Source organism: Acipenser ruthenus, chromosome 15, assembly GCF_902713425.1.
Source record: "Acipenser ruthenus chromosome 15, fAciRut3.2 maternal haplotype, whole genome shotgun sequence".
NCBI classification, from domain to species: domain Eukaryota; kingdom Metazoa; phylum Chordata; class Actinopteri; order Acipenseriformes; family Acipenseridae; genus Acipenser; species Acipenser ruthenus.
Genome location: NC_081203.1, coordinates 18420059 through 18485604, shown reverse-complemented (window position 1 = coordinate 18485604; position 65546 = coordinate 18420059). Strand labels below are relative to the sequence as shown.

The window sequence follows — 65546 nt, the reverse complement described above, 5'->3', positions numbered from 1 at the left end:
GACTTCAAGCAAAGACAAATATTAGTGGCATGCCTTTTATCATGCCTTGTTGATCAGTGTCTTTGTACCAGACAGTCATCCCTTATCTGGTGATAATGAAAAAGATTCAACAAACTGCTGTTAATATAATTAATAGCTTGGTGTGAATGATGTATGTGCGACAGCGTGGTGAGATATAGATGCAACATAGGGGCTTGTGTAATAGCATGTTTTTGACAAGCTACGTGTTGCATCTGTGAGACGGGACGAGACACTTTCCTTGGTGCTTGCTGAAGTACGTCACTCACAATTTGCTTTGCTGTTCAGAGGGGTTTGTGAACTGGAACATGTTTGTTATTGCAAGAAGTTGAAAAAGAGCAAACTGAGATTGCCATTTTAAGTGATCTTGGTTTGATGTGCATCCTGGTGAGATTACGTGGTTTCACATCTCGCTCCAAGCAAACCAGCCCGCACTTCAATCTGCATCAAACGGTCAAATGAACTAGGTGTGAAAGTCCCCTTACAAGTGGTGTGTTTCTTGCATTCTCCTGCTGGCTGTTGGCATGAGCCCATACACATTAAAAATGCATAGTTTCTTATGGCTGTGCATTACAACTTGTATCTCTTCACTTTGAAATCCTCAAAATGTAATCATTTTTTTTTTTACACAGTTTTTTCCCCTGTATATAGTTCTCCAGCCAGTTGTCATCTCCTTCCCATAGCCTTCCTTGTTTGTGGTTTGTTTGCCCTTTACTGCCATTGTTGCCATGTAAACTGGACTATTGCACCAACGTCGATAGAAACCTTCTGAAATTTAATTACATTTTGCATGTGTGGGCACTTGGCAAAAACACCATACTCCAGGTGATACTTGAATGGAATACAGTGTGTTTAGTTTTGGTCTGTTATAGGTAATTTGCATTTTAAGTTCAGTTGGTTGACTTGGCTTTGTTTTTTCAGACATAATATATCCAGTGAGACCTTGTTTTAAGGCCAATATTTCTTCTATGGCCTTCATTTCTATGTACCTTCAGTATTAGGTCAGTTTCTTGGTCCCCTGACTGCCCTTCAAAGTTTTGGTGCGTGTATGTGATTGCACATTGTGTTCTTCCAGTGCTTGAGAGTATAACTTGCACTGGGTTTCATCCATAGTGGCAGGTAAATGAAGAACATCTCTTTTGGGTGTTGAGTGTTTATTTGAATAAAGGTTGTCATTACAAGGTTACTTTTTTGTTCTTTATTCTTAAATTAGACATTCAACCAAAGAAGAAAGTAGCTTGTGTGTGCCAATATTTAGTAATGTAGCACTGGAAGGCGAGTGTCTGAAAAATGTCAGAAAACACTACAGGCTATTGCATGTGAGTTGGCAGGTATTACTCCTTTTTTGATAATTCAGAAGGGAAATGGTAATGAAAATACTAACCTGGAATGTAGTGTCACTGAGACTGAGTAACCAGCACTACACAGAAAAACTAAAAAGCTTAATTTAAAAAAAAAAGGTTATTTCGTTCTTTGAGCAAATTATGTTGTTCATGGAAAATACCAAACAACCAAAGAGTTGAGACCGTTGCCTCATTTGCAAGGGGGGTGTGGTCAGCAATTTAGGAGGATGGTGACCTCAAACATTAAACTTCAAGCGAGTTTGAAATAATGTTCGTAATGTTCTCGTCTTATTTAGAAAATAGTTTTAGAGGGAAAAAAAAGAACAATTCAAAATTGATTGTTTTATTCATATTATAAGACTACTGTATACAGTGTTAAAACTGCACAATCAAATGTCAATCCACGTTTGTCTAATCACTTTTAAGTGAAAGAAAGTATGCATGCTTCTGTGCAATAAAGACAGACTGCTTTTTGACAGCAAGAACCCCTTTTTAAAGGATTTTATTTGAGATGATGACAGCTAAAGGTGCCTCAACTAGCTAATAATTTAATTTTCCTTAGCATTTTTTGAGTTTTGCAAAAAAATTGCTGAAAAAAAAATTGTAGACATCTATTTCTTGTAACTTGTTTTCCTCATCCACAAAAGTAAAACTTTTGCTACAAAAGATTTTTCCTATAGTTACTTGTTTTCGAGAATTTCTAGAAATTATAAATTTCCATTGGGGTATGTAGACTACAACTGTGTGTAATATATATATATATATATATATATATATATATATATAAAAACTACTTGAATATAAGAAAAAAGGGAAGAGAGGGTTACGAGAATACCATTAATTATTACATATTCTAAATTATTACCCAACATTTCAAAAATAGTTTGGAAGAATTTATCCAACTTCATAATTCAGAAAAAATAAAAAAAAATATTTCCAAAAGCACCAATTGTAGCTTTTAGAGGGATGCAAATTTAGCTGACATTTTAGTCCACAGTAAACAAAGGAGTCATAGATACATGAAGGGACATTGCAACGTGTAAAAGCACATGTAAAGTGTGCAAATATATTGGTAAAGATAAAAGTGAAATCGCAAATAAAGATTCAGTATTAAAAAATGTGTCATGTAAGGATAGCAACCTAAATGGTATATTTTGCATAAAATGTAATAAAATATGTAGGAGAGACAGGTACATCATTATATAAAAGAATACAGAACCACCTATCAAATATAAGAAATAAAGAAAATGAACCAATAGTTCAGCACTTTACAAGGAAGAGACACATCATGGATGAGCTGAAGTGTTTGGTTAATATACAGTATGGAAGAATAAAAGAAAATAAATGGATAAATAGACTAGATACCATGATGCCTAAAGGTTTACATAGAAAGGAACAATAGATTGTTACATTTTATTATTTATTATTATTATTTATTTCTTAGCCGACGGCCTTAGCCAGGGCGACTTACAATTGTTACAAGATATCACATTATTTTTACATACAATTACCCATTTATACAGTTGGGTTTTTACTGGAGCAATCTAGGTAAAGTACCTTGCTCAAGGGTACAGCAGTAGTGTCCCCCACCGGGGATTGAACCCACGACCCTCCGGTCAAGAGTCCAGAACCCTAACCACTACTCCACACTGCTGCCCATCATTAGCTACATAGTGACATAAGGACATTAGATTTAAAGAGAAATAAATGTGTGGTTACCATGGCATCAAAAAGCCTATAAATACCTGCAATGTTTGTTTTCAAACACTTTCCTTTGACAAGGGTATGTTAAACATACAGAAACGTTGGGAAGTTGGCTCTTTGAGCAAAAACTTATATATGTATATTAAAAGCTTAAGTTAAAAAAAGCTAATTACATAAATGAGTTTTTAATCTAGGTTTAAAAACATTAAAGTCCAGCTTTCCTGACAAAAATGGGCAAATCATTCCATAGTTTCGGAGCTTTATAAAAAGCCCTTGCTCCTGTTTTTATTTTATTAACCTTGGGAATAACCAACAATCCTGCATTCTGTGATCTAAGATTGAGATTAGGAATGCATGGGGTCAGCAGATCCTGTAAATAAAGAGGTGCTAGTCCATTCAAGGCCATGTAAGTTCAAAGCAGAATTTTGAAATCAACTCTAAATTGCACAGGGAGCCAGTGCAAGGAGGCCAGCACGGGTGATATGTTCATTTTTCTTAGTTCAAGTCTAGATGATGCAAAGGCATGCACTAATCTTTCAGCACCAGGTACAGAGATACTAGGTCTGAGTTTTGCAATATTTCTCAGATGATTTAGTAATGTTCCTAATATGAGTCACAGTTCTCATGTCTAGTTTTAATTCTGAAGGGAGACTGCTAATGTCCAGCCCAAGTGAATCAACATTATTTATGTAGTTCTGTGAGCCCAGTAGCATAACCTCAGTTTTATCAGAATTCAACATAAAAACAATTCAGAGATCCAACACTTGATGTCGACAATACAAGAAACTATAATAGGCACAGCACAAGTATCATCTGGTTTTAAAGACAGATATAGCGGAGTATCATCTGCATACAAGTGGAAATGTACTTCATGTCTGCATATAATATCTCCCAAAGGAAGCATATAGAAGGAAAAAAATACAGGGCCTAAAACTGAGCCCTGTGAGACACCACAGACTGCTTCAGACAATGCTGATTTCTCCTCTCCAATTGAGACAAACAGAACCCTATTAGAAAAATAAGACTTGAACAAAGAAAAACAACTCCAGACAATCCTACCAAACTGTGGAGGCGATTCAATAAAACAGAGTGGTCCACAGTATCAAAGACAGCACTTAAATCCAACAGAATGAAAACTGATGGACAACAGAGTCCGAGCTAATCAGCAAATCATTTAATACTCTGACAAGGGCTGTCTCAGTGCTATGAGCAGATCAAAATCCACACTGGCATTTTTCATAAATACTGTTCAGAGACAGAAATGTGTGCAAATGATTAGGCACAATTGTGGACTGGATTGGAATAGTTATTAAGGACAGTTGGGTCCAAGTTAGTTGTCTTAAGCAGCGGCTTTACCACAGCTACCTTAAAAGCTGTCATAGTCATCAACTTTATCATACTGAAGACTCTAGTGTTGAAATTACAGCAGAGGCAGGGGATGCATGTTACTGACAGACTTGTGATTAAATTGTTCAATAACAGATGGATTCATTTTTTGTAAACCAAGCAACAGGCACATAGATCTGGCTATTAGTTTGATTGATTGATTGCGACAACAAAGCCATTGCATTAGAATGGAAGCATAGTATAAAGGAGTTTTAATGCAATGGATTTTTATGCATTTTTGTAACAATTGTGAAATATTTTAAAATATTTTATATTTTACGGAAAGTAGGAAATTATGCATTTTGAGGCGACAATTAATTTTACACACCAAGTCTATGAAATTAACTAGACTAGTTTCTTTGAGGGTTTCAGATTTAGCTTACAAAATAAATATTTATTTTGACAAAACCCAGATTTATTTTCCCAGATTTATTTTTTCAGATTGAATTGCTAACCTCAAAGATGTATTTCGGATTTATGTTAGCTAAATGTTGACTCGCTGAGTGTAAAAGAAAAAACACAAAAGAAAATGAGTTCTACAATTGTTCTATTGAAATATATAAATTAAAGCAAAGATTCAGCTTTTTAATAAAACTAAAATAACATGGTGTGGCAGGGATGAAGCCATGCCGCTATATATAATATAAAATGTAATGTAATGTTTTTGTAAATAATATTTGTATATTAATTTAATAATGTATGTGAAAGGTGTTTGTTTTGACTGCGTTTGGCAGACATGGGGTTAGAACCCATCCCTGCCAAACACGTGTGTAATGTGAGTTTATTGTTTGATTGTTGATTAGCTCTGGCCACATATTAGAAAAGCATTCAGAGGCTGTACCTCTGTGCAATTGATATTTTGTAGCATTCACTGATCCTTCTACAATACAGCGGTCGCCAGAGCCTGAGGATGAAAAGCAAGCCCATGCATCCCCCTACCTCAACCATGTTTAACACTGGGCATGAGGAACATCTGATGAACTCTTCCTCCAAACACATTGTTGCTTGCTTGGTGAAAAAAGTATATTTTGGATTCGTCTGATCACTTTATATTTTGCAATTTTCTTATAAAATCAGTTTTGAAACACTGTACATATTTTCAATTTTCCATTTACTGTACTTAATATTTTTGTCTAAAGAAATTCATTGTAACTTCATAATGTGACTGAATTTGTTGTTACATAGTGGAATGTTTTGTGTATACAGCATATTGTATTTCAACGTTTGAAAAACACTGTAAGTCGCCTTTGATAAAGGTGTCTGCCAAATATCTAAATAATAATAATATGTTCCATTTCCTACGTATCTTACTATTACATTTCTATTAAAATCTACTATAATTTAAAAGGATAGATGAGTACATTTCTTTCTCTATTCCCTTACACAACTCTATTTGTAACAGATGGGAACATTTTAAAGTGATCTTACTCATTATCAAGCTGTGCAGACAAGGTCCCCCAGGTGAAGTGTAGGTCAAACACAGCCTAAGATGAGGATGATGATGAGGAGGAGGATTTTAAAGGTGAAAACCAATGGGACGACGAGTGTATTTCCTCCCTATAGGGTTAAGACACTAAATTGTTCTCTTCTTTCCAAATTATAATGTAAATGTTCTATCAACTTGCTATTTATTTTTGTTGCCTTTCGTTTTATTAATCTGTGTAGTACCTTATTTAATCTGTAAAGGTTTGTCATCTCTTATGTAAAGTTACTCCTTATTAACCTGTGCAATTTTACATCAGGACAAACACACTCGACTTGTAGATTGGAATGTTATGTTCTTTCATCAGAAAACAGTAAGGGGGGTTAAAGGGGTCAAGGAAGGGTTACAGAAAAAAAATCTTTAATGTGGTAATTGTTAGTTTATGTAAGATAAAACTGTTTTCATATCATACTTTTCTGTACCTTAAATGTTCTCATTAAAATCCTAGTATAGCACGTTTTTATAAGTTACAGAATATTTAGCCCCATCATTTCCAATGTAAACTTACACACATGTTGAGGCTGTTATATCCCTAATCAATATTTTCACGTAATATATGTGATTGTAACGTATTAAATCAAAGTTTAAACTACAACCGAACACCTCTTCTTTCTCTCCACCCCTATCTGTTGTCTTACAGGGAATGCAGTACCTTGCAAAGGCAATATGGACGCCAGGTTTGCATACTGCTGCTTGGAGTTTCCGTGCGCGTGGCCGATCGAATCCTTCTAGATGCGTGCGTGTCTGTTCGCGTGCTGCATACTTCCTCCCTTCTGGGTCCTTTTCCGGTTGCCTGCTGACTGGGTCACCATTTTCCAACGTACGTCGGAGAGAAAGGAGGTGAGTGTTTGAGCGAGCCTTTAAACGCCGAGGCCTTTCACGCGAAATATTCGGATAGTTTGATTGTGTGTAACATATATGTAAACATTTCAATAAGACAGAAGTGTTAAGACAATTATAGTCCGGAAAGGGAAATAATTTTACTTTGAAACCGAAAAATGTTCGTGGCTCCCTGGCTATCACGAGACTTGGAATTCAGTTATGCAAAATGCGCTTGAGATTTTAATACACAAAATGTACACGTAAAGGAATGTTTGTATTATATATAAACATTTCTGTGAGTTGGCTAAAAAAAAAAAAAAAAAAAAAAAAAAAAAAACGATGTCCGTAATTTGGTCAAAAGCATATATCTCGACTATGATGGTGTTTGTTTTTTCGACGTATTTTTTTAATTACTTTTTTTCCCAGCGACTTAAACGCATCAGAAATACAACATAATGTGCTGTAAATCAAATGCAAGCATTGTTTTGCTGATGTTTCCACCAGTAGGGTTTTTACTGGCATTAAGGAAGCTGATTATGTTGCTGCCAGTAGCTGCTGCAACAACACAAATTCTAAAACTCCCCTTTTCACTTTCTCTTAGTCAATAACATTTGTCTCTCTTCCGCGCTGATTTTGAACTACTTATACGGTGTCCATTTTAGGACGTTTTCATACATCACCCCTTCCTGTTATTAGGCACATTTGTGACATTCACAAATGTCAATCAATCGTTAGACAGGCAGATAGCTTAGGACGCGTTGTTTTATTCTCCTTCTGCTCACCAGGTGTCGTCATTTTTTTCTACCTGATGAAGACACGCCCCAGTGAAGCTGGGTGCGTCATGACGGCGTTTCAACAGAGAGACTGCTGTGATTGGATACAAAATGGAGTGGAGTTTTGAAACAGGGATGGAGAGGGGGCAAGAGAGTATATAGAGCATAAACATGATGGGGACAATATATATTGTTGTTTTCTTATTAAACGACCTTATCCAGGGCGACAAAATATCACATTACAGATAAGAGCAGTTATGTAAAGTCAGTAGAAAGATCGGATTGTTATGGTGACATTGTATATTTTATTTTATGATAGTCCACTAGATGGATCTGATGTATGTATTGAGGTATTGGATATAATACAATATTCTCACTAAAATATTTTAGGACGCACATTATGTAAATGCCAGTCGGCTTTTGTATACTCAAGACATTTATATGCAGCACCTTATTTTACATTTTCTATATAATAATAATAATAATAATAATAATAATAACCACGTTTCGCAGATACGTTTACTGTTGACAACGCCAGTTTACACAAGGCCAGTTCAGCAGAAACAATGATCACAAGTGGAAGGATTTGCCCTGACAGTTCAGTTTCGATACTACACTGTAGAGAGAGAGAGAGACTAGAGCTTTTCAAACGGAGCGTACTAGGAGACCGTTAAGATGAAACTGTGTTAGAAGAAAATAGCATTCCCTAATATGTGGAAATAGGAGTTTTTATTTAAATGTTAAACGTCTTTAAGTAACAAAACCCGATTTGGTATTTACGCAAAGTGCATCTTAAAATATTGTCTTGAGAAATAATATTGTAATGCTATATAGCTATCTAACTATATAGCTATCTAACAGACTATTATATAAGAAAATAAATACAATGTCACCAGAACAATCCAACATTAGATTTTGAGGTAAAAATGAACTGTGTTTATATGTTGTCCCTGTCTACTCTCTCGTCTCCTCTCCCTCCGTGCTTCAAAACTCCGTGCCCAATCACAGCAGCTGTAGCCTCTCGGTTTGTATCCAATCACAGCAGTCTCTCTTTTGAAACCACACCTTGTCACTCCCCCAGTTTCATTGGGGCGTGTCTTCAGGAATAGGGCTAAGGGAAAAAATGACGTCACCTGGTGACACTCTTGTGGTCCTGAACTGTTAGTCAGCAGGTGATGCTCAACGAACTGTTAAACTCGGCGATGAGCCACCAGACACCGGACTAGAAAGCTGGAGAGATTCAATAAAGTAGCATGGAGACTGTCAATGTGAAGTGTGGGGAGACCAAATCAAACATTTTAGTCGACTCTGACGGCAAATCGTTTAAGAAATGGTCAATAGAAATCCTACCGAATCCCATTCATCTATGAACTTTTCCCTTTCATTTAAGTAGTCAAATCCAAAAGCAAAAACATTTGAATTTAAGTTTGAGTTTATATTGATGACACCATTCTTTGCCTAACCTTGGCTCCTAATGTCATAACAATGAAGTCTTACAAAAGAGTACTGCTTAGCATGTTAACTTGATAAAAAGTCAAAACGTTTGTATGAATTTACTGTTAAATTTCATTTAGCATGTTACTATCTGCACAAAAAACTAAGTAGTTTTTAGTAAAAGTTCGTAAACATCCACTTTTATATAACCCCTCACTTAGTTAAAGAATGTAGAGATGCCCAAATAGAAACAGCATTGGTGTGTATTACTGTAAATCCCAATGGAGAAAACTGTGTGATAGGTTCTTTCTTCCACAGCAATATGTAAGAATCTAAAACATACTAAATTAAAAACCAGAGCAATACATCAATAGCTACTATCTTTTAACATGCCTTGCAGGATATTGTAAGCATCCGGTTCACGCACCATATAAAGGAAACAAGTGCACTTGCAAACTGCATTGTGAACACAAATGAACTAGCTCCTGAAAAAAATGGAAAAGGACCAAAAAACTAACCTTAGCTCGCATCCAAACGAACTCGGTCCCTTTACTCGCAAATAACGTCACTTTCACACCTAGTTCGTTTGACCCTTTGATGCAGATTGGAGTGATATGTGAAACCACGTTATCTCTTCAGGATGCGCGTCAAACCAAGTGAACCGAGATCACTGGAAATGGTCATCTCGGTTTGCTGGCCTTTTTAAAGTTTTTGCAGTGTTTAGCAAACTAAATATACAGGAAAGTTACGAAGATATATTAGTACCGTCATTGAAAAAGCAGCAATCGATGTTTACCAATGCTTGTAGCATAAGTGATGCTGCTGTTAAGGCGAGCTATGTGATTGCTCACAAGTCACCATTTTCTGATGGACGGTTTTTGAAGAAATGCTGCTAAAAGCTGTTGAAATAGTGTGTCCTGAGAAGCGCCAAGCTTTCTCTGTCATGAATAAACAAATCCAAATTTTATTCTCAGCAAACTGATGCACACACACACCTTAACTTGATACACAAGATATCCTCAGCCCAGTAATTTGCACCAGATGATGATGCGCTGGTTCAAGCAAAGGTCCCAGGTATCAGGAAACAGCAGTAGCATTCACTAATGTAATTTGTCTATCTTTTGGTGAGTGTTAAATAAATGGATCTGTATCTCTTTATATTTTGTGTTTAAATTTTTTAATTTTTATTCCATTTGTTTTACGTGTATCCTACTGAATAAACAAATTATATCGCTCCAGGGGCCGGATCTGACCAGAGTGCTCTATGTTTGACACCCCTGCACTATAAGGAGGCTCACAGAATTAACCCTTTGCAGTCAATTTATTAAATGCGCGTCGGGTCCAATTTATTTTCACACGCGCAGTTAATTTTAGACGCACTGTTTAAGTGTTTTTTTTCCACAGTCAAACGGGTTTAAAAGGCCCTGCATATCAACAAAGCACTCACTAGGCAACTCCAGCCCCGCCCCACCCTTTCGTTCGCTATAGCTTTCACATATGCTAAGAAATAAATAATAATAATAACAGTCGTACATACCGATCAATCATCTCCTGATCACTCGTTTTATCACCAAACGCCTCAATAATGCGATCCAAGTCATTATTTTATTACTATAATATCTCAAAAAAGCTCTGCAAATGTCCGTGATATTCTCTGAGCACTGATGAAGTACCAGCCACCTTGTTTCCTTATGACCGCCCCTATCTGATGCCAGGGGCAAGTATGACTGTTCATGAGATACACCCCTTTTTTTTTTTCCGTCTTGTCTCGGCTCCGGTCGCTCCCACTCGGCCATTGAATGATTTTCTCGGCTTTTGCTGTAGAAAAAATGACTAAAAACCAGTTTTTTGCGTCTTTTTGATGATGTCGGACAGGGTCCAACATTGGACCTGATAGGAATAATTGCAATGTCGGACCAGGTCCTATGGTCCGACATAGGACCGCAAAGGATTAAGAAGTTGATTTATACTTTCCTTTTTGTGTTTTCCACAGTGAAGCATTTGAAAATGAGCGGATGTCGAGTGTTCATCGGTCGGCTGAGCCCCAACGCCAGAGAGAGGGACGTGGAGAAGTTTTTCAAAGGATTTGGGCACATTAAGGAGATAAATCTAAAAAACGGCTTTGGCTTTGTGGTAAGTGTCTTTACGTTATTCGGTGCGTTGCTATCCAGCTTTAGAACTACATACCGTATTAGTTTGAAAGGGCCGCAGTAATTAGAAGCACTGCGTTTTTTGAAAGGCGCCGTTTTTATTGTGGTTTGTACAGTATTTGAGGGAGACGTATATTGAAGTTAATTTCTGCGGATACAATTTGATCAGTCAACAATGAAGTCTTACCTATTAAACTGAAAGCTGTTGAGCTCGCATATCAGAGGGAAATAAACAGGTTTCATTGTTGAGAGCGGCGTCTATTACAAATCTGATATCAGAGTGCTGCGCTTATTCAAGGGCGGCAGTAATTCATAGTAATAGGGTATACACATTTTACAATGGGGGAAAAAAAAACGTGTTAAATAGGCTGCGTTTGCTGTATGCTTAAAGGTATATTTAGTTATATACGTGGAAAAAAAAGGGTGTAATGGGACACTTTACCCACTTGACTCTAGCATACCAGTTTAACATGATTTGATTTTAAGTCTTTTAGCAGGTTTCAAACATTGTTTCCTGAAGATTTGTTCTTGATGTGTTTGCTGCTAAGCTTTCCCATGCTCTGAGACACCTGGAGCAAACTTTGGTCATTCAAAGCTATATATAGAGATGTTGCAAACCTGTGTACACCACATGCCCAGCAACTGTTTTCCACTAAATTTCCATTGTTAAAATGATGCCTGACTGCTTGTTATACAGGAGTTTGATGACCTCAGAGATGCTGAGGATGCAGTCTATGAACTGAATGGGAAAGAACTGTGCAGTGAAAGGTAATACATAGATTTGTAAGCCTAAGGTATGATTTTAGTATTTAAATAACCATAAATTGGACAGTTTTGGTTGGCTGTTTGGCCCCACAAAATAACCAAATGGATTCCTGAGTGGATCAGTTAAATTGGCCATAGGCACCAAGGATTGGCTTTCATTCCAGTACTAAGGGGATCTTTTTAAAACCGTTGGTGAATTGAGTACATTTACTCCCAATTCTCATTTTTTAAAGTGTATTCTTTGCTTTATATTTCATGTTTGTTTTAATAGCAAAGATTTACTCAACATATTACTGAACTTTGAAAATACCCCCTAAGTTAACACAAGGATACCACCCACAGTATAAAGATATGCTAATCTCTTCAATGTATTGGCTGTGATATATTGAGTATGATGAGATTAACTCTTGTTTTGGTTTCTACGCAGGGTCACAATAGAGCATGCCCGGTCTCGCAGAGGGAGAGGAGGTGGAGGAGCAGGAGGAGGAAGAGGAGGAGGTGGAAGTGGTGGTGGAGGAGGAGGAGGTGGTGGTGGAAGGTTCTCTCCGCGGTTCAGCAGCTATCGTCAGTCTCAGGGCTCCATGTAAGATACTACACTTCAGACCTGGAGCCAATTATAATTACAATTCTAGCATAATGGTTTGCTGAAATTATAATGTTGGTTTATTCAGTTAGTTGCAATTATGCTGCGGTGATTACAATTACAACACCACACATTAACATGTTTATTGTAGTAATCCAAAATAACCAAGCAATAATCTCCGGTACAAATACAGAAACATACTACATAGCTTATTTTTTCAAACAAATGGTGTCACCAAAAGTAGTTGAAAATACAAGAATGATTGGAATTGACCCCAGGTCTGCTACACCTCACTCTTAAATGCACCTGACCATTCTGTAGGATTGTAACTTTAAAGCACAGCTGGTAAAAAGACAAGCCTTTTTCTTAACCATTGAAATGCACTTTGACAAACATGTTTCTGATAAGCCATTGCATGCTTTTGTAGCAGCCTTAAGTGTATACTTTGTCTTGCAGGTATGGTCCTCCTGTGCGCACAGAGCACAGAATCATTGTTGAGAACCTCTCGTCCCGGATAAGTTGGCAGGTTAGAGCACTGATCTAAATTTAATTGAATCTTCCAGCTGAACTTGTCCTGTTTTTTGATTTTTGGCATAAAACTGCCATCCCATTGATAAAACACAGGTTTAAAAACAGAACACTTCCTTCAGAAATAAAATTAACTAAATTCTGTAAACCCTGTTGGAACCAGCAATATGCAGGCACGCACTCACCCATCCAAGCCATGAAAGGGTATGTAGTGCTCCTTGTTGGTGCTCTCTCCTGGATTCATTACCCAGACTTCATCAGATTGATTAGATCTCTTTGTCTAACAATTAAATCCACTTGTCAGTTTGTACTCTCTACCCCCTCCCTTACGTCAAAGTTTTATACGTGGGATGCTGGTTAAAACTCAGATTTGAATAATGAGTGAAGCTTCAGTATACTGTACAATACTTTTATTTATTTTTTTACTACAGCTTTTTTTGTTAAGCAGTTTTGTAGATATAAACAATCCATTTTATTTCTAAGCTTCTAACCAAGTACGTCTTAAACCTTCTTTTTTTAACAGCTGCTCTTATCTGGTCTCTCCTGAGCGGCGTTGCATCCCCCCCCTCCGTTATGAGACAAGGGGGGAGTGTCTGTTGTGATTAGCGCCCTCTGCTGTTGTCCTGAATAGTGTCCATTTGGTGCCTCTCCCTACACACGGTTGCCGGTGGTCTATATCTTGGCTGGGGCCCCCTAGCAGGTCAGCCTTAGGAGGTCCATAGCTGCAATCTGGAGGGTCTGTGGTCTGGCTTCCCTGCCTGCAGTTCCCCCCCCCCCCCCCCCCTCCGTTTGGTTCTTTTTTCTGTTGCTGGCGGAAGGGGGTGTTAACGGTTGAAGCCCCCTTACTCTGGTGGTTCCTTTCTTGTGGAAGTTGGATTCCGAAACCCAAAGCCGCATCCCTTTCTCAAAGGCTATACAAGGCTTGGTCCGATTGCTATTTGGACAAGTGGCTCTTTGCTTAAGGTCCGCCCTGGGTTCTGAATGGTAAGTAGCGCAATAGCTAATGTGATTGGGGTGGGAGGAGGGCTTTCTCTCAGTAGATACGAGTTGAATACACTTGATTTTGAGAGGATGGAGGACAGTGGTATTTGGCTGCAGTGCTTTATCAGGATTACAGGCATCCACTGCTTGCTGTGCCAGTTAAGCTATTTCCTTTCCCCTCTTTTTGTTTGTTAAAGCCGTAACCAAAAACCTGCACCTACCAATTTAGAACTAGCAGGTACACTGTGCAGCCAGATTATACTGTTGGTGATCTGCTCAAGCAGCTGGTTCCCATAATGATTGACTGTTCAGCTGTATGGACAATACAATTAAGATATGCATTTGACGTAAAGCCAGCCCTATTCATGCTACATGTCACAGATTATCTTCAGTTGATGGCTGAGTTGCGAGACCACAAAACACAGTTGTTACACAGTATTTTGACAGGCTCTTGTCTTTTGACTTTGAGCAAATTTAGAAACGGGGACTATAGTAGAATATAGTATGTCATACTGTGTCTTTTGCTGGCTCGTTTCCTATTCACTGTAATACGGTCACCTTTAATCTCGGATGCCACGTTTATTTTGATAATGCTGTCATATGCTATTCAACGGTGTCCTAAGCTGATGGTATCGATCTGTAGTGTGGTATATTATACCTTTGATTAGATCCCTTGCCTGCAGGAAACCCTTTTGCATGCTTAAGACTGAATGCTCCCTGCTGGTAGGGGCAATCGTAATGAGACCACATCTCGTTAACAGTTTTCCTTTCACACTTAAGCTACTTGTCTAATCCATTTATTTTAGTGTCGTGGACTGCTAATAATCCTACATGGATAATCGACTATCTATAAAAGATGATTCTCTAAAATACAATTTTTTTATATTTTTGTTCCAGCTGTTTTTGCTCTTTGTTCTTGTTAGTAAATGCCTGGAATGCTGCCAAAGTAATGTGCTGTAGCGTTCTGAAAGTAGTGGTTGGGTACACAGATGCGGCTCAGAACTCGAAAGGATTTAACACTCTCAAAATATTCATCAGACGGCCATGGGTTTGGATGTAGCCTCTACCTGTTAGGGTGGGGTCCCGACTCCCCGAGGAGATGCGGTTTCCAGGTAATGCACAACAACTGGGCATTCAGTCTGAGTGGCTGATCCTTGATTCTGCTATTGATGTCCATTAATGCAGCACGGGCTGTGGAGGGGATTGAAGTTCCTCCAGCTGCCCTTTCCCACAAGGAAGGGGGAGGGAGGGGTGTGCATTGTCTTGTTATAATGTGTTTAAGAGCTCTAATGTACATTCTAAAGTTGTAACCGTCAAATAAGAGGTTTGTCTTGCTGATGTGTGTTTTTGTAACATCGTGTTTTCTTATTTACAAACCAGGATCTGAAGGATATGATGAGGAAGGTTGGTGAAGTCACATTTGTGGATGCACACAGATCCAACAAGAATGAAGGGTAAGTTCCTGTGCAAACCAGGCCACAATGTGTTACATACCAGAACTGGTTTCAGCTAGTGCTGCTACGATTACTGGTGAAGTAGACTAGTTTACAGTCAACAAAGATTAATTGATTATTCGCTTCTCCATCTTAACCATTCAGTAGTACTAAGTTTAATGCCTGTATTTTACCTTCATTTGGTATTTAATCATTATTTGTGCTTGACACATTTCAGAGGGTTACTGAACACATTTAATACACATTACATTCCCATGGGTTCTGTGCCATCAGCTTTATGTTCTCTGTATATGCAGGAGGTAATGGAAATAGAGAATGAAGGGGTTCTGCTGTACTAACGCCAGTAAAGCCTGTAGCTCTCCCTGTAATCCCTCTCTAATATATGTGTGTTTCTGTTTGTTTCCAGAGTGGTGGAATTTGCTTCACACAGCGATATGAAGAACGCCCTTGATAAACTAGATGGAACTGAGCTTAACGGACGCAAACTCAAACTGACTGAAGAACACAAGAGGAGGTAAGAATATACGTGTTTTGTAAAAGGGTAGAGTGCCAAGTGTACTATACTTGGTTTACTGTTAATCAATCCCCCCCTCGTAATTCAAGACTTACTTAATGCAGTTCAAGAATTCCAAGGCTACCAGTTCTGAGCATGTATTGTGTACAGTATCTAAAACGTAAATGTTAAAGTAGACAAACTGTATGCCTGTAGTTTCACACTTCCAGCTTTTACCTTTATGGATACAGCAGACATCACTTTGGTCCTCTAGATAATACAAGTGAGTTTTTAAACAAGTTGAATCTTGTATACCGTATTACTTTGAATTACCGCCGCCCTTGAATAAGCTCTGCACTCGGATATCAGATTTGTAATAGACGCCACCCTCGAGTAAACGCCACTGTCAATAATGAAACATGTAAGCTACCTACCTACCCCAGCTCAAATAAATGCAGCACTTAATAAAGAAACACATATAAAACAGTGTGGCAAAACATTACAAACAGAAACAAAATTAATTGAATAAACGTGAAAAATGTATTTAAAAGAATAGTTCCACACTGGAGCATACCGGTATTTTACTGTCAAGCTTATGGAACCCAAACAACAAAAGAATGCACTGATACTGGTGCAGGAGTCAATACAGCAGCACTGTGCACTGATACTGGTGCAGGAATCAATACAGCAGCACTGTGCACTGATACTGGTGCAGGAGTCAATACAGCAGCACTAAAATAAATAGCTATGGTAACAGTGTGACCGAGGTATACCATATAAGCAGGCTGCAGACGGGATGTAGTTGCACTTGAGGTGTTTGTTTTATTAATTTTCCCACACAGGGATGCAAACACAAACAAATAAACAAAACAAACCTAGCTCGTACACGAGCGCTAACTTCACAATCATTTCTGGACCCTTACGATGGTGTCAGGATGGCTAGGCCGTTTCCCTGAACACACTTATAGTTTAATTCCACACAGGAAGTAAGCGTGCAGGTAATACAGTATCCACAACAGATGGAACTATGCACAGTAAACACTGACCTTCAGAACAGATGATACACGTTCACTATTTTATTGTATTTTAGAACTCCCACACAGCTGGCTTCGGCAATGTATAAACACTTCCATGTCTCCTTACAACCCTCAATGAAGCACACAGACACGCTTCCTCTTATACAGGTGTCCTTCATCTTAACAGCCCTTTAAAGACAACACGGTTCCTTTCAAACACATGATCAGAACTCCTTAGCACCTGAACCATCCGCAGATCGACGGAAAACTGTGGCGTCTAGTGGGGAAAACCAGAGATGAAATAAAGCCCTCTAGTCTCCAGCTTATATAATGATTTTTAATCACTTTTCCACAGTATATTTAGGAATTAGGAGCTGTATGATTTATTATTTAAGTTTCTGTTTTTGTTGTATGCACGGTATTTTGGCTAATAAGAGACTGCAGAATCCTGATTCAAACAGGAAGTTTGGAGGGTGGGATGTTTTGGTGTGTCATTGTCAAGAAGAAGCTAGTGTAGCTCTCGCTGTAGCGTTGCTGTTAGGAGGCATTTTCTTGTTTATTATTTCCCTCTCCACAGTAAACTGGTATGTGTCCTCACCTAGTCAAACACTGATCTGATCTGCAAGCTCAACAGCTTTCAGTTTAAAGTTGTAGGACTTCTTTGCCATCCTGATCAAGTTGTATCCGCAGAAATAAACTTCAATATACACCTCCCTCAAATAAAAACAAGGAAAAAAAATTACGCTTTTCGAAAACCATAGTACTTCTTATTACTGTCGCCCTTGAATTAGCACCGCAGATGGTTTTTTAGCAATTTAAAATAAACGCTGCTGCGTTAATTCAAAGTAATATGGTATTTATAACTAACCTTAAATACTCTTTTAAAATGTGTGGATCTAATGTAAATGTTTGTTTTAGGAGCAGAAGCCGCTCCCGCTCCAGGAGCTACACCAGGTCTCGCAGTCGTTCCCGATCCAGGAGCCGTTCCAAATCCCCGAGCAGGAGCCGAAGCAAGAAACGCAGCCGTACCAGGTCCCGCTCGCTGAGCCGCAGCCCAGAGAGGAAGCCCCTTCCCCAGGCAGCCCCGCACTCCCCCTCCCGCTCTCGCTCCAAGTCTCGATCCCACTCCCGATCCCCTCCAGTGCAGAAGAGGCAGTCCAGATCCAGGTCCCCCTCGGCTGAAAGCCAGCACTTGGAGCTGTCTCCCTGCCTGCACTAGCTGTATCTGTTACAGCTCTCGTAGCTGGTTAGAATTGCAGTCCGGTCTGTTAAAGCAGCTGCTGGTGGTGTGATTTATTGTAGGTTGCTTAATAGAAAACCATATGAGATGCTCTCCTTATACAAACTGTGGGCATAACTTTATTTTATTTTTTTTATTTGAAAACTGCAACCTGTATGGGATTGCAACAGCTAATGTTACCTAAAGAGTTTTTTTTGGAATAAAATTTCTACCCCTTAGTTTTTCATTGGCTTGAAAATTCATTTAATACATGGATGATTGCTATGGCAAGTGATGTCACTTGGAGGACTTGTTTGTTTTCAAAGCGCACGTTTTTTGTTTTTTTTTCTATTTTTCTGTGACATTATTATACACCCCCTTAAAGTGGGTTGGTTGTTGGTGTTTTAACATAGCTGTCTAAAATTATTTTTTTTCAGGTATTGGTTTCCTAGCCATACCAAAAATGCCTTATTAGCATTTTTTTGCAATGCAGTCCTGGAAGAGCCTCTTCATTTCAAATTATACAGACAGCAAGCCTAAACCTAGGCAGTGACACAACGCTGTGAATTTTATTCAGGGTTATACTGTTACCTTGAACTACTTTATTCTGCTTAAATGAGTGGACAGTAACCCATAAGCAGTAAATAGGTGTCTCTTGTTTGTTTTTTCCCCCTGAAGGCTCTGCACAGCAAAGTGACAATTCTTTTAGTAAAGTGGGGAAGGGTGGTAATATCAGTGAACCTGGGGAACCGATCTGTAAATGTGATGCTGTATTTAACAGGATATACACTATAGGGGCCTAGTGGGGAGGGAGAGGGTGGGTTCAATTGGACTAGTAAAGCTGAGGAAATGGCTGTAAATGGTTTTGCTATTGGTTAAGGCCCCTGTTTATACTCACGTTTGCTTGCTCTAAAATCCTGGCATCTAGTAGAACATTTTGCTGTGGCTTTTGTTGTAATTTTGTGCTGAAGAGAATTTATTAAATTTATATTAACCAGTTGTTAACTTGTTGTGTTTTTCATTATAAAGAGATCTTACTTTTACACCTAGTTCACTTGCAAGTGATTTGAATTGTGGTTCACTTGCAAGTTAACTTTTTTTTTTTTTTAGGTTTGTTTTGCACCAGAAAAATTCAGGCGAACTTGAGTTTCTTTTAAAGTGACTTCAAATTAGTTTAGTCTGGATAAGATGCAAGTGAACCAAACAGAGTTCTATTGATTTCATATTGCACTTTTCCAAACTTCATGATTTTTACTAGAGCAGATGCTCACTCTCTCTCTCTCTATCTCTCTCTCTGTTTGGTGTTCTTTTGGTTTATCTGGTACTTACAACATCAAATCATTGCAGGTGAAATGAACATGCTGAAAGAGCGTCACGGATGTCTGGAAAACACTGTTTTTGTGGAGGAAATGCACGAGTGACCTCTGATGTTTAGAAGACAAATATTAGTGGTGTGACTTTTATCATGCCTTGTTGATCAGTGTCTTTTTACCAGAGACAGTCATCCCTTATCGGGTAATAATGAAAAAGATTTACTTCACCTTCAACAAACTGCTGTTGATAATATAATTAATAGCTTGTTGTGAATGATGTACATGACAGCGTGGTGAGATATAGATGCAACATAGGGGCTTGTGTAATAGAATGTTTTTGACAAGCTGCGTGTTGCATCTGTGAGACGGGACGAGACACTTTCCTTGGTACTTGCTGAAGTACGTCGCTCACAGTTTGCTTTACTGTTCAGAGGGGTTTGTTTACAAGTGAACTGGAACATGTTTGTTATTGCAAGAAGCTGAAAAGGAGCAGTGACAAATGTACCCCGTCCACTTTCCCCTCTGAATAGTTGTCATCTCCTGCCCATAGTGTTCTTTGTACATGGTTTGTTTGCCCTTTACTACCACTATGTCTTCATGCAAACTGTAGACTGGACTTAATAGGCAAAAAAGCCATACTCCAGGTGATACTTGAATGGAGTACAGTGTGTTTAGATTTGGTCTGTTATTGGTAATTTGTATTGTATGTTCAGTTGGTTGACTTGGCTTTGTTTTTTCAGACACAATATATCCAGTGAGACCTTGTTTTAAGGCCAATATTTCTTCTATGGCCTTCATTTCTATGTACCTTCTGTATTAGGCCAGTTTCTTGGTCCCCGGACTGCCCTTCAAGGTTTTGGTGTGTGTGAATGTGATTGCACGGTGTGTTCTTCCATTGTAACCAGTGCTTGAGAGTATAACTTGCACTGGGTTTCATCCATAGTGGCAGGTACATGAAGTTATGTTCTTATGTTCTAAGTGTTTATTTCAGTGGATCGAACGCTCCAAAGAGAAAGAAGCTTGTGTGTGCCTATATTTGGTAACGTAGCGCTGGAAAGCAGAGTGCCTGCTTACTGTAAACATTCACCCAAGAATCACAGTTTAGAGTATGAAGCTGCAGCTTTACTTTTCTTCAGTATGCTTTTAGTGCTGCTTGTATTATGCAGTTCAGTTTTCAAATTTTATTCTAAAAAAAAAAAAAAAAAAATTCTACTCTGTATTCCTCTGTCCAATAACAGGTGGATTTATTTTTTTAAACCGCACAGTAAACCAAGCAACAGGCACATAGATCTGGCTAGTTAGTTTGATTGTGACGACAAAGCCATTGCATTACAATGGAAGTGTAGTATAAGGAGTTTTAATGCAATGGATTTTTATGCCATCTATGTATTGTGGATCCAGAGCCCCAGGTCACATCTGGATCTCTACTGTTTCTACCTAGGCTGTAAATAAAAGATGAGATCAATCCGTGACATGAAAAAGTACAGACCTAGTGACCCACATCTACCATATGTACTCCATGCAAGAGGACGGGCTCCTCCAATATATACTGATAGCTGCACACGTTTCTGCACAATGAGATACATGTTTCTCTTGATTCTATGTATGTAAGAGTGACATCATGTACTTAAAGACAGACAGACAGACAAACATCTCTTTATATTCCCACATTCTGATACTCAATAAATTGTTCTAAAGAATGTCCTAAACAAGTTTCCTTACAATTTGTTATGCAGTTAAAATAAAAGTATGACAGAAAATCACAAATACAAATAAAAAATCAAATCCTCCACCACTATTATGCAACCTGGTCTGGGTAGTATGATGCATCTTCCACTACTTAATGATGGACTTCACTGCTGAGAGGGATAATCAGTGCCTTTGAAATGTTATTGTACCCTTCTCCTGCTCTTGCCTCTCTACCACTTTATCCCTGACTTGTTTAGAAAGCTCCTTGGTCTTCATGGTTGCTTTGTTGGATCACAATGTGAGTTGCAGCTTGAAAGTATTTATGTGCCTGAGGGAAATTATCTACAAGTTAAACCACTTTGAGTACACACAGGCTGAAACCATTTCACTAATTTTGTGATCTTTCAAACAAATCATTTGCAGCTGAGCTGATTTAGGGCTGCAGTAGCAAAGGGGTTGAATACTTATGCAACTGAGATTAATCTGTTTTTCTCTGTAAATCTTACTTATTTATGTTCTATATGCATTTTTCAACTTTATCAATGTGGAGTAGTTTCTGTAGATTCTACATGTAAAGTCTAATTTGAAAGCGTAGTGGAGTACGCTCAGGTGCCAACAAAATGTGAAAACTTGGATGAATACTTCTGCAAACCACTGTATATGTGTGTGTATATATATGTGTGTGTGTGTATATATATATATATATATATATATATATATATATATATATATATATATATATATAGTAATAAAGGGTTTGATTGATTAATTATGCTTTGAATCTACAGTACAGAGCTGTTAAGAGCTTATGCCCCTGCCAGTCATGCAGTAAGCGCTCAATAGGTTATGCTTGCGGTGAGGCGTATTCAATTTCTACCAGATGCAATGTTGCAGTCACTGCTTTTATTTCAAGTGTAGCTCAGGCTTGACATTTTGAAGGTTGTAAGTTAAAGTTCTATAATTAGACTGTTTTCAAATATTTTTTTACAGTTGGTTATAAAATCACTTGGGGAGTTAATGGCTGGCAGTATTTGGTCAGACCTGTTAAATCATTAAAATAGACCACAGGACTGAGGTTAAACTACTAGATACTGTGTGTTGTACTGTACCAGGGTGAAGTCTGTGCTGGCTATCTGACGCATGCATGATCCTGCAGGAGGAGCTCGGGAGCAAAGGCATAGGCTGAAGACCCGAGCCGACCGGTGTAGCGGCAGTGGGGAACGCTGCAGGACGCAGCCACTTTATTTTGTAGTTTTGTTAAGTTTTTTTATTTTCTCTCTTTCTTTTTGCCTTTTGTTTGTATTATTTATTTATTTATTTATTTATTTATTTAGCAGACGTCTTTACCCAAGGCGACTTACAGAGACTAGGGTGTGTGAACCATGCATCAGCTCCAGAATTATTATTTGAAACACCTCTGTGTGTGCATGAAGTATTCTGCTCTGCTTTTACCATCGGTGGTATTGGAGTAAACCAGCAGCACAGTGCCATCTTGTGGCAATATTAATAAAGTGCTTCTCAGCGGTGTGTTTTCAATTGCAACTTCTGTTTTGTGTGTCAGTGAATTCCCCACACCCTCCCACATGTATTATATATTCCAACAGGTGGCAGTCTGTAAACACTTGGCCCCCACTGTGTTTCACTCTGGCCAGGCAGAGATATCTGCAATGTACAGAGCAGTTTCAGTGCTGCTGTCCTTAATGTCTCCAGCAGGGGGCATCAGTATTCATTAAGTAGTTTTGTTGTCTGGATGTAACAAATGCCAGGAATCCTTACCAAAGGACAAGGCGTGGTGATGGCCATAAGTAAGTGTTATTTATTATTTGTGTCAAAACGTCAAATTATTTAAGTAAACCTTTCTTTGATTGGAATGCTGTTGTCTGAGAATTTCTCCACTCACTATTATGTTTCCCTAACCAGTCATTTTACAAACCAGTCATGAGCTTATTGGTGCGATTATATATATATAAAGTACAATAAAGTCGTAGCAGATTTGATTTTTGAATACTGTTTTTACAACACTGCACTTCCACTGCAAGGAACACAGAAACATGTGATTCATTGGAAAAGCAACCATTGATTACGGAGTAGGAGAGCCAAGGCGTGAAGCTTCTGGCAGTTTGAGTTCTTGTAAAATACAGTGGTTTAATTCTGTGCATCCAAAGTTAAGAATTAAGCCTGTTTAGGGTTATGTACTAAGTAGTTTGTCAGTCCCAAACTGTTGTGACAAACTATAACTTAAAATGTGTAGCATCCCGCTTGTAGCTTGTTCAGAATACCACCCCACTAGAATTCTGACTAAAACCAGGAAAAGTGAACATATTACCTCTGTTTTGGCCTCTTTACACTGGCTCCCTGTGCTGTATAGAATTGATTAAGATTTTGCTGTTAACTTACAAGGCCCTGAATGGATTAACACCTAGTTATTTGCAGGAGTTACTGACCCCGTATCTTCCAAACTCTTGAGATAACAGGATGCGGGGCTGCTGGTTATTCCTAGGGCCAACGAAAGCAACACAGGAGGTAGCGTTTTTTCTTGTAGAGCTCCTAAATTATGGCATGCTCTGCCTTCATTTGTCAGGGAAGCTGGGACCATTAGTTTTTAAGTCAAGACTAAAAACACACTTTTATAATGGCTTTCTTATCTTAATGGGTTTTAATGTAACTTTAAACTTGCTGCTTTTGTATTGTGTATACTGTTATTTAAATGGTCTGATTGTGGCAGTTGTATGTGTGACATGCTACACAAATGTATTGTTCTTTTTTTCTGCTATGTACTGTACAGTGCTTTGTGATACTTTTGTATAAAAAACACTCTATACATGCAATAAATAAAATATATATTTAGAGCTTATGTTTAATTTCATTTTTCTGTGCTTGTTTTTAGCAATTTGAGTTTCATATAACTCTTTTTTCCCCCCAGTGTTTTTGCTTTTTATATACTGTATGAAATAATTATTTTTGGTTACTTTCCAAAATGCTGTTTTTTTTTTTTTTTTTCTATCAAAGTATGTATAGTAGTAACTCAACAGTACTTGCACACTAAGTTGTACCTTCTTTCCTTTGCTGTCTTCCACAGCGAAATCCTTAGTCAGGCACATTCTTCTAGAGTTTTTGTGTGTAGGCATTATTTTTACCACCACTAGTCCTCAACAGAAATGTAGGAATGTGCTGCCACTCAGTAGTTGAGTGGGTTTAAAGTATTCAGAAAGAATCGATTATACAACTCAGAAGGGACATTGCCCAGCTGGAAAATCAGTCCACCTGCCATAGCAAACATCCATGTATGAAATTAAATTACAAGACAATGAAACTGTGAAGGTGCGGAAATTTTATTTAAAAAAACAAAACAAAAACACACACCTCTTTAGGTAACATTGGCTGTTGCAATGTCATACAGGCTGCAGAGTGCGGGTGTTGAGGAGATCCAGACATTATGGATGGATAACTACAGTTTCCAAATGAAAATAGAATAAAAAGTTATGCACAGTTTGTGTAAAAAGAGCATCTACTGTGGCTTTCTATTATGCAACCGACAATAAATCACATCAGCAGCTGCTTTAACAGACCGGTCTGCAATTATACCCAGATACGAGACCTGTAACCACATCTACAGATACAGCTGGTGCAGGCAGGGAGACGGCTCTCAGTGCTGACTTTCAGCCGAGGGGGACCTGGATCTGGACTGCCTCTTCTGCACTGGAGGGGATCGGGAGTGGGATCGAGACTTGGAGCGAGAGCGGGAGGGGGAGCGAGAGTGGGATCGAGACTTGGAGCGGGAGGGGGAGCGTGGGGCCGCCCGGGGAAGGGGCTTCCTCTCTGGGCTGTGGCTGACCGAGCGGGACCTGGTACGGCTGCGTTTCCTGCTTCGGCTCCTGCTCGGGGATTTGGAACGGCTCCTGGATCGGGAACGACTGCGAGACCTGGTGTAGCTCCTGGAGCGGGAGCGGCTTCTGCTCCTAAAACAAACACATTTACATTAGATCCACCCGTTGAGTTAATTTTAGTTATAAATATACAAGACTCAACTTGCTTTAAACAGAGGACCAAAGTGATGTCTGCTGTATCCATAAAGGTAAAAGCTGGAAGTGTGCAACTAAAGGTATAAAGTTAATCTACTTTGTTGAGCATTTAAATTAGATACTGTATACAAAATACATGCACAAGAACTAGTAGGGGGCGTGACACTGAGCAACAGTAAACCAAGTTTAGTACACTTGGCACTCTACCCTTTTTACAAAACATGTATATACTTACTTCCTCTTGCGATCTTCAGTCAGTTTGAGTTTGCGTCCGTTAAGCTCAGTCCCATCTAGTTTATCAATGGCGTTCTTCATATCGCGGTGCGATGCAAATTCCACCACTCTGGAAACAAACAGAAACACACATATATTAGAGAGGGATTACAGGGAGAGCTACAGGCTTTACTGGCGTTAGTACAGCAGAACCCCTTCATTCACTATTTCCATTACCTCCTGCATATACAGAGAACATAAAGCTGATGGCACAGAACCCATGTGAATATAATGTGAATTAAATGTGTTCAGTAACCCTCTGAAATAAGTGTTAAGCCCCAATGATGACTAAACAAATGAAGGTAAAATACAGGCATTAAACTTAGTAATACTGAATGGTTAAGATGGAGAAGTGAATAATCAATTAAAATCTTTGCTGATGACAGCAAAACTAGTCTACTTCACCAGTAATCGTTGCAGCACTAGCTGAAATACATTGTGGCCTGGTTTGTACAGGAACTTACCCTTCATTCTTGTTGGATCTGTGTGCATCCACAAATGTGACTTCACCAACCTTCCTCATCATATCCTTCAGATCCTGCGTTGTAAATAAGAAAACACGATGTTACAAAAAAACACATCAGCAAGACAAACCTCTTATTTGAAGGTTACAATTTTAGAATGTACATTAGAGTTCTTAAACACATTAATACAACACGCACCCAAGATTTGTGTCTGCATTACAAAAGAAAAAAAAAAAAAAAGAAAGAAAGAAAGAAAGCAGTCCGGCATAACACCAGCTTCACCTGCTTGAGAGCAATTTGCCCCCCCCCCCCCCAAAAAAAGGGTTGTTGGTAAGGGACAATGGAGATTTAGGGACAATGCAGATTTAGGGATAAAACTTCAACCCCCTCCACAGCCTGTGCTGCATTAATGGACACCAACAGCAGAGTCAAGGATCAGCCACTCAGACTGAATGCCCAGTTGTTGTGCATTACCTGGAAATCGCATCTCTCGGGTGAGTCAGGACCCCACCCTAACAGGTAGAGGCTACATCCAAACCCATGGCCATCTGATGAATATTTTCAGTGTGGTAAATCCTTTCGTGTTCTGAGCTGCATCTGTGTATCCAACCACTACTTTCAGAAGGCTACAGCACATTGCTTTAGCAGTATTCCAGGCATCTTTTTTTTTATTTTATTTTTTTATAAGAGATCCCTCTTTCAGAGATAGGGGTGGATTATCCATGTAAGATTATTAGCAATCCATGACAGTAAAATAGCCGGATTACACAAGTAGCCGACTTAACCCTTCCGTTACGGCGGCACTAGAAATCGTTCATATATGAACAATGATGTAATGGTGACGTTAGACACACATTTTTAGTCTTTTTAAACAACCATCGATTGCTTACCAAATGACTAACATCTCCAAAGGCTCTAACAACCAATCAGGGATGGTTTTATATACTTTCAAAACTAAAGTAAAGTTAGACAGAAAGCTAGCTTTTTTTTTTGGATTCAGAGACCACAAGTACAAGTTTACCAGAAATTATACTAAATCATCAAAAATGTTTATAAAACCAAAAATAAAATTAACTAAATAAACTGTAGTGAAATATTCTCAGGATAAACTTCAGGGATGACTAACTAATCAAAATGCATTTCACTAAAGCCCCAGGCCAAGTGAGATACATTTTATTACGAGGTGCAGCACTTCAGTATCTTAGGTTTTCGGTTTTGATTACTGTGTATACCATGATTTTAAAGCGCAGCATTACCGGACAGCATACTAAATTGCTTTACATAACCAAGAATGCTTACCGACTTGAAATAAATATTATTTACAGAACACGTTGACGAGTTGACAGATCAATCTGATAGCGAACTTCTTCACATTAGGCACCTTTTAACAGTTTTTAGGTAGGAGATCACTAAATTATATGTATACAGACATTTCTAAAGAAATAAATCTGAGTACATTTTAAAACTTATTTTTTACATTCAAACTAGGTAATCATAGGGTATATGTCATCAGAGTGAAAACGTTATTTATTAATAATGTTCAGATTCTCAGCGGTTTAGAAAGGTTATACTACTGTATACTTTCGGTGGATATTCGTCCTGATACACAAGCTGAAAGTCCCGTTAGGTCAGTCAGACCTCAAACAGGTCGAATGTTCACCGGTGCGGAAGGGTTAAGTGTGGAAGGAAACAGTTAAACCCCTAAAGAGGTCTCCAAAGGGATGCAAAGCAGGGATGTGGTCTCGTTGGGATGCCCCTGCTCAAGGGTAGAATATACCACACTACAGGTGGCAATACCATTAGGTTAGGACACTGTGGAATAGCATCATTTGGCTTCCGAGATTAAAGGTGTCAGTACTACAGCGAATGAGAAAAAAACGATCCAGCAAAAGGTGCATGTACGACGTACTCCATCTTCTGTAGTCCCCCATTCTCAAATTTGGCAACTGCACTCTCCATGTAGCTGAAAAGCAAATCATCATGGGAACCAGCTGCTTGAGCGGATTACTAACAGTACAATCTGGCTCCACAGTGCAACTGCTACTTCCAAACTGGTAGGTGCTGGCTTTTGGATACGGCTTAAAACACAAGCAAAAGGTGATGGGTAAAGGAAATAGCTTAAAAGGGCACAGTTCAAGCAGTGGATGCCTGAAATCCTGATAAAACACTGCAGCCAAATACCCCTGTCCTCCATCCTCCCAAATTCAAGTATATTCAACTTGTATCTACTGAGAGAAAGCCCTCCTCCCACCCCAATCACATTAGCTATTGCACTACTTACCATTCAGAACCCAGGGCGGACCTTAAGCAAAGAGCCACTTGTCCAAATAGCAACCAGACCAAGCCTTGTATAGCCTTTGAGAAAGGGATGTGGCTTTGGGTTTCGGAATCCAACTTCCATAAGAAAGGAACCACCAGAGTAAGGAGGCTCCAACCGTTAACACCCCCTTCCGCCAGCAACAGAAAAAAAAACCAAATGGGGAAGAAAAAAAACTGCAGCCAGGGAAGCCAGACCACAGACCCTCAGGATTGCAGCTATGGACCTCCTAAGGCTGACCTGCGCTAGACCACTTTCACCCACTAGGGGGCTCCAGCCAAGATCTAGACCACGGCAACTGTGTGTAGGGAGAGGCACCAAATGGACACTATTCAGGACAACAGCAGAGGGCACTAATCACAATAGACCCCCCCCCCCCTCTCCCCCTTGTCTCATAAGGGAGGGAGGGAATGCAACGCTGCTCAGGAGAGATGTACTTGGTTAGAAGCTTAGAAATAAAATGGATTGTTTATATCTACAAAACTGCTTAACAAAAAAAAAAGCTGTAGTAAATAAAAGTATTGCATATATACACTGAAGCTTCACTCATCATTCAAATCTGAGTTTTAACCAGCATCCCAGGTATAAAACTCTGAGGTAAGGGGACGGGGTAGAGTACAAACTGACAAGTGGATTTAATTGTTAGACAAAGAGATATGATCAATCTGATGAAGTCTGGGTAATGAATCCAGGAAAGAGCACCAACAAGAAGCACTACATATCCTTTCATGGATTGGCTGGGTGAGGGTGTGCCTGCATATTGCTGGTTCCAACAGGGTTTACAGAATTAGTTCGTTTTGTTTCTCAAGGAAGTGTTCTGTTTTTAAACCTGTGTTTTATCAATGGGATGGCAGTTATGCCATAAATCAGAAACAAGACAAGTTCAGCTGGAAGACTCAATTAAACTTAGATCAGTGCTCTAACCTGCCAACTTATCCGGGACGAGAGGTTCTCAACAATGATTCTGTGCTCTGTCCGCACAGGAGGACCATACCTGCAAGACAAAGTATACACTTAAGGCTGCTACAAAAGCATGCAATGGCTTATCAGAAACATGTTTGTCAAAGTGCATTTCAATGGTTAAGAAAAAAGCTTGTCTTTATGCAGGTCTTACCAGCTTTGCTTTACAGTTACAATCCTACAGAATAAGCCAGGTGCATTTAAGAGTGAAGTGTAGCAGACCTGGGGTCAATTCCAATGCAATTCTTAATTAACGGCAAATACAACATGTTAACACTAGAACCGCCACAGCAGTCATATTGATGGTTTTCATTTTTTAAATTTAAATTACTCTGTGTGTGAAAGAAACAGTTGTCGGTTCCTGACTTTTTCTAAATACATGTGTTAAATACCCTGATGGCGTTTGAAAGGCAGGATCGCAAAAAAAAAGTTAGAATCCACCTGGAATCAGTGCTCCACCGAGTGACACACGTGAGAGAAAACATGTTAGTTTCATTTGAAATTAAAAACTTGACATTTAATTAACTGAGGTTGTTTAAAATGTAACTGTCATAATGACTGCCGGCGGCGGTTTTAGGTATGAGTATAACCACGGTGGTTCTAGTGTTAATGTGTGGTGTTGTAATTGTAATCACTGCAGCATACTTGAACAAACCAGCATTGTAATTATAATTTCAGCAAACCATTATGCTAGAACTGTAATAATAATTGGCTCCAGGTCTGAAGCGTAGTATCTTACATTGAGCCACGAGTCTGACGATAGCTGCTGAACCGCGGAGAGAACCTTCCACCACCTCCACCTCCAGCTCCTCCACCTCCTCTCCCTCTGGGAGAGCGGGCATGCTCTATTGTGACCCTGCGTAGAAACCAAAACAAGAGTTAATCTCATCATACTCAATATATCACAGCCAATACATTGAAGAGATTAGCATATCTTTATTCTGTGGGTGGTATCCTTGTGATAACTTAGAGGGTATTTTCAAAGTTCAGTAAAATGTTGAGTAAATCTTTGATTAAATATAAAGCAAAGAATACACATTAAAAAATGAGATAATTGGGAGCAAATGTACTCAATTCACCAACAGTGTTAAAAAGATCCCCTTAGTACTGAAATGAAAGCCAATCTTTGGTGCCTGGGGCCAATTTAACGGATCCACTCTGGCCCCATTTGGTTATTTTGTGGGGCCAAACAGCCAACCAAAATGGTTCAATTTATGGTTGTTTAAATACTAAAATCATACCTTAGCCTTACAAATCTATGTATTACCTTTCACTGCACAGTTCTTTCCCATTCAGTTCATAGACTGCATCATCAGCATCTCTGTGGTCATCAAACTCCTGTATAACAAGCAGTCAGGCATCATTTTATGGAAAAAAGTTGCTGGGCATGTGGTATTCATAGGTTTGCAACATCTCTATGGATATCTTTGAATGCACAAAGTTTGCTCCAGGTGTTTTTGAGCATGGGAAAGCTTAGCAGCAACCATTAAGACCAAATCTTCAGGAAACAACGTTTGAAATCTGCTAAAAGACTTAAAATCAAATCATGTTAAACGTGTATGCTACAATGGGTAGTGTCCCATTACATTTAACATGTTTTTTTTCTAGTGTAAAATGTGTATATGCAGTTCTAAAGTTCAATAACAATGCACAGACTAAGATAGAAACCTACCACAAAGCCAAAGCCGTTTTTTAGATTGATCTCCCGAATGTGCCCAAATCCTCTGAAAAACTTTTCCACATCCCTCTCTCTGGCGTGGGGGCTCAGCCGACCGATGAACACTCGACATCCACTCATTTTCAAATGCTTCACTGTGGAAAACACAAGCAGGAATCTAGAAATCAATTGAATTCTGAGAGACTCCTTGTCTAAATTTGATTTAAAAAGCTGCTTCTGCGTAATGGAACAAACATCGCAATTTTCAAACAGGAAATAAACGGAACATTGTGTTCGTGGTAACATGCACACGAATACATTTCTCTCTTTTAATCCATTCTAGTTAGTGAAGGTAGCGTCGCCACGACATTGCGAAGTGCTGCGTTAAGCCAAGTTTGGACTTACCAACGTCAATACAGGGGTCGTGTTCCTCAATAAAAGCAACTTACAGCTCCACGTAGAAATATAGTATACTACGACCACTGGCACTATTAAAGCCTAACTAGACAACAGCACGACGACCGCTAACTACAGATCAGGAAGAAGGACTCCCTTCTTATCCAACCAAAACTACTTAAAGGTTTCAACATCCCTCCCCTCGACTCCTTCTCCCATCGGGTAAGGGACATTAACTCACACACTCAAATGTTTTCTCATCAAGCTTTAATACGTAATTAATAATAAAATGAGAAATACAAAAATTATGAATTTATTTACGAAATATAGGTGAAAACAACGAGGCTGATGTTTGCTTCTATTCTTCTGTTTATTTGCTTGTTTCTTATTCATACTTTGATCTGCTCCAAACTGAATGATTGTCTTTGTATTTAAGGGGTTAAATCACGTTGGGCTGCTAATTTCTCTGTGGACATTTAGAGGTGCAGCTCCTCAACAATATTCATTTATTTTTTGCTCAGCCCAACACTGATTTCAGGGTCAAAACAGCTGACAAACGAGACAGATAGCGAGTTGGCATGTTATCCAATTACCCCTCTATACCTAAATATCCACAGACACATTTTCAGCCAACGTGATTTTAACCCCTTAAATACACTGTTACTTATTCAATTACAATACATTGGCATGTGTGCCAGCTGTTTTGACCCTGAAATCAGTGTTGGGCTGAAGAAAAAAAAAATATTGTTGAGGAGCTGCCCCTCTATAAATATCCACAGAGAAATTAGCAGCCCAATGTGATTTAACCCCTTAAATACATAGACAATCATTCAGTTTGGAGAAGATCAAAGTCTGAATGAGAAATGACGAATAAAAAACAGGCCAACTTCAGCCTCGTGTGAAAACATGACTGCGTATTACCTTTCAGTTCAGAGTCAGATGTAGAGGCCGGTTTTTACAAAAAAAAATATTAAAACAAAATACAGCTGCAACTTCAGTCCACATCACATGTGATTACACCTAACCCCTAAACCTAACTCTCACTATCAAACTAACGGTTATTATTCTTTTGTACCCTACTACATCTGACGCTCACCTCCCTGAACTACAAAACAATACGCAGTAACGTTTTAACCTGTATTTCATAAATACATTCATAATTTCTGTATTTTCCTGACTTGTGTTAAAATTACCTATTAAAGCTTAACGCGCACACATTTAGCAGAATGTTCTATTTTTGAGAGGGTGTGTTAAGTGTACCGTAACCCAACCAATAATTAAATATTTACATTTACCAAGAAACATTACCAGACACAAATTAACCATGTATCCACATCCTGCAAACCCACTGGCAGCAGTCTTTTGGGGGTTTCCTATTATCAGTAAGAGAAATGAAATGCTTATCTATACATTTTAGACAAAGTGAAATGGGTGGTTATATAATTTAACAGCTGCTGGCAGCCACGGAATCAGATGTTCTTTTCTTTCTTTTTTAGCCAATGTTTTTTCTTGTTTTTTTTTCAAATTGGCGTAAACAGTTATTTTACATTGTGAGGGACCTTGTGCCATCACATAACCTTGCTCTATCACACATGTGTGTATAAATCTCAAGACTGCGTGAAAACAAACAATTCGTCAGGAAGCGAGCAGCGCATATTTTTCGAATTCACAGTAAACGAAACCAAATTATTTCCCCGTCCACTTGAATACTCGCATCTTTTAAATTGTTTACATATTTGCTTCACACACCCAAACTCTCGGAATATTTCGAGTGACAGGCCTCAGTTTTAAATGCTTCACCTCAACACTCACCTCCTTCCCCTCGGAGATCTGCTAGAAAATGGCGACGGAATCAGAAAGGCAACCGGAAAACGATCCAGAGTGCAGCACGCGAGCAGAAGCGTCGACACCTGCAGGCTCGGAGGTGACATTGACATGGAACGCCACGCGAGTGAAAAACGCGCGTCATTTAGAACACGATTCAAATATCTCGTCCACGTTCTGTTACCCAGAGCACCTGCTGCTGCTGCTTCAATTTAGTGGTTGTTGGCGCATGCCATGTAAATGGAGATGATCCGCGCCCTCTAGCTGTATATTTCCACATTTATTCCTTCCCTATGCTTTTTATAAATGTGGCGCTACATTTTTTTCTCCATTTGTTTTTCTCTCCCTTCTACCTTCAAAATATAATGTACTGTTTTTACTTCAATTTCTATTTCCCTTAAGTTTCTGTTCAATATGTTTCTTTGATGAATATATGTATTGCATTTCCTGGATATATTTAAGGTGACCATATGGCTCTGTGTTCAGCAGGACAGTTTGGTGAGATGAAATGTGGGTTATGTAGCACGGGTGATTTAAAATGTATATTTGTATTTAGGCACAGGGTTTGCACAATCACACCACATGCAGATTAAAAAGGTATGTAGGTATGCGAGCACGGTGTGTGTGAAATACTGGGTGACAGAGAGGAAGTTAGAATCCTCCCTGCAAGAACACCTGGTGTATAAATAAGGTGATCACAGGTGAGATGAGGTTGGTGTGTTTAGAGGTGGAACAAGAGTTGGGAGGTAAAGGGAAACTAAACAAGAAAACAATTGCTACACATGCTAGTTTTACACTAGCACTATACTTGTTTTGGCCACTGTGCCGTTTTGTTTTGTCTTGTTTAAACCACACCTGCCTAAAAGTGAAGAATGATGCTTTGCCGTTGGTGAGGTAAGACACATATCACCCAACCAGCCCTGTCCATGGCAGGAGGTGGAACTTCCCAGACAACTGCTCACTCCCACAGGTAAAGGAGGAAGAGGACCCCCCCCCCCCCCCAAGAGGTCACATGAAGGAGCACAAACATGTGATTCACTGGAAAAGCAACCATTGGTTACTGAGCAGTTTGAGTTTTTGTAAAATAATGTGGTTTAATTCTATGCATCCAAAGTTAAGAATGAAGCCTGTTTGGTATTCTGTCTAAATAGTTTGTCAGTCCCAAACTTTTTTTTTGTGACAAATTATACATTTGGGGCTTGTTTTTTGGTTTTTATTAATTTCATTTTTCAGTGCTTATTTTTAGCAAGTTGAGTTTCATATCACTTTCTTTCACTTTTTATATACTGGATGAAATTATTGTTTTTGGTTATTTTCCAAAATGCTTGGGTGTTTTTTTCTGTCAAAATATGTATAGTAGTATCTCAACAGTACTTGTTCTGGGGTTGTTCTGGGGTTTTTGTGCATATGCAGGGATGGAAATAAAACTCCTATTGCATAGCGGTTTTACCCAGCCCAGGTTTTAATATAAGCCATTTAGCCCCAGTATATAGGATACAAGCTCAGGAGTGTCTTGTTAAACTCACAGTAAAACTAGAAATGGATCGAACTGCTATGCAATCATAGCCTTATTTACATCCCTGCATACAGTACTGTGCAAAAGTTTTAGGCAGGTGTGAAAAAATGCTGTAAAGTAAGAATGCTTTCAAAAATAGACATGTTAATAGTTTATATTTATCAATTAACAAAATGCAAAGTGAGTGAACAGAAGAAAAATCTACATCAAATCAATATTTGGTGTGACCACCCTTTGCCTTCAAAACAGTATCAATTCTTCTAGGTACACTTGCACACAGTTTTTGAAGGAACTCGGCAGGTAGGTTGGCCCAAACATCTTGGAGAACTAACCACAGTTCTTCTGTGGATTTAGGCAGCCTCAGTTGCTTCTCTCTCTTCATGTAATCCCAGACAGACTCGATGATGTTGAGATCAGGGCTCTGTGGGGACCATACCATCACTTCCAGGACTCCTTGTTCTTCTTTACACTGAAGATAGTTCTTAATGACTTTTGATGTATGTTTGGGGTCGTTGTCATGCTGCAGAATAAAATTTGGGGCCAATCAGATGCCTCCCTGATGGTATTGCATGATGGATAAGTTTCTGCCTGTACTTCTCAGCATTGAGGAGACCATTAATTCTGACCAAATCCTCAACTCCATTTGCAGAAATGCAGCCCCAAACTTGCAAGGAACCTCCACCATGCTTCACTGTTGCCTGCAGACACTCATTCGTGTACCGCTCTCCAGCCGTTCGGTGAACAAACTGCCTTCTGCTACAGCCAAATATTTCAAATTTTGATTCATCAGTCCAGAGCACCTGCTGCCATTTTTCTGCACCCCAGTTCCTGTGTTTTCGTGCATAGTTGAGTCGCTTGGCCTTGTTTCCACGTCGGAGGTATGGCTTTTTGGCCGCAAGTCTTCCATGAAGGCCACTTCTGACCAGACTTCTCCGGACAGTAGATGGGTGTACCAGGGTCCCACTGTTTTCTGCCAATTCTGAGCTGATGGCACTGCTGGACATCTTCCGATTGCGAAGGGAAGTAAGCATGTGTCTTTCATCTGCTGCAGTAAGTTTCCTCGGCCGACCACTGCGTCTATGGTCCTCAACGTTGCCCGTTTCTTTGTGCTTCAAAAGATCTTGGACAGCACATCTAGAAACCCCTGTCTGCCTTGAAATTTCTGCCTGGGAGAGACCTTGCTGATGCAGTATAAATACCTTGTGTCTTGTTGCTGTGCTCAGTAAACTGTCTTCAGCAACCTCACCTTGTTAGCTGAGTTTGGCTGTTCCTCACCCAGTTTTATTCCTCCTACACAGCTGTTTCTGTTTCAGTTCATGATTGTGTTTCAACCTACATATTGAATTGATGATCATTAGCACCTGTTTGGTATAATTGTTTAATCATACACCTGAGTATATGCCTACAAAATCCCTGACTTTGTGCAAGTGTACCTAGAAGAATTGATGCTGTTTTGAAGGCAAAGGGTGGTCACATTTATATATATATATATATATATATATATATATATACACACACACACACATACACACACACACAAACTATATATATATATATATATATTTTATTACACACACAAACACACACAGGAAAAAAATGTGTTAATCAGGTTATTCTGCCTTTTATTGCAACTGTGGTACCATTCAATAGAGCAAAAACTGTAAAGACAGACAAAAGGGGTACAGTTTTATTTATTGGGCGAAAAAAAAAGGTTGACAACCACTGGGTTAGTAGAACAAAAACACAGCCTGGGAAAAAAAAAAGTGGACAGCTTATGTTAAAACACCAATAACTCACTTAAGGGGGTGTCAAGTAAGTCATAGAATGTATGAAACTAAATTAAAAGAATGGAAAAATTATGAAGGTGCGGAAATTTTATTTAAAAAAAAACCAAACAAAAAAAAACACACACCTCTTTAGGTAACATTGGCTGTTGCAATCTCATACAGGCTGCAGAGTGCGGGTGTTGAAGAGATCCAAACATTATGGATGGATAACTGTAGTTTTCTAATTAAAATATATCATAAAAAATAAAAAAAAAAGTTATGCACAGTTTGTGTAAAGAGCATCTACTGTGGCTTTCTATTATGCAACCGAAAATAAATCACATCAGCAGCTGCTTTAACAGACCGGTCTGCAATTCTACCCAGACACGAGACCCATAATCACATCTACAGATACAGCTGGTGCAGGCAGGAAAACAGCTCTCAGTGCTGGCTCTCAGCCGAGGGGGACCTGGATCTGGACTGCCTCTTCTGCACTGGAGGGGATCGGGAGTGGGATCGAGACTTGGAGCGAGAGCGGGAGGGGGAGCGAGAGTGGGATCGAGACTTGGAGCGGGAGGGGGAGCGCGGGGCTGCCCGGAGAAGGGGCTTCCTCTCTGGGCTGCGGCTGAGCGAGCGGGACCTGGTACGGCTGCGTTTCCTGCTTCGGCTCCTGCTCGGGGATTTGGAACGGCTCCTGGATCGGGAACGACTGCGAGACCTGGTGTAGCTCCTGGAGCGGGAGCGGCTTCTGCTAAAACAAACACATTTACATTAGACCCACAGTATTTAAGTTTAGTTATAAATATACAATACTCAACTTGCTTTAACACAGACTTGTATTATCTAGAGCAGTGGTTTTCAACCTGTTGTACGCGTACCTTTGCTGGTACGTGACAGGCTTGCCACTGGTACGCACCAACAGTTCTTTTATGACGATACGATTCCCCAAAACACAATGCTCCCTAAAATCTCACCATCGTAATGTATCAATCTGTTTGTACCACTGAATCACAGAGACATGAGAAATTATGATGCAGGGCTAAAATGGTTACAAATGCAACAACAAAAACATTTTTTTTAGGGGCTTTTAGGGGTTTAGCACAAAAATGCTGAAGTGCGATAAGGATGGTAACAATTTGATCGAATAAAAATGCTTGTAAGTGCACAAAGCGCAATAATTAAAACAAAGGAAGTGAAAGGGTTACCTTACCAAGCTGAAAAAAGTTACTTTGCAAACTCCAATAAACCAATGTTATCTTTCGCCAGTCAAATCGTAGAGTGCCAAAATAAAGTTGAGTCAACACGTCTGTTGCGTCTTGCATCCCAGATACAATATATTCAGTTACATAGTTTACCGTCAGCAGTTTAAGTATGATTTAATTGCACAAGATTCCAGATGAGATCATATCTCTTCAGCCAAAGAATCAAGCACAGTAACTTAAAAGCACCATAACCATTATGTAAAACAATATGTAGCGGGACTTTTGTATTTAAGCATGGTCACCTGTTGCAGAGAAAACAAAGTTTATTTCTCAAACTGACCATTTAAAAAAATGTGACAGCATTACACACAGAAATACTTGGAACTGTAATTAGGAAGTGTACTATGTAATGCAGCTTACTTGATTGCGGTAAACAAAAACCCCACCATTTACTAAATTTAGCTCAGATTGTCAGATTTTCATTAAGACAATGTGCTTGTGGTGTATTTAATAATATCGTAAAGATAGCAGAACAAACTCACTGCAATTTAAACTTGTTTTTACTAAAGAATAAAGGGTATGTAAATCATAAGAGCTGTCTGTGTTACATGCGGTCAAATCAGGATGTCACTAACACCGAGCATGGCAGCTGCAGCATGCTGTGTCCATATTACTGTACAAATCTACACAATGAAAGGTGTGTTCATCCATTCACAACACTTGCAAATATTAAATAAACATGCAGAGTACATGAACAGATTAACCCATTCAGCAGAATGAGGCAACAAACAAGCGAGTACAGACACAAACCTGGTTGTAATGGGTAGGTCTCGGTTTTACAACAGCAGTTTAAGATTGCACAGTTACTGGTACACCTGGTGGTCCCTGCTGGAAACACTGCTACTTGAGATGAAAAGGTTGAAAACCACTGATCTAGAGGACCAAAGTGATGTCTGCTGTATCCATAAAGGTAAAAGCTGGAAGTGTGCAACTAAAGGCATAAAGTTTATCTACTTTATTCAGCATTTAAAAGTTAGACACTGATACAAAATATACGGATGCAAAAATGTAAAACGCAACTCAGGTCTAATGGATTTAAAGCAAATATTTTAAACAGATATCAAACAAAAATCACTGAAAATGTTAACAAATACAGATCAAAGATTCACGATATGTTTACAGTATGAAACCTGACAATGTCAAAATGAAAACATTACAAAGTTAATATCAGGTATGACCTTCCTGAGCATTAACACAATCCTGGCAGCGTTGACACATAGACCTGATCAGCCTCTGGACAGACTGCTGTGGGAAGTTCCACCATTCTTCTGGGCAGCTGCAGCCAGCTGGCGAAGGTTGGCTGGCCGCGATTGTTTCCTGTGGATGGCAGGAAACAATCTTTTGGTCCCACAGATGTTCTATTGGATTCAGGTCAGGAGAAAAAGCTAGTCACAGCATGACCTCGAAACTGTTCTCTTGAAGTCGTGAAATTGTAATCCTAGCACTCTGTGGTCTTGCATTGTCCTGCTGGAAAATCGACACTTCCGGATTGGCATGCAGGAACGGAAAAACTGTTGCCTCAAGGACTTCATCAACGTATCACTGAGCAGTAAGGTTGCCCTCAATCTGCACCAAAGGCGTTCTCTTGTGTTAAATTAGATTCCTCCCCACATCACACTTCCACCGCCCCACCGGTTGGCTTGAACAACGTAACAGTCAGCATAACGCTCACCACGTCTCCTCACACGTCGTCTTCCGTCAGGTCTGTTAACCCTTTGCGGTCCTATGTCGGACCTGGTCCGACATTACAATTTTCCTTTTCCGGTCCGGTCAAAAAGACGGGGCTATAGATGCAGTACTGAGTGTCCTGTTGATATGCAGTGCCTTTTAAACCTGTTTTACTCTGAATAAAATTACTTTTAAACAGCACGTGTAAAATAAACAGTGAGTGTGAAAATAAACCGGACCTGACACGCCTGCCGCCACCTCAGATGTTCTCTGGCTCACAGAAAACAGCGATTTAGTCTCTCAGCTGTCAACATGTTACCCCTGAACGGCCTCCGAACATGCAAATCATTTTCATGCAGACGGCGAGCTACAGTCATTCTGCTGATGCACGGGTTATTTCTTCCTGGAATTTCTCATACTGTAGCCACTGCAGTCTGAAAATGATTACGCAGATGGATCAGTCGGATGCAACGGTCCTGGGCCGGTTCTGGTGACCCTCTGCCTTCCAGGACCTGGTCTGTCCCTCAGAGTTGGTTTCCTAGTTTCTCTGGACTAGTCTGCTGATTGTTGAAGAACATCTCATTCTCCGGGAAACTTCACAGACAGACCGCCTTCAAATCATGCCGATAGCAACCAGGCGACCATTACTCAAGTGGGGCATTATTATTTATTTCTTAGCCGACGCCCTTATCTAGGGCGACTTACAATTGTTACAAGATATCACATTATTTTTTACATACAATTACCCATTTATACAGTTATTTATTTATTTCTTAGCAGACGCCCTTATCCAGGGCAACTTACAATTGTTACAAGATATCACATTATTTTTCCATACAATTACCCATTTATACAGTTGGGTTTTTACTGGAGCAATCTAGGTAAAGTACCTTACTTAAGGGTACAGCAGCAGTGTCACCCACCGGGGATTGAACCCACAACCCTCCGGTCAAGAGTCCAGCGCCCTAACCACTACGCCACACTGCTGCCCATCATATCTTCGCTGTTCTCAAAATCATGTTTTTTCGAATGGCTATTTACAGATTCTTAACTAATTTGGGCAATTTTAACTCAAGTCAAAATACCAAACACTGAGCACTTGGCAGTTTTATCCCAAGGAACAATACTACTCAAACAATAAACAAACCTATCTGCTCACTACTTAATGTAAATAATAGTATGTATGTGCCCAATGAGCTATTGATGTAATACTTACACTGTTGCATTTTCATTGTGCATCAGTATACATGCTCAGTTTGGGGGGGAATTGAGTAACAGTAAACCAAGTATAGTACACTTGGCACTCTACCCTTTTTACAAAACATGTATATACTTACTTCCTCTTGCGATCTTCAGTCAGTTTGAGTTTGCGTCCGTTAAGCTCAGTCCCATCTAGTTTATCAATGGCGTTCTTCATATCGCGGCGTGAAGCAAATTCCACCACTCTGGAAACAAACAGAAACACACATATATTAGAGAGGGATTACAGGGAGAGCTACAGGCTTTACTGGCGTTAGTACAGCAGAACCCCTTCATTCCCTATTTCCATTACCTCCTGCATATACAGAGAAAATAAAGCTGATGGCACAGAGCCCATGGGAATATAATGTGAATTAAATGTGTTCAGTAACCCTCTGAAATGTGTCAAGCACAAATGATGATTAAATACCAAATGATGGTAAAATACAGGCATTAAACTTAGTAATACTGAATGGTTAAGATGGAGAAGCAAATAATCAATTAAAATATTTGTTGATGACTGTAAACTAGTCTACTTCACCAGTAATCGTAGCAGCACTAGCTGAAACCAGTTCTGGTATGTAATACATTGTGGCCTGGTTTGTACAGGAACTTACCCTTCATTCTTGTTGGATGTGTGTGCATCCACAAATGTGACTTCACCAACCTTCCTCATCATATCCTTCAGATCCTGGTTTGTAAATAAGAAAACAAGATGTTACAAAAACACTCAGAGAAATCTTATTTTATGGTTCCAATTTTAGAATGCACATTACAGCTCTTAAACACATTATAACAAGACAATGCATACCCAAGATTTGTGTCTGCATTACAAAGAAAAAAGAAAACCCCGCAGTCCAGCATAACACCAGCTTCACCTGCTTGAGAGATTTAGAGATAAAACTTCAACCTCCTCCACAGACTGTGCTGCATTAATGGACACCAACAGCAGAGTCAAGGATCAGCCACTCAGACTGAATGCTCAGTTGTGCATTATCTGGAAATCACATCTCTTGGCTGAGTCAGGACCCCACCCTAACAGGTAGAGGCTACATCCAAACCCATGGCCGTCTGATGAATATTTTCAGTGTGGTAAATCCTTTCGTGTTCTGAGCTGCATCTGTGTATCCAATCACTACTTTCAGAAGGCTACAGCACATTGCTTTGGCAGCATTCCAGGCATTTAAAAAAAAAAAAAAAAAAAAAAAAAAAAAGAGAGATTCCTCTTTCAGAGATAGAGGTGGATTACCCATGTAAGATTATTGGCAGTCCATGACCGGATTACACAAGTACCCGACTTAACCCTTCCGTTATGGCGGCACTAGAAATCGTTCATATATGAACGATGATGTAATGGTGACGATAGACACACATTTTTTGTTTTTTTTAAACAACCATCGATTGCTTAAAAAAGTCCTGTTAGGTCAGTCAGACCTCAAACAGGTCTAATGTTCACCGGAGTGGAAGGGTTAAGTGTGGAAGGAAACAGTTAAACCCCTAAAGAGGTCTCCAAAGGGATGCAAAGCAGGGATGTGGTCTCGTTGGGATGCCCCTGCTCAAGGGTAGAATATACCACACTACAGGTGGCAATACCATTAGGTTAGGACACTGTGGAATAGCAGCATGTGGCTTCCGAGATTAAAGGTGTCAGTACTACAGCGAATGAGAAAAAAACGATCCAGCAAAAGGTGCAAGTACAAAGTACTCCATCTTCTGTAGTCCCCCATTCTCAAATTTGGCAACTGCACTCTCCATGTAGCTGAAAAGCAAATCATCATGGGAACCAGCTGCTTGAGCGGATTACTAACAGTACAATCTGGCTCCACAGTGCAACTGCTACTTGCAAACTGGTAGGTGCTGGCTTTTGGATACGGCTTAAAACACAAGCAAAAGGTGATGGGTAAAGGAAATAGCTTAAAAGGGCACAGTTCAAGCAGTGGATGCCTGAAATCCTGATAAAACACTTCAGCCAAATACCCCTGTCCAAATTCAAGTATATTCAACTTGTATCTACTGAGAGAAAGCCCTCCTCCCACCCCAATCACATTAGCTATGGCGCTACTTACCATTCAGAACCCAGGGCGGACCTTAAGCAAAGAGCCACTTGTCCAAATAGCAACCAGACCAAGCCTTGTATAGCCTTTGAGAAAGGGATGTGGCTTTGGGTTTCGGAATCCAACTTCCATAAGAAAGGAACCACCAGAGAAAGGAGGCTCCAACCGTTAACACCCCCTTCCGCCAGCAACAGAAAAAAAAAACCAAATGGGGAAGAAAAAAAAACTGCAGCCAGGGAAGCCAGACCACAGACCCTCAGGATTGCAGCTATGGACCTCCTAAGGCTGACCTGCGCTAGACCACTTTCACCCGCTAGGGGGCCCCAGCCAAGATCTAGACCACGGCAACTGTGTGTAGGGAGAGGCACCAAATGGACACTATTCAGGACAACAGCAGCAGAGGTCGCTAAATAACAATAGACACCCATCCCCCTAGTCCCATAAGGGAGGGGGGGAGGGTGCAACGCCACTCAGGAGATACCAGATAAGAGCAGGTTTAAAATAAGGTTTAAGACATACTTGGTTAGAAGCTTAGAAATAAAATGGATTGTTTACAAGATAAGATTTACAAAACTACCTAACAAAAAAAGCTGTTTATATAAAAAAAAAAAAAAGTATTGCATAGTATACTGAAGCTTCACATCATTTTTAACCAGCATCCCAGGTATAAAACTTTGAGGTAAGGGGAGGGGGTAGAGTACAAATTGACAAGTGGATTTAATTGTTAGACAAAGAGCTCTGATCAATCTGATGAGGTCTGGGTAATGAATCCAGGAGAGAGCACCAACAAGGAGCACTACATACCCTTTCATGGCTTGGATGGGTGAGTGCGTGCCTGCATATTGCTGGTTCCAACAGGGTTTACAGAATTAGTTCGTTTTGTTTCTCAAGGAAGTGTTCTGTTTTTAAACCTGTGTTTTATCAATGGGATGACGGTTTCATGCCAAAAATCAGAAACAGAACAAATTCAGCTGGAAGATTCAATTAAACTTATATCCGTGCTCTAACCTGCCAACTTATCCGGGACGAGAGGTTCTCAACAATGATTCTGTGCTCTGTGCGCACAGGAGGACCATACCTGCAAGACAAAGTATACATTTAAGGCTGCTACAAAAGCATGCAATGGCTTATCAGAAACATGTTTGTCAAAGTGCATTTCAATGGTTAAGAAAAAGGCTTGTCTTTATGCAGGTCTTACCAGCTTTGCTTTACAGTTACAATCCTACAGAATAAGCCAGGTGCATTTAAGAGTGAAGTGTAGCAGACCTGGGGTCAATTCCAATGCAATTGTGCAATTCTTAAATAACAGCAATTACAATGTCATTGTAGTTGAACCTTGGCACACCCTCGGAATTGTAATTAAACCACATAATTGATCGATTGCAGTTCAATTACACATTTGTCACTCAACCACTTTTGGTGACCCCCATTTATTTGAAAAAATAAGCTATATAATATGTTTCTGTATTTGTACCTGAGATTATTGCTTGGTTATTTTGGATAACCACAATAAACATGTTAATGTGTGATGTTGTAATTGTAATCACTGCAGCACAATTGCAACTAATTGAATAAACCAGCATTTTAATTGTAACTTCAGCACACCATTATGCTAGAATTGTAATTATAATTGGCCACAGATCTGAAGCGTAGCATCTTACATTGAGCCGCGAGTTCGACGATAGCTGCTGAACCGCGGAGAGAACCTTCCACCACCACCTCCACCTCCTCTCCCTCTGGGAGAGCGGGCATGCTCTATTGTGACCCTGTGTAGAAACCAAACAAGAGTTAGTCTCATCATACTCAATATATCACAGCCAATACATTGAAGAGATTAGTACAGTACACCCTCGCTATACCGCCCTTCATTATAACGAACCCGGACCCTGGACCCCAAATAAAAAATGATAATAAATCCACACTGTCAACATCCCGGTCTGTACGCACAGGATGCCACCTCCGCAATGAAGTCAACTCTTTTGTCTTAATAAAAAGCGTGAGCTGTGTAACTATGCCTCCGAAACGAAAATCATTTTATGTTGCAAAGCTGGAAACTATACTGATCATTTGAAAAAAGGAGTAATGCAGGAACATCTCTGTCGTGAATATAGGTTGTCAAAAGGCACTCTTTTTGGCTTGTTCAGCAACTATGTGACAAAACAAAACTGATTAATGAAAAACAAAAACAACGAATCTGATGAACTTCTCATGTCGGGTTGATTTGGAATAAAAACTCAGTTTGGGATTCTTGCATGCTGGATTAAGATTTGATGCACTTCGATTCATGTCAGATTGATTTTGAATAAAAGTTTAGCTTCAATTTGGGATTTTTAATTCAGTAACAAATTGGATAAAGCAAAGGCAGAAAACTGCATACATGAGACGAACAGGTACATGGAATTCTACTTCTAAATCACAATCTCATCTCATTAACTTACTCCAACAGTTTATCATTCATTTAGATTGTCCTTTCGCTAAAAAGAACCCCTCGATATAACGAACAAGGCTTGGACCCCAACGGGTTCATTATAGCGAGGGTGTATTGTATATCTATTCTGTGGGTCGTGTCCTTGTGCTAACTTCGGGGGTATCGTCAAAGTTCAGTAATGTGCTTGGTAAATTGCTATTAAACAAGCTTTAAAACATAAAAGCAAAAGAATACACTTTAGAAGGAGATAGTTAGCAGTACATTTACTCAATTCACCAACGGTTTTAAAAATATCCCCCTAGTACTGGAATGAAAGCCAATCAATTTAACTGATCCACTGAGGAAGGCCCCATTTGGTTATTTTGTGGGGCCAGACAGTCAAACAAAAGTGTCCAATTTATGGTTGTCTAAATACTAAAATCATACCTAATCATAAGAATAAGGAACACAATAAGGAAAAATTATCAATCTCCAATATTAAAGATAAACATGGCACCATTATAACAGAATAGCAAAAAATTAGAGACATTTAAATCTTTTTATTTCAGTCTATATAAACCAGAATCCAAACCTGTGATTAATTAATTTAGTCTAGAGTTAGAACAAAAACCAGGAGGGACACCAGGCCTCCAGGACCAGGATTGGAGACCCCTGCCCTAAAACAGAGGAGTGAACCGGTTTGTTTCTAATATATATACCATTTTTTGATAGCTAATGGAGAGTAAATTTTAATGGGTCAGACATCTTAATTTGCCAAATGATTCTGTCTTTTGGGGCAAAATATGTAATAGTGCCCTCTCAGTTTCTAAAAATGCAAAAATCAACCTTATTCAATATAAAGTTCTTCATAGAGCACACCTTTCCAATAGAAGGCTGTTTCTAATGGGACTCAAATACTCAATTATGTCAGTACTGTCAGGGAGATGAACTAGACAATTATATCCACGCACTATGGCACTGTCCAATAACAGAAAACTACTGGAAAAGGTACTGAGCTCTCTGTATCCTTGGCTCGGAAATTCCTGACTCTCCTGCACGGTGTCTACTTGGGGATCTACCACAATTTGAAACCCTTTTAAAAGGAAAATAAATTATTATTACTATCCTTCACTATTGCAAAAAAAAGTAATTTTACTAAACTGGAAACACAGAACAAACTTGTTGGTCTCTCGTGGTTAAATGTGTATATATATTTATCTTATTTATTTTATACTGTATGCTGATATACACTTGCATTACTCTGTGTATGCATGTATGTATAGGTATTTGTATTTAGGTGTATTGGCATAGTTACACAAAGAGCACATGCTCTGTTTTCCCAGTTATTTATGTATTTGTTTATTTAATCCCTCCCTTTAGTTTGCTTACATAATAACCTTGCAATGATATCCAAAATTCTGTAACAAGGTTCCCTGTGGAGTGGGTGGGTTCGGTGGGAAGGGTGGATGTGTTTTGTTCAATTTGTCTTACAATAATTTAATAAAAAAATAAATCATACCTTAGCCTTACAAATCTATGTATTACCTTTCATTGCACAGTTCTTTCCCATTCAGTTCATAGACTGCATCATCAGCATCTCTGTGGTCATCAAACTCCTGTATAACAAGCAGTCAGGCATCATTTTAACAATGGAAATGTAGTGGGGGAAAAAAGTTGCTGGGCATGTACTGTACATAGGTTTGCAACATCTCTACGGATATCTTTGAATGCACAAAGTGTGCTCCAGGTGTTTTTGAGCATGGGAAAGCTTAGCAGTAAACACATCAAGACCAAATCTTCAGGAAACAATGTTTGAAATCTGCTAAAAGACTTAAAATCAAATCATGTTAAACGTGTATGCTACAATGGGTAGTGTCCCATTACATTTAACATGTTTTTTTCTAGTGTAAAATGTGTATATGCAGTTCTAAAGTTCAATAACAATGCACAGACTAAGATAGAAACCTACCACAAAGCCAAAGCCGTTTTTTAGATTGATCTCCCGAATGTGCCCAAATCCTCTGAAAAACTTCTCTACATCCCTCTCTCTGGCGTGGGGGCTCAGCCGACCGATGAACACTCGACATCCACTCATTTTCAAATGCTTCACTGTGGAAAACACAAGCAGGGATCTAGAAATCAATTGAATTCTGAGAGACTCCTTGTCTAAATTTGATTTAAAAAGCTGCTTCTGCGTAATGGAACAAACATCGCAATTTTCAAACAGGAAATAAACGTAACATTGTGTTCGTGGTAACATGCACACGAATACATTTCTCTTTTAATCCATTCTAGTTAGTGAAGGTAGCGTCGCCCCGACATTGCGAAGTACTGCGTTAAGCCAAGCTTGGACTTACCAACGTCAATACAGGGGTCGTGTTCCTCAATAAAAGCAACTTACAGCTCCACGTAGAAATATAGTATACTACGACCACTGGCACTATTAAAGCCTAACTAGACAACAGCACGACGACCGCTAACAACTACAGATCAGGAACAAGGACTCCCTTCTTATCCAGCCAACACTACTTAAAGGTTTCAACATCCCTCCCCTCGACTCCTTCTTCCATCGGGTAAGGGACATTAACTCACACACTCAAATAGAAAACTTCCATATTTTTTGCTTATTAAGCTTTCATAAGTAATTGTAATAACAACAAAGTTATTTACAAAAATATAGTAAACAAAAATACAGCTGCAACTTCAGTCCATGCCACATCATATGCGATTACACCTAACCCCTAAACCTATCACTAGCAAACTTTTACTATTTCAACACTTTCTCTGAATTATACACAGTGTAACAATTATTTATTTTTTTTTTGGTTCCTGGGTAGTAAGTGTTATTTCCTAATTGCTTATGCCTCAAAAGTATAGAAAATGGCTATTATTCCCCACAAACTTTGCTTTTGTGACCAGGACAGTGATATTTTTAAATGTACCTATTTTCCAGAACATTCCAGATAGATTCAGTGCTGAGTAAACTTGGAGTAACTTCTAGAACTTTCCAGTAATATAAATAGTAGTATAAATACATGGGCCTTAAGCCCACCAGTTCAGTTTAGTTCCAGCTGCCTAAGTGGATACATAGCTGCATTTTTCTGAGATGACATCAAGAGGCTGCAAGCATCCGGCAGACGCATTTTGCTATGTCTGCGGCCAATTTATCAAGACAAGAGAGAAAAAGTACTCCGTGGAAGCATCTGCTAAGATGTGCGAGGCCTACAAGGCATATTTCGGCATGCCTGTCGGGGATCAAGACAAACCCTGGGCACCTCATTTCACCTGCGAGCACTGCAAAAAAACTCTGGAAGGTAAGATGGACAATTGGACCACAGATAAAGAAGATCCTGGAGTGCAATGAATTCCCCAAGAAGCTCACTAGTAAGGAGAAAGCGGCTTGGAACAGCTTTGTCGCAGTGGTTCGGGGCTTCCTGGGCAATCACAAGGCCGAAAACTATGTGGAGCTGGTTGAGACTCTGGTGAAGAACTACGGCACAATGGGCTGTAGGATGTCCCTCAAAGTCCATATCCTTGATGCTCATCTTGATAAATTCAAGGAGAACATGGGAGCGTACTCGGAGGAGCAAGGCGAGCGCTTCCACCAGGATATACTGGACTTTGAACGCCGCTACCAAGGACAGTATAACGAGAACATGATGGGAGACTAATAACACTTACTACCCAGGAACAAAAATTGTGTTACATATTGTTATTTCAACACCGTTTCTTTTGTACCCTCTAGCGGCCTCTAGTGGCTACTACACCAACGCTCACCTCCCTGAACTACAAGACAATACGCAGTAACGTTTTAACCAATATTTCATAAATGCATTCATAATTTCTGTATTTTCCTGACTTTACTTGTGTTAAAATGACTTATTAAAGCTTAGAAGCTGCTTTATGTGATTCTGGGATCAATAAGCTACTAACAAACAAACGAGCAAGGTGGGCCGAATGGCCTCCTCTTGTTTGTAAACTTTCATGTTTTTAACGTGCACACATTTGGCAGAATGTTCTATTTTTGAGAGGGTGTGTTAAGTGTACCGTAACCCAACCAATAGTCAAATATTTACATTTACCAAGAAACATTACCAGACACAAATTAACCATGTATCCACATCTTGCAAACCCACTGACAGCAGTCATTTGGGGGTTTCCTGTTATCAGTAAGAGACATGAAATGCTTATCTATATATTTTAGAGAAAGTGAAATGGGTGGTTATATAATTTAACAGCTGCTGGCAGCCACGGAATCAGATTTTCTTTTCTTTCTTTTTTAGCCAATGTTTTTTCTTGTTTTTTTTCAAATTGGCGTAAACAGTTATTTTACATTGTGAGGGACCTTGTGCCATCACATAACCTTGCTCTATCACACATGTATGTATAAATCTCAAGACTGCGTGAAAACAAACAATTCGTCAGGCAGCGAGCCGCTCATATTTTTTTAATTCACAGTAAACGAAACAAAATATTGTATTTCCCCGCCCCCTTGAATACTCACACCTTTTTAAATTGTTTACATATTTGCTTCACACACCCAAACTCTCGGAATATTTCGAGTGACAGGCCTCAGTTTTAAATGCTTCACCTCAACACTCACCTCCTTCCCCTCGGAGATCTGCTAGAAAATGGCGACGGAATCAGAAAGGCAACCGGAAAACGATCCAGAGTGCAGCACGCGAGCAGAAGCGTCGACACCTGCAGGCTCGGAGGTGACATTGACATGGAACGCCGCGCGAGTGAAAAACGCGCGTTATTTAGAACACGATTCAAATATCTCGTCCACGTTCTGTTACCCAGAGCACCTGCTGCTGCTGCTTCAATTTTAGCGGTTGTTGGCGCATCTAAATCAGCGCCCTCTACCTATATATTTCCACATGTATTCCTCCCCCTGTATTTTCTCCCATTTCTCTATGCTTTTTATAAATGTGGCTATACATTTCTCTTTCTCTCCCTTCTACCTTCAAAATATAATGTACTGTTGTTACTTCAATTTCTATTTCCCTTAAGTTTCTGTTCAATATGTTTCTTTGCTGAATATATGTAAAGTGTCTGCTGAACACAGGGACATATGGTCCCCTTAAATATATGTTTCTGGTTCACCACAAAAACCATAGCAGCACAAACGTTGGTTTCAACGGCACTAACCAGCACAAACAAATGATATATGAACGAGTCATCAATGTTAGTGCTGTTTGTAGGGGGGCAACTTCACATAGCCTGCTATCGGTCTTTTGTCTTTTTAATTCTGGTTTTGGTTTTGAAAATCTAACAGGTTGCAGACTTCATGTATCGCCGATGGCGAGAAAGAGAGAGTACATTCAGTATTATACTACTGGACTTTGTTATGTGAGCAAAGAGATATTGAAAGTAAATGGGTTGAAATTGTAAAGCTGCACGAATGGTATGTTTTAAAGCGAGTTTGATTATTCTACTTTACACGGTGAAAATGAGGTTTGCATGTTATCAAATGAATAATGTAGACGAATTTAGAATATGTTGAAACAAAACTGGAGGTATTTTAATTAATTGTACAATCGACTTGAAAACATAAGAATGAAAAGGAACTAAATCTACTGGTTTTGAGAGTGCAGTATTTTTTTTTTTACCTAAGCTTGTGATTTTTAAATGAATGTTGTATGTAAACAGAGAGATGATCGCGGAGGTGCCAGCCTGGCTGTGCTCTGTGTGTTTAATTGATTCAGGAGGGAGGTTATTTGGGCTCAGTTGTATTCCTGGTGTCCTGAGGTGTACTGGCTGCTGCTACCTGGAGGGGTGCGGGAGATTCTCACAGTACCATCCTCTGTACAGTATAGTGAGTGTTTGGTGGGGATTGGCTGATCAGGTAGGCAAACAATGGAGGGACTGAGAAACCCTGGCCTTTAGAACTGGCTTGCTTTTTAAATAGGATGGTACTGTGACAACAATGAAAACGGGTTCATTTTAAACACACCTCTGAAGTAAAGTGAGATATAGTTTCATATTATGACACCACCACTTATTTTCTGTGGGAACAAATCTAGTTGTTGTTTTGTTTTCTCTATTAGTGTTTGGTGAAAGTCGTATTTATATTATTTTAGCCCTTTCCCAGCAGTATTGGTTTATTTTCCCCAGCTCAGGCAAACTCGTTCACTCTCTTTTCGTCTGTACAGTCGGGATATAATTATTTTGTTGGTCATTTATTTAAGTTGAGCAGATGAAGTCCATAGGATGGGCTGGATATTTTTATTTTTGTCTGCCTTTCTCTTGCCTTAACAACTTTGTTTTGAAAATATTTTATGTAAAGTATGTTAATGACGTGGTCTTGAAATCTAAATGCTATATTCATGCTGTATACAGTGCATTTTTAAACATGCGCTGGCAGTGTGTAACAGTTACGTTTATTTGAATAAACTATGATGGGCTACTGTTTTCTTTTCTCTCTTAGCTAATAGAGAAAATGCGTTTAACATCCGAATTGGTGTAAACCTGTTTAAACCTACAGGTAACCCTACAGGTCTCCACAGGTTGTATTCTAGCCCTAAAACAATAGTTACAGACATTGATATACTGTAACATACAGGTCAGGTTACATTTACTTGAGAGCACAGCTCTCTCCAGAACTCATGTTGGTGGCGAGTCAAGCATACAGATACATTTAAAAAAAAAAAAAAAAAAAACACTCACAAAACTAAAAAAATACAAACAAAAAAATACTGCCCTGAGCCTCCAGGTGGCGGTATCTCACTACTAACACCAAATGTGCCAAGATGACAGAGGTTGAGACTCAAACAGTGTGAAAGTTCAAAAATAAAGTTTTTAATTCACCAAAAATACAAAATACACCGGCACCACCGAGGGCCAAACAAAAAGTTTCTAAAACACAAACAATTAACACAAAACGAAACTTACAACAAAATAAGGCTTCCAGGCTGGGCGTTGCCTTCATTGGATTGCAAAACATGAACAAAAACCAGCACACACAGAAAAACAACTTGCTTGCTTTCTCTCTTTCTAGAACTCTCTCTCTACTAGGCGGCTGAGGCCTCCTTTTATGCCAGGAGGCTGGGTGATCATTGAATAATTAATTGGTTGATTGCTCCCACCTGACGCAATCAACCTGGACAGGGAGGAGAGTTTAACTCCATCCCTGCCAGTATTTCCAACAATCCACAATCAGCTTATCCACAAAATGTTTCAGAGGCCAGCAGGCATCTCCAGGTGACAGCGAGTTGGCCTCCGCAGGGGACGGCAAACTAGCCTCCCCAGACGATGGAGACTCGGCAGCCCTATGCAGTGCAGGACAGGCAACCCCATGTGGTGCAGGATAGGCAACCCCAAGCAGTGGAGGTGGGAGTGACAGCAGGGCTCCTCCCTCTCTCTCTGGAGACAGCGGGGTTCCTCCCTCTCGTGCTGGAGACAGCGGGGCTTCTCCCTCTGGTGCAGGAGACAGCGGGGCTCATCCCTCTGGTGCTGGAGACAGCGGGGCTCCTCCCTCTCGTGCTGGAAACAGCAGGGCTCTTCCCTCTCTCTCTGGAGACAGCAGGGCTCATCCCTCTGCTGCTGGAGACAGCGGGGCTCCTCCCTCTGGCGCTGGAGACAGCGGGGCTCCTCCCTCTCTCTCTGGAGACAGCAGGGTTCCTCCCTCTCGTGCTGGAGACAGCGAGGCTCCTCCCTCTCTCTCTGGAGACAGCGGGGCCCCTCCCTCTCTCTCTGGAGACAGCAAGGCCTCTCCCTCTCACGCTGGAGACAGCGGGGTTCCTCCCTCTCTCTCTGGAGACAGCGGGGCCTCTCCCTCTCTCTCTGGAGACAGCCAGGCTCCTCCCTCTCGTGCTGGAGACAGCAAGGCCTCTCCCTCTCGTGCTGGAGACAGCGGGGCTCCTCCCTGTCGTGCTGGAGACAGCAGGACTCCTCCCTCTCGTGCTGGAGACAGCAAGGCCTCTCCCTCTCTCTCTGGAGACAGCGGGGCCCCTCCCTCTCTCTCTGGAGACAGCAAGGCCTCTCCCTCTCTCTCTGGAGACAGCAAGGCCTCTCCCTCTCTCTCTGGAGACAGCAAGGCCTCTCCCTCTCTCTCTGGAGACAGCGGGGCTCCTCCCTGTCATGCTGGAGACAGCGGGGCTCCTCCCTCTCGTGCTGGAGACAGCGGGGCCTCTCCCTCTCGCGCTGGAGACACTTCTAGGTAGCAGAGGACCAGCTCTACAACCTCCTCCAGTGACCTTGGGCTGTGTCCTCGCTGCCAGGCCCTCCATTGGGCTCCATCCCTCTGCCACAGGGCATTAATTACCATGGGCATGGACTGGTCCTCTAGCCCTGGATGCTCCTTAATCCAGTCCCATAGTTGCCCTGACTTTAGCTCCATGTATGCATTCCTCTCCATCTTTCCTCTTCAAAACAAATAAAAAAATCCTCTTCACAAAAATCTGTACACACAGTACTGTTACTGGCCTGCGTCTTGAAGGCGCTGTTTTCCACTTCTCTGACACCAAGTGTGACGTCGGTTGGCTGGTGGTGACGTCAGGCCAGGAAGCAAGTAGACAACAGAGCGGTGAGTGAATGAATGAATGCACTGATGCGCCGGTTTATTGAAAAATAAAAAGGGTGAACAAAACAAAAACACTTGACAGAAACAAAAAGGCGCTATGGCCAAAATAAACAGACTAACAAACAGACGGACACGGATCAAATAAGTATCGTGCTGGTGTTTAAGCAGCACGTGTAGCAATTGTTTTCTTTTGATTTATTTTACTTCCTCTCTCTACTCCCTTTCTCCACGGTGAACACCCGACCACGAGTGAGTGAAACACTGCATCTTTTTTGCAGCTGTACCGAGACTCGATTGCTAATCAATCAATCAATTGGAATCTTGGTACATCTGCACATGGAGTGATTGTGCAATCCCTGTGCCGAAATACAACTATATATGACAAGCCACACTCTGTGCACTAATACATACATACATACAACATAAAACACAAAATACACACAGGGGCGGGGCACCCTGCCACAGGCACATTGAAATATTGCAAAAATAATAAAGCTCTCTGGAGTACACGGCTACTCAAACAAAACTAATGCAGCAGCTATAATGGCCTCCCTCAAAAACAAGGAGACAATCTCTCACACTAGCCACTAAACAACGATCTCCCGAGAGATCTTATACCCCCGCCTGGCCATGGCTCCTCCCCTTGGAGGAAACGAAAGTCTGGTTATTTTTATTCTGTTATGATGATGTTTGGGAGCAGCTTCCTCACACACCCCATCTCTGCTTCACTGTTAGTCTTGTTCCAGATTTTGATAGTGACATATCAAATATATAAATTCATTAAATAATCTTATTTTTAATAACCCCAAGCTCAGGCTTACTGCTCATCTGTACTGTCAGAACTGGATATTTATATTTCAAAACATCTCTCTTTTGATTAAAATACAAAATAAAAAATAAAAACAAACACACAATCTGATTGCAATCTGTTCTTTTAATGAGTATAACGCACAGCATATAAAAATGCACAATTTAACAATATGACCCTTACAGCAGACACTACATGATACTGCTTAGTACCGCTATACCACTGTACTGAAACCAGAAGTTTTAGTACAGTGTAAATGAGTGCTAAGGTTTTCAAAATCATATTTCTCACCCCTTATTAGCACTAGCAGTGCTATCTCTGGCCCCTTTTCTTGTGTTTTTGGTTCATTACTAGTTTTTTATGCTTTAATTTGGGATCTTCCTGGTATCTAATCACTTCCTGTGCAGCAGGTCACGTGACCTGATTGCAGGGAGACCATTGGAGTGATATGGGGCTACAGAGCAGGAAGTGATTTTTTTATTTTTTACCAGGAAGTAGGAGCTACTGTATTTACCTATTTTGAAATATCTTCAAAAAATAATCAAAGACCATTAATAACATTGCTAGTGCTAATGAGAGGTAAGACAAGTATTTTAAAGCATTGCTTCCCACCCCTATAACCACACCACTAAGATAAGCAGCAGTCTTAAAATTAGACAAACATTTGAATAAGTCTTTGTCAAAAGGAGTGAGGTTTCTTTCTGTTGTTTAATTTAAGGCATTTAAAAGATAGGATGTTTATTTTCAATGAAGACACTAAGAAAGTCGAAACGTTCGTCATCGATTTTATTTAGTTTCTTTTTGTATTTCCATGCTTAAACTTGACACCCCTCCTTTAGTGTTTGTCTAATTTTCTCACAAGGTTTCTTGTTACTCCTCTTGTGAGTCCTTCTCATCCTTCCCACCTAAATATCCCAAAACTCCACCAGCAACACCAACAACTGTTTTTGCAGCAACTCCCATCCCAGCGGCACCTGGAGGAAGAAAACAGTTGACTTTAGGACAGAGATACACCAGCAGTTTCTTATGCAATTTTTTTCCAGACAACTGAAATTGTCAATAACAGTAGTTTGTGTGTTAATAATTGACAACTCCTGCGTGCTAATAATTGACAACACCTAGAATGGACAGCTATTTTCAGCAATTCAGCTGATCAGTGTGTGTGCCTCACTCAACGTAAACAAAAATTACCAAAGTCACAGCTCTTTATCAACAGATCATCCCTACATCATCTTCTATTTTCCTTTTCTTCCTTTCTCAGTTTAGTCCCCTTTTCTTTTTATAATCCCCACCCTTCATACGCCCCGTTCACAGACTGATCACAGTGATGGTTGTGGTTCACACACAGCTCTCACAGCGAGGGCTAGCTCTTCCTAATGTATAACACTACCCCCAATTATAGTGTTAACCCTTTGCGGTCCTATGTACGCAAAAAACAGGTCTCTAGTCGTTTTTTCTACAGAAAAAGCGGAGAAAACCATTCAATGGCCGAGTGAGATTGATAGGAGCCGAGAGAAGCCGAAAAAAGGGAGTATCTCATGAATACAGATAGCCCCGGCATCACATAGATAACACGGACATAAACAAACAGGATAGCTGCTTCTGCATCCAGCACTCAAAGAATATCACAGACATTTGCAGAGCTTTTTTAAGATGTTATAGTAATAAAATAATGACTTGGATCGCATTATTGAGGAGTTTGGTGATAAAAACAAGTGATCAGGAGATGATTTATTGGTATGGTATGTACGACTATGAAGAGGTATGTGAAAAATGCAGCAAACAAGGGGTAGGGCGGGGCTGGAGATGCAGTACTGAGTGTCCTGTTGATATGCAGTGCCTTTTAAACCTGTTTTACTGCGTCTAAAATAAACTGTGCTTGTGAAAATAAATTGGACCTGACGCGCCTGAGACGCGCTGAATAAATGGACTGCTAAGGGTTAATCAGTACCCTGTTGCTGCTTACCTGCAGACTGCAGAGTGGCAACCACACCCCCGCTCACAACTCCTCCTCCGCTGGAGACAGCTGCAACGGACATTGCTTTAGCAGCAACAGATCCTGCAGCTATGCCTGCAGATGTGAAGCCAGCCGCAGTTAGAACAGCCGGGGCAGCGACCAAAGCTACAGCTAAAGAGAGAGCGAGATATCAGTGTGTAGTACTGTGGGAGTCAGTGGGGGAAATCGACAGGGAGAATCGACTGTGAGCCATTCATCACTTTGCACTTTTGTTCCCTTACAGTGAATATTACCAAACAGGAATTACTATAATTGTGTTTCCCTCATGTTTTCTATATAAACACACATACAGTATATAATGGTAAACGTATATTAGATTTTATCGTTTGTTTTGAATAATGAAATAAATGTACTAATCGCTCCTTCCAGATATTTCAGTGCATTCTATTTCAAAGTGAGGTCACATGAAGGGAGGAAGAGACACTGAAAACAAGTGAGTCATTGGAAAATGAGTTACTGAGGCGCGTCTGGGAGTTTTACAAGAACTCAAACTCCCAGAAGCCTTGGCTCTCCTACTCAGTAACCAATGGTTGCTTTTCCAATGAGTCACATGTTTCTGTGTTCCTTCATGTGACTCTTGAAGGGGAGATGCAGTGGAAGTGTGGTGTTGTGAGAGAGCTTTGACTTGTGTTTTTGTGTTTAGAAACTAAGAGACTGACTTTCTGACTTTTCTGATTTCTTTTTAATATGTGTACTTAATAAAATACTACTACTGATTAAACATTCCTTGTGTCTAGCATGTGTATGTGTGTTCAGAGTAAAGTCAATAAAATGATTTTTCTAAGAGAACTAATCAACCTAGATAAACTCTAAATGATCAATTCTAGGATTGTTCTTACACTTCAGCAGTCAGGCTTACCTGCACCCGCTCCCATTCCAGCAACTGCTTTCCAAGACCACCCGTCTTCCTCTAGATAAAGTGAAGTTTTCAGGGTAAGTGTATTGTTCATCAATGGGGAGAAACATATTCAGCAATGGAAGCAGTATGAGGACAGCTTTTCAAAACGTAAGTGGCATTCTGTATTGTTTAAGACCTATTAAAAAATCAATTGAAAAAGACTTTAAATAAAGCAATAAATACCAGAAACTACATGCACTTTCATCTCGCCCCTAAATTGAACTTGGCACTGGGAGCTTGTAACTGGTATAATAAAATACACCCAAACATGATGCCGGCTGCTATGCCAATGTCTGTCTTGAACAGTACTGTTAAAACAGTATTCCCATCATCACAGCTTGTTCTTTCATACAAGTGCTTGTACTGTGTAAAAGTTTGTGCCCTAACCTTTTGCCATCCTAGAAAAAAACAAAACAAAGTGAACGAAGTTATCAGTTTCCTTGTACAAATACAAAAATGGAACTGACAAACATTGCAACATAAAACTTTTCACCCAATGTATTGTAGCGCTCCAAGAGTAAAACTCCCAGACGGGTTTGACAATGTGGGCAATAACCCCTACACTATCAGTGCACTAGAGCGGACATTTTAAAAAGAGCTCCGAAACAGACTAACGTTCTAAGTGTAAAAAGTGGTCAGGATGTTAACAATGAAAAGAAAAATGGCAGGTGTGTTATTTAAAGAGATATAGCAGTACCTGGGGACGGGTTGCTCTAGATTTATCAGAACCCTGCTACTTACTCTTTAAGCTAAATAATGTTAATATCGTTTCATGACAATTGGATAATGGTTCTCCAGGTATATGCAAACATGTGAAGTGTGACGCACATCAATTTGGAAACTCTTTTTATTGTCTGTGATCCTTAACAGTATCATCATTTATACAACTGTCATGAGCACAGCTTTCCCAGAAACGTACGGGACAGAACGCTCCAACACGCAGAACATGCTGCTCATTGTAAGACTAGAACATGTTCTAGGTGGAGTCGATCAAACACATGAACTTAACTTTGCAGAATTTACCGCTAAAACATTCCAGAATGAAAGTAGAAAAGGTTGACTGCGCAAAGATCTGACAAACATCCAACCGCTTAAACAAAGAAAACCTGCAGAACTGTAGAACTGTACAACATTTTGTTATCTAACCTTTTGCCTCCTGCTGCTTCCCCCAAGACCATCCTAGAAAAAAAAAACACAGAAAAGTTAAAGAGGTTATCAGTGGAACAAACAGCACATATTGTAAAACCAACTCATTAAACCTGGCCACAAAATGCAGGCAAGATGTAATTAAAAGGGAGAATGTGTTTAACTATGACATGTTGTCTTGGTAAATTCCCTGCAGAACTATTCAGGGTATGAAAGCAGCCTGATCTACAAGTTTCAGTCACTATGATAGGGGTAAGTGTAAAGGCAAATGGACATTTTCAGATCATTGTAACGTATAAAACAAGTAAGAACCAATTCAGAGCAATGGGCAGTGCTGCTACTAAGCGGTTCTGTGAGATTCCCTCTCAGAAAATGCTGCTGTGTCAGGACGCTCTCAAGTCGTAGCTTTGGTTTACAAAAACATGTTTTCCAGTTAGTATTATCATTATTATAATTATTCACAATGAATTACAAGCCTTGCCTTGGGTGAATGATGTGCAGATCAGGAAGATGAAGAAAGTGGCAAACTTCTTCAGCGACATTCTGAAGTCCTCAAGTTAGTACTTCGGTTAGGTAGTATTTGTATCAGTCAGTCCTGTATCAAAGAGATAATAATAATAATATCTTTATATAGCGCCTTTCATAGCGGACCACCATCACAAAGCACTTTACAGAGGCAGGCTGCGAACTGTGCATTATATGCAGAGTCACTTACAATAGGACATTGATTTAACATCTTAACCGCAGGATGGAGCACAAGGAGGTTAAGTGACTTGCTCAGGGTCACAGTGAGTCAGTCAGTGGCAGAGGTGGGATTTGAAGCGGTGACCTTCTGGTTACAAGCCCTGGACTTTAACCACTGGAACACACTGGCTCCTTGCATTAGCGCTTCTCCCTCAGTGTGGATACTGGGAGACTGTTAAAGGTACCATTAAATATGGGTCTACTTAAATCGCAGAGAATGTACATATTTTTCCCGGTAGGTTATGGAGTAAAATTCGGATTTTGCAGACATTTCGCGGACCTTTTAAACATTAAATAAACCTAAGTAGATAATATTTCAGAGCACTAAAACCCCACCTCGACCCCACCTCCCTCCAGAGCTACCGTGCTGTCTCCCTCCTACCCTTCCTCTCCAAAACCCTCGAGCGGACTGTACACCGCCAGCTCTCTGCTTTCCTGTCCAACCACTCTCTGCTCGACCCTCTCCAATCTGGCTTCCACTCTGCTCACTCCACTAAAACTGCCCTCCTGTCTGTCACCAACTCACTTAAGTCTGCCCGAGCTGCCTCTCTCTCCTCTGTCCTAATTCTCCTCGACCTCTCTGCTGCCTTTGACACTGTTGATCACTCTATTCTACTATCATCTCTCGCTGACCTGAGGATCTCTGGCACTGCTCTGGCCTGGTTCTCCTCCTACCTCTCCAACCGCACTTACCAGGTAACCTGGCGTGGAGCAACCTCCACACCTCACCCTCTCTTAACAGGAGTCCCCCAAGGGTCAGTCTTGGGTCCTCTCCTGTTCTCTCTCTACACCCGCTCCCTGGGCCCCCTCATCGCATCCTATGGTTTCTCATACCATTTCTATGCTGATGATGCTCAGATTTTCCTCTCCTTCCCCACCTCTGACTCTACCATCTCCTCCCGTATCTCTACCTGTCTGTCTGCTATTTCCTCCTGGATGCACTCGCATCACCTCAAACTCAACCTCTCTAAATCTGACCTCCTTTTCTTTCCCTCCTCCTCCCCCTCCTCTGATCTCTCTATCTCTGTTCCTCTGGAATCTACCACACTCTCTCCCTCTTCCTCCGCTAAGAACCTCGGAGTCACCCTGGACCCCTGCCTCTCTTATTCCCAGCACATCTCCACTCTGGCACGCACTTGCCGATTCTTCCTGAGCAACATCCGAAGAATCCGACCCTTCCTCACCAACTACGCCACCCAGCTCCTGGTCCAGGCCTTGGTACTCTCCCGCCTAGACTACTGCAACTCCCTCCTGGCTGGCCTCCCTGCGTCCGCCACCCGTCCGCTCCAGCTCATCCAGAACTCCGCTGCCCGCCTGGTGTTCTCTCTGCCTCGCTTCTCCCACGCAACTCCACTACTCCGCTCACTCCACTGGCTACCAATCACCGCTCACATCCAGTTCAAGACTCTTGTACTAGCCTACAGATGCCTTGACCAGACTGCACCCAGCTACCTCCAGACCCTCATCTCTCCCTACACCCCCACTCGACCTCTCCGCTCCGTCTGCACTAGAAGACTGGCTCTACCTCCTCTACGCTCCCCTGCCTCCAGAGCCCGCTCCTTCTCCACCCTCGCTCCGCAGTGGTGGAATGACCTTCCTACAGATGTCAGGACCGCCCAGTCCCTGACCACATTCCGGCGCCTCCTTAAGACTCACCTCTTCAGACAGCACCTGTAGAACTCCTCTGTTTTTCCCCTGGGACACTAATCACCCTTCCTTAATTGCGCTTTATTTGCTCTTATCTGCCCCCTATTTTACTGCATTTAATCCTGTACTTCAGAGTACTGTAATCTGCCAAGTGTTTAATCTGTAGTATTTTGTAGTTAATCATATCTTGATGTAACTATCACTGTCACTGTTATCTGCTGTAGTATTGAATTGTATTTTGTCACACTTGTACTTGCTTGAACCAAAGTCATTGTATTTATCTTGCTCTTATTGTATTACTTGTACTGTAACACTTGAAATGTATTTGCTTACGATTGTAAGTCGCCCTGGATAAGGGCGTCTGCTAAGAAATAAATAATAATAATAATAATAATAAAAGCCTAAAAATAGTGGTACAGTACTTGCTTCCTTACTAAAACAGTGCTGTCATTTGTTAAAGGCAAGCATGCAACGTCCCCCAGCAGGTGCTGCTGACATTCTCTGTCTGGTGTGGACTTGCCCATACATTGAGACTGCACGTCTGCATCCACTAAATTGGTTGGAAGTGTAAGGCAAAGCTTTGCCAAGTTATACAGATGTGGAAATCGATTAGAAACAGTCCCAAAACTCGGTTACCCAAGGGCATCCAGCATTTTTATTTATTTCTTAGCAGACGCCCTTATCCAGGGCGACTTACAATCGTAAGCAAAAACATTTCAAGCGTTACAATACAAGTAATACAATAAGAGCATACTTTAATAAAGGGGCACTTTTGTTGTCATGTTGTTTGTCCCATCCAGGAATTTATTTTATTAGTACCGAGTCAAAAGAAAGAAAAACGTGTCTATTCGGGTCTAAAATTCTAACTGCGTTTAAAAAGTAAGCAGCAGGTTGTTTGAAGCGAGGTGGCGGTGCTGGATCGTACCTGTAGTGCCGATTTAACTTGGATACAACCGACAGGAATACTTTTTGTCTGCACTGACTTTCAAGTTTGTTTTCTGAACACTGTTGTTTGTTTTACGTTTTGTTTAGCAGCCTCTACAGTATCCTTTTGTTTAATGTGTGATTCTGAAGATAAATAGTGATCAATCACATTTTCTCCAAAGATACATTACAAGATGTGCAAAATAATTGATCATTGCTGACAGAGTGCCGTTTTTCTAGACACATTTGGCTTGTTTTGAAAGCATCTAGCAGGTAAATAGCCTTTTTTTATCATACATGTTTTTTTTCTATTCCTTTCGATTATGATGTCAACACCAGCACAGAACTTCAATCACCAGGATGCCCTGTATAGCACACCACGCCCTCCAGCCGTCTGAGTTCTGGAGCTCTGAATCCAGTAAAATTACAAATCACACTTATTTTTTATTCGTCACCAATTTATGAAATGTATTGGTACGCAGATTTTTTTTTAAAGACTATCTGCAGACAGTTCTGGACAATATAATTTTACACATACATTCTGAATAGCTTTTTTTTCTTCCTTGGACCTACTGCATTTGATCTCAGATAAAAAACAGCGGTTCTGGTACTGTAAGCTGGGAGAACACTCACCAGTTATTTTATTTTAAATAAACGTCTAGCACTCATGTGTGCTTTTGTAATATATACAGTACATCTTAAAAGCAAATGTGTTTTTTGGCTGGTTTAAAAAACACAATTGCCCTGAATATCAAAGCTTTTCTGACCGTCGGGGACGGCGTTTGTGGCGGGATTTTAACTTTCCGACTATTTTTCTTGTTCCGAGCAAAAATAAAAAATGGCCAGGAAGGATGAGAACAGTCACAAAACCCCAATTCTGACAGTATGAGGAATGTTATGCAAACGAGGTGGGTACCTAATTAACATACTCCCCGTGCAAAAATCAAAAGGGTGGTGTGGTCAGATTGAGTATTTAATGTCTAAAGTGGTTCTGCCTGTTTCAAAGAGTCCTAATGGAGATGGGAACCTGTTTCAAACAGACTTTGATGTGGGTGAAGCGACTCTGACTGCTTCTGCGATGGAGCGCAATGTGCTGCTAGAGATTGCTATTGATTTTAGAGGATGAAAGGGATAATGTAGCTGCTTCGCCAAAATGAAAAATAAATAAATAAACAAACACATAAATGAATAAATAAATATAGAAATAAAAACATAAATGTCTATATATTTATTTATTTCAACATGTATTTATTTATTTCTATATTTATTTTAGTGCTGGGACAAACACATCATTTTTATGTTCGGATATTCAGTCATAATTTAAATATTCGAAAAAGTCTATATAGGATCCATGATGGAATTGTGTTTCAGAAAGTAAAAACATTTTACATATAAGTTGTTCAACATATTGCTTTAAATCAACTCTCAAGACCCACCTGTTCTCTCTTGCTTTCCATGCTCTTTAAGTCTGATATCTGCCTGATAACCCCGCGCTGCAACACTCTGAACTACACATTGGTTATGATGTGCTGACAACTCATGCAGCTGAACTCTCGCCACTCTGCTTAATAGAGATACTGCACCCCTCAGAAAAGGTGTTTTAATAGCTATGAGATACGGCACCCCTCAGAAAAGGTGTTTTAATAGCTATGAGATACTGCACCCCTCAGAAAAGGTGTTTTAATAGCTATGAGATACTGCACCCCCTAAGAAAAGGTGTTTTAATAGCTATGAGATACTGCATCCCTCAGAAAAATGTGTTTTAATAGCTATGAGATACTGCACCCTTCAGAAAAGGTGTTTTAATAGCTATGTGATACTGCACCCCCTCAGAAAAAAGGTGTTTTAATAGCTATGAGATACTGCACCCCTCAGAAAAGGTGTTTTAATAGCTATGAAATACTGCACCCCTTAGAAAAGGTGTTTTAATAGCTATGAGATACTGCACCCCCTCAGAAAAGGTGTTTTAATAGCTATGAGATACTGCACCCCTTAGAAAGGTGTTTTAATAGAGATACTGCACCCCTCAGAAAAAGGTGTTTTAATAGCTAAAAATGTCAATCATGGCTGAGAACTGATGAAAGAAATAAAAAGGCATGTACCAGATAGCAACAGAGAAATAATCGACAGGATCGCTGTCAGCCAGAGGGGAAAGTAACTTCCATTTCTTAACGGTACTTTATTATTATTCAGTCCCATCCTCCACCTCCAGGCCACTCAGATTTCAGTTTACAAAAGCTGCAAGAGTTTCCAGCGGTTTTTTTTTTTTTTCAGGAATAGCTAAATGTCACCGATTACCATGGCGATCACACGCTGTCATCCTAAGTCACGTGAAGTACTGCGAATTCTTTTGAACTACAAAGAAAAAATGCTGTAGCCTAAGCAACCATTTTGATAAATCGAACTATAAAATGACCCTGACAAAATGGATCTCGTGAAGCGAGCAACAAGTTCACTTCCGGAGTAACTTCCGGTGAATGCTGCTTCCGCATCTCGATGTCGGAAACGCCTGTTTTTTTTCCCAAAATAAGTCTCTCCATCCTGTCACTCTCATATAACGGTTGAAAGAGACAGTAAAAGTTGCAGCAAGAAGGTACATTAATACATTGCTCGCCATTCATTATTAATTTAATTAATATTATTTAAGAATATTATTAATGACCAAGGTCTCCTGTATTATTAATATATATATATATATATATATATATATATATATATATATAGTTGTTTTTGCATATACTGTATAAATTACTGTAACCTATAAATGCAAAAACAAGACGATAAATGATCATTTATTAGGCTTAATATATATTAACAGAGACCAAGACTTTCACTTCAACACCAGCTAATTTATTATTTATTAATTGATTTTTCTCTGTAGGAATGAGATAGACTACTTCTGAAATAACATTAATTTTGGAATCACTGCCTTAAACAATGTAATAATAATCTTTAGTTGTATAGTGCAATCAATGTGTAATACAGTGGCTCAAATTGCTTTACAAGCAGAGTAAAATACAGAAACAAAAAGTACAAATATTAAAAGCAGCCCAAAGCACTTGGTAAGCAGAATACAGAATACAGAAATAGAAGAAAGTACTACAATAATAAAAATATATATAAAAACGCTTTTAAACAAGATTTAAAAATAACAATGTGGGTCCTTTGTTATTAAAAGTGCATTTACTTAAATAATCTCATTAAAAAGAAAATAATGTAGTAACTTATTGTATTGTAAGCAATGGATTCTGCATTATACGGCAGTGGTTCACACTACAGACCAAGAAAGTGGTCCACATCACTCACTGGGTACCAGCACAAAACCATTTCTGCTGGTGATGCTGGAGCAAATAAAAAGGTCATTTTCTTTTTAGTATTGATGTTTTTTTAAACCATCTCATTCAAGTTTGTACCTTTAATGACTGCTGGTGTATACCCCCATACTAATGGGAATAAGTTGTGTCTTATAGGATTCTGTTAACACATACTAAGGTATGTTGTGAATGAGTACAAACATACAGTATAGCTGTTCAAATGAAAACACAAAAATAATCCATGTGATTTACATACCTTCAGAAATGCATTGCTAATAATGTATTATCTATGTGTATATATCTCTTTTTAGTTTGTCATGGTACTTGGCAACTGGAGGGTTGTGTATTTCAGCCATTCCTGAAAAGATTAAGGATTGTAACTCAGTTAAATGTAATGAACAGACTCATAGTGAATAGAAAATGAGGTTGGTTGTGCCAGATTTACGTCACTGCTATTGTTGCTGGGGTTTTAGTAGTGCCGGGGCGCTGAAAATATGACATTTTGGCTGGTAGGTTGTGTATTTCAGCCATTCCTGAAAAAATTA

General features: G+C 39.9%; 4 protein-coding genes across 13 annotated transcripts in view; 1 reads left to right on the top strand and 3 right to left on the bottom strand.

Moving 5' to 3' along the window:
• The first annotated feature begins 6676 nt into the window (after positions 1-6676).
• Positions 6677-19152, top strand: LOC117422610 (serine/arginine-rich splicing factor 5-like). Its single transcript, XM_034037810.3, has 8 exons — positions 6677-6774; positions 10957-11096; positions 11811-11881; positions 12306-12461; positions 12918-12987; positions 15351-15424; positions 15831-15938; positions 17852-19152. Exons 2-8 carry the CDS (start codon positions 10971-10973, stop codon positions 18150-18152), a joined length of 906 nt encoding a protein of 301 aa, XP_033893701.2. The 5' UTR covers positions 6677-6774; positions 10957-10970; the 3' UTR covers positions 18153-19152.
• A 5316-nt stretch (positions 19153-24468) lies between these two features.
• Positions 24469-33191, bottom strand: LOC117422227 (serine/arginine-rich splicing factor 5-like). 5 transcript variants are annotated; one of them, XM_034036968.3, is made up of 8 exons: positions 33056-33187; positions 30863-31002; positions 30458-30528; positions 29930-30046; positions 29155-29224; positions 25914-25987; positions 25412-25519; positions 24469-25110 (listed from the first exon to the last, which is right to left on the bottom strand). In XM_034036968.3, exons 2-8 carry the CDS (start codon positions 30986-30988, stop codon positions 24801-24803), a joined length of 876 nt encoding a protein of 291 aa, XP_033892859.3. In that variant the 5' UTR covers positions 30989-31002; positions 33056-33187; the 3' UTR covers positions 24469-24800. The 5 variants fall into 5 exon arrangements, 4 of the variants coding, with proteins under 4 accessions (XP_033892859.3, XP_058843274.1, XP_033892858.3 ...); XM_058987291.1 differs by having other exon boundaries at positions 24469-25113; positions 33044-33184; XM_034036967.3 differs by having other exon boundaries at positions 24469-25113; positions 33056-33184.
• A 2991-nt stretch (positions 33192-36182) lies between these two features.
• LOC117422228 (serine/arginine-rich splicing factor 5-like) lies at positions 36183-49727 on the bottom strand. 6 transcript variants are annotated; one of them, XM_034036972.3, is made up of 8 exons: positions 49571-49727; positions 46949-47088; positions 46525-46595; positions 44234-44338; positions 43581-43650; positions 41136-41209; positions 40617-40724; positions 36183-37100 (listed from the first exon to the last, which is right to left on the bottom strand). In XM_034036972.3, exons 2-8 carry the CDS (start codon positions 47072-47074, stop codon positions 36791-36793), a joined length of 864 nt encoding a protein of 287 aa, XP_033892863.1. In that variant the 5' UTR covers positions 47075-47088; positions 49571-49727; the 3' UTR covers positions 36183-36790. The 6 variants fall into 6 exon arrangements, 5 of the variants coding, with proteins under 5 accessions (XP_033892863.1, XP_033892864.1, XP_033892861.1 ...); XM_034036973.3 differs by having other exon boundaries at positions 36183-37097; positions 49583-49727; XM_034036970.3 differs by having other exon boundaries at positions 49583-49726.
• A 4690-nt stretch (positions 49728-54417) lies between these two features.
• Positions 54418-65546, bottom strand: part of LOC117422317 (interferon alpha-inducible protein 27-like protein 2A) — a 14519-nt gene continuing 3390 nt past the window's right edge. The window contains exons 2-6 of the mRNA XM_034037172.3: positions 58854-58967; positions 58373-58405; positions 57188-57238; positions 56278-56439; positions 54418-55285 (exon numbers count right to left, since the gene is read on the bottom strand). Of these exons, the coding sequence (XP_033893063.2) occupies positions 55182-55285; positions 56278-56439; positions 57188-57238; positions 58373-58405; positions 58854-58914 (411 nt within the window). The 5' untranslated portion in view covers positions 58915-58967 and the 3' untranslated portion in view covers positions 54418-55181. The remainder of the gene's footprint in view (positions 55286-56277; positions 56440-57187; positions 57239-58372; positions 58406-58853; positions 58968-65546) is intronic.

Coding starts and splice junctions, on each gene's coding strand:
- LOC117422610 (XM_034037810.3), top strand. CDS start 10,971: ATGAGCGGATGTCGAGTGTTCATCGGTCGGCTGAGCCCCAACGCCAGA. Junction 11,097..11,810: donor AAAACGGCTTTGGCTTTGTG/GTAAGTGTCTTT, acceptor CTTGTTATACAG/GAGTTTGATGACCTCAGAGA. Junction 12,988..15,350: donor CGTCCCGGATAAGTTGGCAG/GTTAGAGCACTG, acceptor TTTACAAACCAG/GATCTGAAGGATATGATGAG.
- LOC117422227 (XM_058987291.1), bottom strand. CDS start 30,988: ATGAGTGGATGTCGAGTGTTCATCGGTCGGCTGAGCCCCCACGCCAGA. Junction 30,047..30,457: donor AAAGAACTGTGCAGTGAAAG/GTAATACATAGA, acceptor GTTTCTACGCAG/GGTCACAATAGAGCATGCCC. Junction 25,114..25,411: donor ACTGAAGATCGCAAGAGGAA/GTAAGTATATAC, acceptor TGTTTGTTTTAG/GAGCAGAAGCCGCTCCCGCT.
- LOC117422228 (XM_034036972.3), bottom strand. CDS start 47,074: ATGAGTGGATGTCGAGTGTTCATCGGTCGGCTGAGCCCCCACGCCAGA. Junction 43,651..44,233: donor CGTCGAACTCGCGGCTCAAT/GTAAGATGCTAC, acceptor TTTGTCTTGCAG/GTATGGTCCTCCTGTGCGCA. Junction 37,101..40,616: donor ACTGAAGATCGCAAGAGGAA/GTAAGTATATAC, acceptor TGTTTGTTTTAG/CAGAAGCCGCTCCCGCTCCA.